This window comes from Sceloporus occidentalis, unplaced genomic scaffold (genome assembly GCF_023333645.1).
Source record: "Sceloporus occidentalis isolate IW3139 unplaced genomic scaffold, rSceOcc1.0.p SCAF_10, whole genome shotgun sequence".
NCBI lineage: Eukaryota > Metazoa > Chordata > Lepidosauria > Squamata > Phrynosomatidae > Sceloporus > Sceloporus occidentalis.
This window is the reverse complement of record NW_028316990.1, coordinates 6454595-6526683: the sequence shown is the minus strand read 5'-3', so window position 1 is coordinate 6526683 and position 72089 is coordinate 6454595. Positions and strand designations below refer to the sequence as shown.

The 72089-nt window shown below is 42.5% G+C and overlaps 2 protein-coding genes across 3 annotated transcripts; one reads left to right on the top strand and one right to left on the bottom strand.

Moving 5' to 3' along the window:
• The first annotated feature begins 14537 nt into the window (after window positions 1-14537).
• LOC149305775 (palmitoyltransferase ZDHHC7) lies at window positions 14538-45204 on the top strand. The gene is made up of 8 exons (XM_089540528.1): window positions 14538-14759; window positions 23285-23366; window positions 30603-30925; window positions 34059-34183; window positions 35809-35905; window positions 37312-37393; window positions 39562-39692; window positions 41850-45204. The coding sequence occupies exons 3-8, from the start codon at window positions 30620-30622 to the stop codon at window positions 42024-42026; spliced, it is 918 nt and encodes a 305-aa protein (XP_089396654.1). The 5' UTR covers window positions 14538-14759; window positions 23285-23366; window positions 30603-30619; the 3' UTR covers window positions 42027-45204.
• A 935-nt stretch (window positions 45205-46139) lies between these two features.
• On the bottom strand, window positions 46140-66465 carry LOC149305774 (hepatocyte nuclear factor 4-beta-like). Of its 2 annotated transcripts, XM_089539749.1 has the most exons (10): window positions 66126-66465; window positions 59082-59253; window positions 58346-58440; window positions 53618-53724; window positions 52112-52267; window positions 50766-50853; window positions 50280-50432; window positions 49469-49705; window positions 48953-49072; window positions 46140-47368 (listed from the first exon to the last, which is right to left on the bottom strand). In XM_089539749.1, exons 1-10 carry the CDS (start codon window positions 66241-66243, stop codon window positions 47232-47234), a joined length of 1383 nt encoding a protein of 460 aa, XP_089395875.1. In that variant the 5' UTR covers window positions 66244-66465; the 3' UTR covers window positions 46140-47231. The 2 variants fall into 2 exon arrangements, with proteins under 2 accessions (XP_089395875.1, XP_089395876.1); XM_089539750.1 differs by lacking the exon at window positions 48953-49072.
• Window positions 66466-72089: the final 5624 nt, after the last annotated feature.

Below are 72089 nucleotides of genomic sequence, written 5' to 3'. Positions count from 1 at the left end.
AATCCTTGACTATTATAATGGTTCTTTAGCCCTTGATCAGTAGAACAGAAATATGCTTCCTGCATACACACACTTTAGCTCTAGATTCTCTTATACTCTTAAAATTGCAGAAAGTGAACAAAAATGATCCCAACGTTTTGGATCTCAGCTTTCCAAGCAGCACAAAAACAGGACCTGGTGAAATATAGAACAGTGCCACCTTGTGTTTTGGCACAGCCTGCTCCGCTTGATAAGGAGTGCTTATTTGGTTGCAATTTTGCTGTTGTTATTTTAGTCTTTTCAGATCAAATTAGGAGAAAAAACAAATGAAGGGCTGCAGAAATGATGGTGATGGCAATAGGCATGTTCTTTCTTTTCCCTCTCTGTTCCAGCACAAAGTCTCCGTTTGTTTGTGCGTCGTGTGCCTTCAAGTTGTTTCTGACTTCTGGCAATCCTACTACACACCTGTCACAAGGTTTTCTTGGCAAGATTTGTTGAGAGATGGCTTGCCATTGCCTCCTGAGGCTGAGAGAGTGTAACATGCCCAAAGTCACCCAGTGGTTTTCCATGGCTGAGCAAGAATTTGAACCCTGATCTCCACAGTCATTGCTCATATCACTATAACATCCTGGCTCTCAAAGGCATTAGGATGCAAATCTGGGCTTGTTTCATTTCTGCAGGGGGGGAAAACCTAAAATATTTCAACTGCCCGGCTGTACAAGAAAGCAAGCACATTTACACAGCTTTCAACAACTTTTTGCACTTCAAGATATTTGTTAAAAGTTAATTTCTGCAAATCCAAAGTGAGAAGATTGCAGGAATACATGGAGCTCATGCAAAAAAAAATCCTTAATTTACTGCAAAATGCAACTGTTTTGCATAGAAATCTGTGCAGCTATGCAGTAATGCTGAAAAATAAACAGTTGGCCTTCTATATCCTGCATTCATGGGTACAACCATCCATGGCTTGCAAATATATATATATTTTTAAAAATTCCAAAAGCATACTTTGGTTTTGCCATTTTCTTTGAGGGACACCATTTTACTACCCCATTGTAGACTTGAGCATCTACAAATTTTGGTATCCATGGAGAGTTTTGGAACCAAACTCCAGTGGATACCAAGGGCCCACTGTATAAGGGTTGAATAATTGAAGATTTCTTTAAGCAGAAATATGAAAAGCTTTGACTAGGGCTGGATGAGAATCAAAGGGCCCTCCAGATGTTATTAAATCACATCTTCCAGTATTCCATACCATATGCTATGCAGGCTGCTGGGAATTGCAATCCAATAGAATTTGGAGGGCCTCATGCTTCCCTCTCTTGGGTTAGAGGGACTCTATTTGCCCACCCACAAAAGGGTTTCCCTTTGGGTGCTCTGCTGGCTCCCAAACATTGTCCTCTTGTGACCTTTGGGTTGACCAGATGACTCCTTCCAGAAAGTTATGCATACTCCATGTATCCATCCATCCATCTTCAAGTCTAGTGTGATTCGTAAACCCTCTTCCCCAAAGATTCAGGCTTGCTGGTGGCCTCCTTCTCTCTTTTAAAATGGTCCCTAGAAATGTGCATTGCAGATGTCGAAATATCAGTGAAAGGGAATTCCCTTCTCCCAAACCTAAGCTCCGTCCTTTCTTTCTCGCCTTCCTCTGCAGCCTGTTTGTTTTCTCCACTCATGGCTGTCCGTTACCCCGTTTCGCACTCATCACCTTTCCTGCTGAGGCTTTGCTATCTCGACCAAGGCATGTTGATGGGAGATAATTAGGAAAAAGTTCAGGAGCTTGAAAACCTACAGAGCGGCTGCCCCCTTCCTTTGCCCACCCGGCGAGAATGGAGCATGTCAGATGCCGATAGGAAAATGATGCCCGGCTGAAGAAAACCCTGGGCAATTCATTCCAACACCTAGCCACCTGGAATAATACGAAGCCAGAAGGACTTGCCAGGCTCAGATAGGCAAATAGATGATGGACCAAATTTGGGAGATGGAGGGGAATAAAGCAGGGCTTCCCTTCTTGAAAGTTTTTGTTGTTGTTAACTGCTCTTTAGTCGATCTCAACTCATGGCGACCTTATGGATGAGGCATTTCCAAGACCCTCTGTCCTCCACTGCTCTGCTTAATTCCTACAACCCCATGAAATGCCAGAGGCCCTCCATCTAGACATGTAGTCTTCCTCTCTCCCTACTTCTTCCCACCTTTCCCAGAATTATTGTCTTTTCCAATGAGTCCTTCCTTCTCATGATGTGTCCAAAATACAACAGCCTCAGTTTGGTCATCTTGGCTTCTAGGGAGATCTCTGGATTGATCTGCTCTAGGACCCATTTTCTGTCCTGTCCATGGGATCCTCAGCACTCTTCTCCAGTCCCACATCTCAATGAATGGATTTTCTTCCTACCATTTTTCTTAACTGTCCAGCTCTCACATCCACACATGGTAACAGGGAATACAATGGCTTGTATGATTCTAAATTTAAGCCTACCTTACTTATGGTCCACTCAGCTCTCCAAGGACACACTGAAACCATATAATGCTTTGTGGGCATGGGGAGAGAAGGATGTGAGAACCAATGTGGTGCAGCGGTTAGAGCAAGGGTGGGCAACTGGATTTGGAGTGGCGACAGAGCAACAGAGTCTGCCTTAGCCTTTTTGTGGGGGATTTTTTGGGGCTCTGTGGCTGTGTTCTGGAAGAATTTATTCCTGACGTTTCACCAGCCACAGCTACTGGTGAAACGTCAGGAATAAACTCTTCCAGAACATGGCCACGTAGTCCGAAAAGACCACAAAAAACTATGGATGCCAGCCATGAAAGCCTTCAACTTCACATCTGCCTTTAGCCTTCACTCTACTTCACTAGAGAAGGAGAAGATGTGGTGCAAAGGTTTTGTTGCTCCTTTTCTCTTGTACAATTCTCCTACTCCAACAGCTTCTCCAGCTGGGTGTGGATCTCTCATTCCAGGCACCATTTAAAGTGCTGGTTATAACTTATAGAACTGTATTAAAGTTTAGGTCCAGGATATCTGACAGATTGTATCTCCCGATATGAGCCTGCCCAGACCCTGAGATCCTCAGGAGAGGCCTTTCTTTCAGACCCACCACTTTCACAGGTTGCATTTACCCAGACTTTGTATTTATCTAGGTGCTCCATGGCCTTGGTATTTACTTCGCCATACTTTTCTTTAATTATGATTCTGTACTTACATTGATTCCTGGTTGGCAGTCATACACTTGCTCCACATTTTGTTTCTATTAGGCCAAGTGCACATGGAAACGTCTTATGATTTTTTATGCACACTTTTACTGAGGGAGTGGGGAGCCACCAAAACTGTCGCAGAAATGGGATGGAACAGATTTAAGACTATAGATCTACCTACCCACTCCTAAGAAATCTCAACACATCTCTTGGTGACCTGAAAAGATTTAGAGGCCTGAGAATCAAACCCTAGTCTGACTTTCCCCACTGCACACTTCAGAGGTTGTTTAATGGGTGTTTCTTCAGCTGTGCCTACAATGTTCAGGGCAAAAGCACTTTCTTAAGAAATCCCATGTAACCAAGATGCGTTTTATGGTGACGGCAACTTCACACCGGTGCATTCCAACTGTGGACACATCTTGAAAAATCCCCTTATTGTCTTTGCATCTCTTTGACCTCTTGCAAAAAGAAGGGGGTGATGGGGGAGAGCTGACTCTCAAGAAGCACAGGATGGAGTCTGAGAAGCCAATGGAGCAATCCTCCTTATGATATTTGGCTGTGTAAAGCAAATGAACAAATGTAAAGCAATGAGGAGAGTGAGTCTAAGGGGGATGATGGAAAGGCAGCAATTTGGCCGCAGTGCCGTGGGCAGCTGGTTGGTACATAAATTTCTTACAACTGGGCAGGCAAATGTCAAAAGCATTAACACCTAATGTGGAGGAATGTAATTATTTCAATCTGTTAGCAGCTGCGAGGGCCACACGATGCCTTAAAAATACACACAACCGCAGCAAGGAATCAAAACCTGGGAGGTCTATTGTGCAAACTTTTTCAGGAGGTTGTAAATTTTATGTAAAATGGGAGAATATGGGATGGCAAAGGTAGCAGGGGTTGTGTGCGGTGGCGAGCTGACTTTTTAACGGTCGAAGGGCTGGGATGTTTTTATGGTTTTGGTGTGATTGATATGTACAATTGGAGAGAGATTGGTCTCTTTCTTCTGAACAGCAGAGAAGGTGTCCAGACTGTGCCATTTGGATCTAGGCTATATACTTCAAACCATAGGCAGGGCTGTTGAAATGATTACAAGATTCTCTGTAACCGAAGTTGCCATTGTTTAAAAACAGGATGTTCTGGAGAAGGCCAAGGTTCCTCAGGGCCATTCAGCTAACACACTGCAGAAATAACCCAGTTTGAGACCACTTTTAACTGCCCTGGCTCAATGCTAGGAAATCCTGGGAACTGTAGTTTTGTGAGACATTTAGCTTTCTCGGTTAGAGAGCTCTGGTGCCACAATAAACTACTATTCCCAGGATTCCCTATCAGTGATCCAGGGCTGTTAAAGTGGTCTCAAACTGGATTATTTCTGCAGTGTGTTTTGGATCTGAGTGAGAGCCACTCAGTCGGCAAATGGTTATCGTAAGGAACAGGTTGCTGGTGTTGTCCATTTTGTGAGACATAGGTCACAAAATCAGATGTGGACAACTGCGGAGGAAGTGGTGGGCAGTGTTCTCCTTGTGCCTTTGCAGTAGGCTACACTGGCACATTTTAGTACACCAGAATTGATGTAGAATTCAGAGACGCAGTCTAGAATATCAGTATGCAAAAAGGTCTTGGAGCATCCTTGAGACTAACTGTGCCAATGACATATCAGAAGCTTTGGCAGACTTGGTCTACTTCTTCAAATGCATGGAGTAAACTGATGTAATTTCATTTTGGGTCAGCATTTTTTTTTCCTCTTTGGGGACTGTATCTTTCCCCCCTTCAAATTTGTGGGGAGGGAACTTAGCAACTGGAAGGACTCGAGAGGGAAGGGAATCAAATCACTACATTTTTAGTAGTTGGAGCTGCTTTGGGCTGGTTTTCAGAGGGAAAATAAAATCACCTGAAAATTGGCCTTAAAATTTAAAAACATTTGTGTGTGTGTATGGGGGGGGGGGGTAAGGTACTGTGTCTGGAGGAATTGGGGAGCTTCAGAAGGTCTTCAGAGGCTACACTTAGGAGTCCCAAGGTCCTCACATGGTCCCTGGGCTGCACTTTACCTACTCCATCTTAGATCAAATCAAAGGAGACACAATTATGTACAATGCACTTCTGGACTGTGTTCCCCATTAATGTATTTTGCATGACACACTCCAGCACTGTAGCCCTACGAGGTCATATTTTCTCTCCAATGTGGGTTTCTGCAGGAGGGAGGATGGAAAGTCAAAGCTGAGGCTGCAAAATGCTCCTAAACCCATGAGCTGTTCCAGATGCCTTCTTGCCTTCACAATTTGTCACCCATCCCCTGGGAGAGGTTCTGATTTTCCCTGCGATAGCACTGGTTACATTTATTAGACCAGAAGAGTGTCCAATTCCATATTCTGGTTGTTATGCCCATGGCTGTTCAGCCGAAGAGACCAGTAAACGGTTCAACACAATATTCAGCTTGTTGCAGCTCAGGCATTTCCAAACTCTGGGAATACAGTCAGCCCCTCTATATCCACAGATTCTTCATCCACAGATTCAACCATCCACAACTTAAAAATATTTCTAGAAAGATATAAATTACTATTATTATTATTATTATTATTATAAATTCAGAAAAGCAAACCTTGATTTTGCCATCTTATAGAAGGGACACCATTTTACTATGCCATTTTATTTAATTGTATTGAGCATCCATGGATTTTGGTATCCACGGGGGGTCCTGGAAACAAACCCCAGCAGATACCAAGGGTCCACTGTACAGATGGGGCTAGACAACTATTGCACTGAATGGCAAAGTTGTGCCGCTGAACCAAGACAGCAGGTGCGCAAGCAAATGCATCACTGAATGTGCACACACAGCCATGCAGTATGTCTAATGTGGAGGCACATCTATGCACAGTGGGCACCCATGTCCATTGGCACCACATGTGTAATTCCACTTTTGTAACCTTGAACTGAATGCCACTATTTTGCAATGAGCAAAAACATCAACTCATTGCTGCAGGGGAACATTCGTTAGACATTTTACAGTGCCATTGTATTTAATGGGACTTGAGCATCCAAGGATTCTGTTCTCCACAGAGAGGTCCTGGAACCAAACCCCAGCAGATAGCAAGGCCCCACTGTACACATCTAGGGAGATTACAATGATCATATAGGGATATTAGTCATCTAGGCAGCGGTTGGCCTAAGACCACCGGAAAACACATATTTCCAATGGACTTAGGAACCGAGACCATCGATTGGGGGTCACCACAACACGAAGAACTATATTAAAGGGTCATGGTATTAGGAAGGCTGAGAACCACTGATCTAGGGTCATTTCAGTAGGCTCATCTGGACACATTACCATTTTGTAATATTAGGAGAAATAACACTACACTCAACCCTCCGCATTTTGTGGATTAATTTGCGGATTTGATTAATATGTTCTCTCTAGGAATCTCTAGGTCCTTCAGAGAAAGTCTGTTGGACCTAAAGATTCCAAAACACTTCTCTAGGCATTTGTAGGTCCTCCACCATGATTCTATGCTCTAATTCTGCTAGATGTTGACTATAGAGTTCTGCTGGAGGATCTAGAGATTCCTAGAGAGGTGTTCTCTCAGGTTTAAAAAAAGCACTGTTTTATTTATTTGCGTTTTCCCCACTTTCAATGGGGGTCCTGTGCCCCTAACCCCAGAGAATGTGGAAGGCCCACTGTATTTCTTGCTCAAAGCTCAACTTACGTTTTGATTCGAGTTACTGCTGACTGAGGATGGAAGGAAAATATAACTGTGGGAGGACAGAATCCTCTTGCTGCCACCCCTGTAGCTACGCTCCTGGAGTATTGATGTTGTGCTGAAAATAGCATGGATTGAAGATTTTACAAAAATCTTGTATTGTCTGGTACAACAAAAAAGTACCCCGATGGTATTTTTGTCAATTTTTGTCCAAGGTGTTTCTTCATAGGAAAACAAAACAAAATAGACTACCACTCTGCAGAATTAATGCAGTTTGACATTGATTTAACTGTTATGGCTTCATCCTATGGCTTTGTTGTTTGTTTTTGGTACCAGAGCTCTCCGACAGAGAAGGCTAAATATTTAACCAGACTAAAAAAAAAAACAGGATCTCATAGCATTGAACCATGGCAGTTAAAGCGATGTTAAACTGCATTAATTGTGGGGTGTGGATGCAGCCAACAGAAGGGGATGAAATCTGGAGAGATTTCTTACAACCGAGGAAAAGATGTTGTTGTTGCACGTCTAATTCTGCATAGATTCTGCAACAAAATGCAACTTTGGGGGACGAAAATGCCCCTTTGGAGTGCATAGGATTAAAGTGGACTTCACTCCCTCCACGCAAGTGCTGTGTTGTCCTTGTGTGTGAAACACAAAAACTCACAGATGACATCATTGCAAGGCAATGGCTCTTTATCACACACCAGATGCGTAATGACTTTTTAAGGCTCCCTCTGGACCTCGGCTGAGCTGCGCTGGACATGTTGACAAGTTCCATACAAAGCTGGAACTCGCCAGCCCCGGCTGCAGATTCCCACCATAGCCATTGAAACCCATGATTAATAACCTCCCCTATCTTATCTGCTTCAAAAAAGGAAAATATGGGGAGGACGGGTTGTTTCCCTTTGATTACGGGCTACGGGTTAACAACAGGAAAATCGCCCACTGAGCTCACTTTTTTTGCTTTTGTAGGCTTTTAAAGAGGGGGAGAGAACACAAAAATTGGCAAGGGAAAATCCAATTTTAAAAAATACCTACAGAACATTCCTGCCATTAGGCCTGCAAGCCAGTCTGTTGCTCCACCGCAATGGGAATTCACAGGTTCATCAGGGAAACTATGGGCCTTTCTTTTCACAAAGCAACAAAGACAACAGTTGTGGTCGAAGGAGGCGGATTGCTTTACAATGAGATGTCCAAATAATAACAGGAGACTATGTCAGTCCCCTATAAAGGCAATTTGTAGGAAGACAGTTTCCATAACCAAGTCAGAAAACTCAAGATTCTGGAAGAACCATGCATTGGAATTACCGCGATCCAAAAATGTGCACAGAGTCCGGCGGCTCAACAGTAACTGAATTTCTCTGGAAGTCTTCGTTTTCCCAATGAGTGTCCCTAAACATTTCAAAGAAAAAAGCCAGAGCTTGGAAAATGTTATTTTAGGGAACTACAGCTCCCAGAATTCTCCAGCCACTTGTCACTGTCCATGTTAGAGGGGGATTCTGAGAGTTAAAATCCTGAACATGAACATTGTGAAGGTCTGATAGAGCAAGGATGAGTGGAGATAAGGAGATAAGGATGAGTGGAGGTAAGGTGGAATTGCTTGTGGCAGTTGTGTGCCTTCAAGTTGTTTCTGACTTATAATGTCCCTAAATCAAACCTATCATGGAGTTTTCCTGGCAAGATTTGTTCACAAAGGGGTTTGCCCTTGCTTTCCTCTGAGGCCAAGAGAGTGTGACTTGCCCAGGGTCACTCAGTGGGTTTCTGTGGCCAAACTGGCTTTAACAATTCACCCTGGGTTGCTTAGCCAGGGTGAACTGACCACTTCAATATATATATATATATATATATATATATATACACACACACACACACACACACACACATATATATATATATATATATATCAGAGATTTGGACTAGACCCCAAGAACCATCTGACCCAACCCAATTTTGCAATGCAGGAAAACACAATCAAAGCTCTCCCAATAGATGACCATCCAGCCTGTTTAAAAACCTCAGGATTTGTAGTTTTGTGCAATATTTCTCTCTGTCTGTCACAGAGCTCTGGTGCTGCAACAAACTACAAATCCCAAGATACCGTAGCATTGAGCCACGGCAGTTACAATGGTGCCAAACTGCATTAATTCTGCAGCCTATTCCAGACCATTGATCCATGTTTCCCAGAAACATCTGGGAAGTAAAAATGGACTAAATCAGATCTTTCTTCTGATCCGATGGGACTCGTATCCCGTTGTTTGTTCTTCAAACGCCTCCAATAAGGACAGAACTTCTACAAGCAAAAGTAGATAACTTTGAAGGCTGCTCCTTTACCCCTACCCAAAAAGCTGGTCCAATGAAAATATCATCCAAACCTTTTGGAACGTAAATGTATTTCAAAAAAAAGTCGGTGAAGTGAATATGATCCTACTCAGATCATAATTTGGCTCCATGGATTGTACCTGTGGATCCATATTCATGAATTCCTAGCTTCTCCCTTGATCTTAGGCAGCCTGAACCATCACCCAGAGGAGTGTAACAAAACACAAGCGTGGTCCTTTTGAGGCTGTTGTGTTTTTCCACCCGTTTTTTATTTTTACAGGTTCAAAGCGCAGAAAGGATTATGATTAATACGAGAGCATGGGCTCGAGTCTCGGGTTTTTATCACAATTATCCAAACAACCGCCGTTTCTTTCAGGCATTCCAATATGAAAGGTTCCTCCACCCCAAATTCAAACAAATATACGACTTGTGCTCTCATCTCTGCACAGCAAGGGATGCCCTTTGAGCCGAGCCCAAGACTCAGCCAACTCCGACATTATCTGTTCAATAAGGCAAGATAATTTGAAAGGCAAAAGTCCATTGAAAACACGTTAGCCAAGCCCCCCGGACATTTTGCTATGCAAGTCCTGCCATCGTATATATGATTCTCAGCAGAACATGGGAGGGGATGAAGGATGATGGTGAAGATTAAAACCGAACCTTTGAATGGGATCCAAAGCCAATACAGGGGAACAGTGGGCTCCAGGTCCTTTGAGACTGGACATCCATCTCCTGGCTTGAGGTTTGCATTCTCTCTCTCCCATTATAGCCCAGTATGAACAATGGGAGGGCCACTGCTGGCCATTGCTACCTCATTGAGCTGCTCAAACTAAATCATGTTCGCCACCAAAATGGATGGAAAAAGGAATAATATTTTCTTGCCCCTTCTTCCAAAACCTGAACATAAAACAGCATTATGTTTGCATTACGAGGCTGAGGTTTTAAGTTGAACGCTGGGCAAAAGGTCCCTTGCCAGGGATGGGGCAGAGCAATGAAAACAGATGTCCTAGGAAGGCTGCGGAGGAAACTCCTTCCTTGATGGTCTTTAAGACAACGGCCGTCGATGGTATTTTACTCCAAGGGTGGGCTCTGAACTTCATGGCCTGGTTGACTCTTCTCAGCTCTATGAAACAGCACCATCTTTTGGCAGGATTCGACACAGCCACATGGACAAGTCGCACAACACATCGCATGGATATGTCGGCAAGGGACACATGAGATGCACATATTCTGGAGCTTTCTCCTTCATGGGAATACACAACAGGAGAGTTTCACAACACAGAAAAAACAGCAGGGCAAAAGTGACAACGTAATGAACTATATCACAGCAATGCACCAAAGGAATGAAATCAGAACTCTAACATATGTACAATGTTCATGTATTTATATGCTGTAAACACATTGCAGTAATACAGCAGAACACAGTCCTACAGTGAACTATATACACTCGTCCCTCCTCATTCGCTGGGGTTAAGGGGCACAGGACCCCCGTGAATGTGGAAAAACTGCAAATAACAAAAACACTGGGTTTTTACCTGGGAGAATATCTCTCTAGGAATCTCTAGGCCCTCCTGTGCAACTCTGTGGTCAACATCAGCCAGACATTGACCATACATTGTGCTGGAGGAACTACAAATGCCTAGTGGAGTATTCTCTCTAAGAATCCCTAGGTCCTTCAGTGTGACTTTTGGTTCACGTTGACCATAGAGTCAACTAGAGGCAACATGAATCATTTCAGTGAGAAGAGTCTAAAAAGCAAAGTAACAAAGGTCACACTGAGGTCCAAAATGTTGGACTGTCTTTGGAAGTGAGTGGCTACTGAGACTTCCAGAATGGCCACCTGCCTTTGAAAACCTAATTCCACACCATTAAGAGCATGGATGACTCCTTAAAACAAGCTTATCAAATTGTGTCACTTCTGCAGTGCAAACGCGGCCTCAGTCATCACCCCTACTGTCATTCCCTTTTCCTTCTATATCCTATCTTCTTACACTGTAAACCTGAAGGCAGGGGACTCTCTACATAGCAATTTATAATTCAGAAGCATCTCTTGGAGGCTATTTTCTCGAAGGGTGGGATATAGATGCTCTAAATACAGCAATGTTTGCAAAGCGTTAACGTTAACTGAGGTCTTGCAAGATGGTAGCATATCCTTTTCTTCGGATGTTCAAATGAAATGCTCAGCTGCACTAAATGTTTGCCCGCAATGCAACAAATCAGGGGACTAAAGGAAAATTTCATGGGATGTGATATAATAATAATAATAACAACAATAATAAATTTATTATTATTTTAGTATATATTGTATAGATATCTGATTCTCTTCCATGCCAGCATTCTCTGAAGATGCCAATCACAGATGCTGGCGAAACGTCAGGAATAAACTCTTCTAGAACATAGCCATATAGCCATTCTTGGGTTAGGGAATGCCCTCATCCCCCCCAAAACTGCTACATCTCTATATAGGAGCCACCAGCCACTACTGTGCATTAGTACTACAAAGACAATATAGCAATATCTCCATTATCCTCTCCTTCCCCATGAATCTCTCTCTTACAAGCAAAAGAGGGCAAGGGGGAGAGCTTTTGTCAACAATGTGTATGCTCCAAAATCCCCTTGTAAAAGGGAGCAAAGGGCTTCCCCTGTTCTGCCGTCCTTTTACGACTGGATTTTAAACCGTTTGTTACGCAAATGGGCCCCAAGGGAAGAGCCAAGGGCCCCGAGAAGAAAGCTTGACAGCTTTGGAGCTTTGCTGAGGATTTTTGCTGCTCTGACTCCTCCGTGATTTAATGCGCCTCGTGAAACTTTATGGCTGCATCAGAAATGAACTTCGGTTGCACTGGCTTTGGGCTCCCTCCCTCTTGCAAGCATGTTAGAAACGACACCTTAAATAAAACAACAATGCAGCACTATACAGAATATATTTCCCAAAGGTGGAATCCTAAAGGGCCTCTCTCTCTCTCTCTTTAGTGCTAACAGCCGATGGCCATATGCTCCCTTATCCTTCGCAAATGTTAGTGCTTTAATATTTTGAAAGAAAAGCAAGAAGTGCCACTGCAAAAGGGGAGGAATAAAGGAGGAATAAAATAGAGGAGCTGTGCTGGACCAGACCAAAGGTCTTTATGGGCAGCATCTTGTTTCTCACAGTGGTCAACCATAGGACATCCACAAACCGGACGTGAATGCAATTGTACCACTTCCTCTATAAGAAGGGGAAGAACTGGGGTGTGTTCCCACTATGATTTAAAGTGAATTGCTGATTGGGATAGACGACTGTCGTTCTCAGTTTTTGGTAGATCGAGCATTTCTCCACACCCTCAGCACTACCTTTGTGCTTGTCGTGTGACCTATGGGCGCATGAATAAAATAAAATTGATAGACGATTCGATTCATTTGTTTTGCAAATACTTGCAATTACCCGGGCATCAAGCCGGGCGATTGGGCTGATGACAGCTCAGTGAGGCAAGTCGTTGCAAAACCAATGAATTGAATCATATATATATATATATATATATATATATCCGAAACTGGGTTGCTTGGGCTGCTGCTTACATCACTGGTGATGTGCAGATTGTTGACATGCATTTTGAAGCAGCGCAAACTAGTGGGGATGATGATTGTGCCAAAAAAGAAGCGATTACAAGGGGATAATGAAAAGATCCGCTTTCATAGTGGGAACGAGGGACATTTTGGAATTGATTCACCGACACGGAGCGAAGGCGAGTCACAAGCCGGTTTAAATGTAAGTGGGAATGAGCCGTTGAGATATCAGTCCCCACCACGAACAACCTGTGGGTCTCGATCCTGAATCTGTGTGGATTCAGGATTGAATGTTGAGGTGAAATCTCTTTTTCTGCAGTTTGCATGCATTGCTCCGCGTCCTATTCTCTGGAGCAGCAGAAAACAAGCTTGCTCCCTCCTCAGTGTGAGATCCTTTCAAATACTTAAACAGGGCTATCATATCACCTCTTAACCATCTCTTCTCCAGGCTAAACACACACAACCCCCTCATAAGGCATGGTTTCAAGACCCTTCACCATTTTAGTCGCCCTCCTTTGGACACATGGCTCCAGTTTCTCAATGTCCTTTTTGAACTGTGGCGCCCAGAACTGGACACAGTATTCCAGGTGAGGCCTGACCAAAGCAGAATACAGTGGCACTATTACTTCTCTTGATCTAGACACTATACTTCTATTGATGCAGCCTAAAACTGCATTGGCCTTGTTAGCTGCCGCATCGCACTGTTGACTCATGTTCAACTTGCGGTCTACTTGGACTCTCAGAAACCTTTCACATGTGGTTTCATTCAGCCAGGTGTCCTCCATCCTATATTTGTGCATTTTATTTTTCTGCCCTAAGTGCAATACCTTACATTTCTCCCTGTTGAATTTCATTTTGTTAGCTTTGGCCCAGCTTTCTAGTCTATTCAGGTCATTTTGAATCTTGATCCTGTCCTCTGGGGTATTAGCTATTCCTCCTAATTTGGTATCATCTGCAAATTTGACAAGCCTGCCTTCTATTCCTTCATCCAAGCCATTGATAAAGATGTTGAATAGCACTGGGCCCAGGACAGAGCCCACTGGTCACTCCTCTCCAGGATGGAGCCAATGCTGAGCACCCTTTGGGTTCAAGGTGGTCAACCAATCACCAATCCATGTAACAGTTGCCTTGTCTAGCTCATATTTTGCAAGCTTGTTTGCAAGAATGTCATTGGGAAACATCTATAATCCAGTTTTGACCCCTACTTTAGCTTTGCCATGGCTCCCTCTTCCTGGGATTTGTAGGGGTTCTTTTTTTTTGGGGGGGGGGGGGAAGCAGCAGCCTTCTTGGGCAGAAGAGGCTGAAGACCTTGGAAAACTACACATCCCAGGGTTCCATGGGTATTTTCAGCATTTAAAGTGGTGTCAAAGTGCATTATTATTTGGGAAGCCCATTGATACCCAGTTAATGGTGGGACCATTAACTGCAAGCCAAGCAAAGGTTAGCTATCAGCCGCAATTGAGAAGGGGTAGAGGTTGCGCATGCGCACTCGGCAGCAGAGGGGAGGACATAGAGGTAGAGCCTCCATCCATCGATGGGTTCTCAGAACAACACTTCCGGTTAACGTTCGACACAAGGCCCCTCCATTGCGGGGAAAAAGGGAAACAATAGAGCGTGGAAAGGAAAAAGCCCCACTCTATATATCTCTCTTCCTTTCTATATACTGTAGTGGCGCGTTTAGTTATTTCCTAGGTGAGCTCCCCTTCTATTGATTCGAATGAGAGCCTTAGTTTTCCTGTTTTTCAATGTTTTATCGAGCTCCTTGAGGCAACTTCGTCTTGCGCATGCGCAGTGGCCACGCCCTCCTCTACCTCCGCCTTTGTGGGCGGGCCTGAGGCAAGTGGTTGCGGCGCATGCGCACTGCGCCGGAGCGAGCTCCATGACCCCTTCGCGACGGCAGCGGCGGCAACATTAGTGGCTCCGGCCTCGGTCTTTCCCTTGGGCAGGCACTGAAGGGAAGGGCTCCTTCGAGCCCGGGATGGGCGGCTGCAAGGACGGCGCCATACTTCCCCTCCTCCGTCGTCGGAACTCTGAGGAAACCGAAGCGAGGTGAGCCTCTGAGGGGCGAGGGGCGGAGTCAACGCGGTCACGCCCCTTTTGACGCGCCCATGTAAGCCACCCCCCAAACCACGCCCCTTTCTGGGCCCTCCCTTCAATGCAGATGACTCTGGCTCCTCCCACTTTAGGCCACGCCTGCCCCTGGCCTACCTTGCAAGGTTGGGGTTGGGGGATGATGGGAGTTATAATCCAACTTGATAGAATCCAACCTTCTCAGTTGTTCTTGTCCTGACATTCTCAGCATCCCCAGAAGGTGGCAGTTGGGTTGTAACTCCTATCATCCCCAGGCTGGCTGGGGATGATGGGAATGGGAGGGCAGCAGCCCCTCAGAAGGTGCCAAGTTGGGTTATGAATCCTATCATCCCCCTGTCTGAGGAGGATGACAGTGCTAGGCCAGCAGTTCCTCAGATTGGATTGTAACTCCTATCATCCCCTGTCTGGGGATGATGAGAATGACAACCACTAAGAAGGTGCCTAATTGGGTTGTGACGCCTATCATCCCCCTGGCTGGGAATGACAAGAGCGGTAAGCCAAAAACAGCTCAGAAACTGCCAGATTGGTTTATAAATCCTATCATCCCCTGGCTGAGGAGGATGACAGTGGTAGCTCCTGAGCTTGGGTTATAACTCCTATCATCCCCTGGCTGGGGATGATGAGAACAACTGGAAAAGTGCCTAGTTGGGCTGTAACACCTATCATCCCCGGCTGGGAATGACAAGAACGGTAAGACAAAAACAGCCTGGAAGGTGCCAAATGGGGTTATAACTCCTATCATCCCCCAGCTGAGCGGGATGAGAATGGCAAGCCAGCAGCTCCTCATCCCCAGGCTGGTTAGGGATGACGGGAATGGAAGGGCAGCAGCCCCTCAGAAGGTGCCAAGTTGGGTTGTAACTTGTGTCATCCCCTTTCTGAGGAGAGTGACAATGGTAGCTCCTCAAATTGGATTGTAACTCCTATCATCCCCTGGCTGGGAACGACAAGAACAGTAAGACAAAAACAGCTCAGAAGGTGCCAAATTGGGTTATAAATCCTATCATACCCTGAGTGAGTAGGATTACAGTGTTAGGCCAGCAACTCCTGAGATGGTTAGAACTCCTATCATCCCCTGTCTGAGGATGATGAAAATGGCAAGCTTCTCAGATTAGATGATAACTCCTGTCATAATGGCAAGCCAGTGGCTCCTCAGATTGGATTATAGCTCCTATCATCCCATGCTGGTTGGGGATGGTGAGAAAAGGAGGGGGGGATTGGTAAATTTTCTTTCTCACTTTCTTCTCCTTTATTTTTAACATATACAAATCTTTAATTAGTTAAGTCTGCTTCCAAATATAATGCAACTTTCTTTCCTTCTGTCTCTTCTTTCTTGTTTTAATAAAGTAATCGTTCTTTCTTACAGAGTTCGCTGCCACCCGCTCTTAAGGAAAGTGAAATTGTAACTTTGGAGAACGTTGGTTCTATTAAGAAAGAAAGAAAGAAAGAAAGAAAGAAAGAAAGAAAATGTTGGTTCTATTAAGGAAGGAAGGAAGGAAGGCATAGAATGATGGTTCTATTAAGAAAGAAAGAGAGCATTGGTTCTATTAAGGAAGGAAGAAAGGAAGGCATAGAACATTGGTTCTATTAAGAAAGAAAGAAAGAAAGAAAGAAAGCATTGGTTCTATTAAGGAAGGAAGGAAGGCAGGCATAGAAGGTTGGTGAAAGACAGACAGACAGATTGATTCTTCATTCAGAAAACTAGCAAGTCAGGAAGAAGTATCCCAGGAACAGTTGTTGTCTTTGTAGTGCAGGTGTTGCTTTCTTCTCTGTTTGCATCCAGCCATGTAATCTCCCACTTTTAGTCTGAAGCCATACAGTCTAGACACAAGCTTACTCCTCCATTGAGAAATAAAACCTAATTTCTCTACAGAGGCAGGATTTCCCCCTTAGGTTGTTATCTCAGCAGTGCTTAATAGAAAGACTCACTTTCCTATCTGTGGCAAAGAGACATTGCTGTACTAGGTTGGGGAGCAGAAAACAGAAAACAGATTCTTAGGTACCAGCGCCAGATTTCTAGGGCTGCATCCACACTGCAGACATAATCCAGTCTGACACCACTTTAACAGTCACGACTCAGTGCTGTAGAATTGTGGGAATAGTAGTTTCATGAGACATTTGGCTTTTTCCGTCTTTGGTGCCGCAACAAACTACAATCTGCAGAATTCCATGGCGGTTAAAGTGGTGTCAGACGGGACAATTTCTGCAGTGCGGATGCAGCCTAAAGGCCCTATAACTGAGAATTGTGAGTGTTTCTAAAGCTGTGCATTTGTAGGACCCAATTTGGCAAAAAGCTGCACCTATTCCACGCAATGTCTGGGACGATGGCCTTTATTTTGTGCTTATGTTGCCACTATAATCGTTCATTTTGCACAGGAAAACAGCCATCAGGAACCTCATATCTTCGTTGGCTGCTGCCTTTTTCAGAAAATAAAACAAAAGAACATTGTTATTGATTTAATTCATTAGTTTTGGCTTTAAGAAACATTCCCAGCAAAGCTGTTTTGTACTGAGTCAGATGGATGGTCCATCTAGCTGCCTGCTGTCTGCTCTGGTGATGATCACAGCTTCTCCAGCATATGAGACACAGAGAGATATTCTTCTATTCCCATCAGCAGCCTGTGGTTTTTATTCTTGTTTTTGTAAGGGATTGAACCTTCTGCATACAAAGGACATATCCCACGACTGAGATCCTCGGTTGTCTTCCCTCCACCTCTAACCCAAACTTCTGTTCAGGATAATCTCTTATTTTTGAGACTGAGATTAAACAGATTGCAGAATAAATCAGGACTTAAAGTAAGCATTGACAGGCAGAGAGAGTAATACTTAAAGCTTGTGCTCATATATGACTCAGATAGGAGCAGAGAAACTTAGGCCTGTTACAGACTGCCAAAATAAAGCTGCTTCAGGTCTCTTTGGAGGTATGCTATTTAAATGATGCGTGGGTCCTAAGAGTCCGGAGGTCGCACTAAAGCCGCACTCCATTCCTAAGCACTAAGATTCTTAGGACCCATGCATCATTTAAACAGCATACCTCCAAAGAGACCCGAAGCAGCTTTATTTTGGCAGTCTGTAACAGGCCTTAGTTTTTGGGACTACAACTTCCTAAAATCCCCTAGACAGCATGGACAGCCTGGGAATTGTAGTCCTAAATATAGGTTTTCCAAGGTATACCTCTGTCCTGCCCTTGGGTTCTTGTTAACAAATAAGGTTTCCATCCTTTGGATCATATGGAAGGTCTGAAAACACGACAACCTGCCACAATTTGCAAAAATGTTTTCTTGATTTTTGACGTTGTTGCAGCAGAATAAAACAGGGAGACAGTGAAATGTCACCATCAAAGAATTGCACTTTTTGCAAAAATTGCATTTAAAATATTGCCCGGAAAGCTGACTGTGTAGACTCTTCAAGCAACCCACTTGAGTCAAGGAAGATTTTTCATACACATGACGTTTTGGAAGGGAGGAGGCTGAGTTCGTATTTGGTGCACAATATAGCTTTTTCCTCCTGATTTTTCAGCATGGTGACCCTTGATAAGAAGAAATTGATTAGGAGATGAGGGAATCCTTTAGTAACAAGGTTCAGTAACACTTAGGAGTGAACCATTTAGCTGTCTGTAATAGCTCTTATGTGGACTTTGATTCAGGTATTTCCAGCTATGTACTTGAAACAAGACATTCTTTCACCATTCTTACTAGTGTTTTATAAAGGCGTTGGTAAAAGTACCTCTTAAAAACTGTGAAAAAGTGCTTTATACAGGACTGAGTCCTTTGGTTGGTCCAACTGTCTATTGAATGTTGTCTCTTCAGCCTGGAGTGGCTTCCTAGACTTTCAGGCTGACATATATTTGTTTTAGATTTCAGATTTTTCCAATGGGGAGCCAAGGTGACTTACACTGAGAATTAAAATGGTGAAGCTAAAAGCAATTTAGGTTGCATCTCCCTTATCCGAAAAATTACCTGCAGACTATATGTATAAGGTGTCAATGAAACATAAATGAATTTTATGTTTAGACTTGGGTCCCATCTCCAAGGTTCCACATTGTGTGTGTGTGTGTGTTTCTTTGAAATAGCTATCCATGCTTTAATTCAGTGTTTAGTTTTCATATGATAGGTTATTTCATTGTTCTTTGTGCCAGCACAAACAGTTTGAGTCTCCCTTATATGAAATGCTTGGGATTGGAGGTGTTTTGGATTTTGGGGGATTTGGGAATACTTGTTTTTGCAAACCAAAAGCCCTAAAAATCCAAAACACCTGCAGTCCCATGCATTTCATATAAGGGAGACTCAAGCCGTATGTTCTGACATAAGGAACAATGAAATAACCTATCATATGAAAACTAAACTGAATTTAAAGCAGTTTAGAGGCATTTTAAAGAAAACATCACATAAAAAGAGGGGAAGAAATGAGAGAATCCTTCTGCAGCAAACAGTTTTGTGTCCAGAAACCTGCGTTGCCTAGCATCGTTTTGACGGCTGGAGTCCTTTTTAGCTGGAAATACCAGGGATTGAGCCTGAGATCTGCATGCAATTCATGCTCTGTGTTACTCAAGTATGTTCCCCTTTCAGCAATTCCATAGTCAAACTAGTGATGTGCAGAAAGGATGGGTAGCTTTTTGTGTGGCAAACTTTACAACGAAACTGATTATTGGAGACAGATGGATAGATATTTCAAAGAAACATATGTCTCAGGGTGTTACATGAAGGTGATGAGTTGGGAAAAGGTTTCAAAGTGGATTGCCGAGTCCACTCAACCATTTGCCACAAGGCAGGATTAATTCCATACCAGGTCCTTCGCAACCAGGCCATAGTGATCCATACTTCTTGGAGAGGAGAGGCCCTCAAAACTTAACAACGGATCAAATATCTCCTTTTGGCCTCAGCCTATTAAACAGTTGTAATGATGAAAGGAGTGCAGACTTCTTGAGCAGCTCGCTGCCCAGTCTTCCCCCAAAAGGAAAAATGCATCTATCTGAAATACGTGGAAAGTCCCATGAAAGTACTTTGGATGGTGTTTGCCTCCGTTTTGAAACACTGGAGAGGCTAGGGAGGGAACGCATGCTGTTAATTGTTGATGGTTAAATCTTGTGTTTAACATCTAAATAATCTTGTGTTTGATGTCTAAATAACCCAGCCTTACTCAAGGGAGAGTTGTTTTCATAGTTTGCTATTTACAGTCTATTTACAGTCTTAACTTGCTAACACCTTACCCACTTTTTGCCAACTGGCGATGCTTAGCACAGCGAGAAAAGCTTCCTACTCCCACTAACAATGCCTGCAGTGGTGGATCTAATGCAGAGCTTGGAGGGAAAGGTGTGTTTGGTTGTTCTCTTTTTGCTTTTGGTTTTTTGTTTGGATATTGTTTGGATTTTTTTGTCCTTCAGTTCCCAGAAGCCATACTGGGTGAAGGATTCTGGGAACTGCAGTAAAACAATTTTTCCATGTTTTGGTGTTATGGGAGAAAAGCAGCATTGCTGGGCTTGTTTGTGTCGTTCTTCCCAGAACCAGGATACGTTAAATCTCACCGTGTATAGCAGCCATCCCCAAACTTTAGCCTTCCAGATGTTTTGGACTTCAGCTCCTAGAATTCCTCACTATTGACCAAGCTAGCAGGGGCTTCTGGGTGCTAAAGTACAAAACCCCTGGAGGATCAAAGTTTGGGAACCATTGGTGTATAGGCAGAGCTTGGTGAACAAGTCAAAATCATCTCAGTTTATTTTCGTGGTTACACGACTGCTCTTACAGTGTCCTTTGTGCACTTTGTGGCTTTTTCCTTTTGAAGATCAAGCCTTTCAAAGGGTGCCTACATCTAAATTTTCGTAATCAGCCCTTTGAGCAAATCTGTTTGCTTGCCTGCCCTGCCCTGTCCTGCCCTTGGCCACAAGGAGATTGGAAGTGGCTGGGCTCTGTGATATCATGACTCCACACAACGTGGCAGGGGTTCGGCTGCTGAAAGTGACTTTGAACCCGAGACAGGTGCTCAAGCCTGGACAATACTTGCCAATCCTTCTGTGATGTGATGCCACAATCCATCATAGTGTGATTCACGCAATGCCTGGGAGGCCTTGCAGAATTACTCAGCCCTCTCCCCTCTTTCCAGTTGGAAGAGTCGCCCTCCTTGTGAGTATCAATGGCACATCTTCATGGATTAGTTATGACTGTAGTTGGCCTCCCATACCCAATGATTATTTATCCACATATTCAAGTATATGTGGGTTGAAATTCTTCTGTGTGTGTCTGTGTGTGTGTAAAAATTCCAAAAAGCAAGCCTTGATTTTGATGATTTGTAGAAAGGTCACCATTTTACTATCCATTATATCTAATGGGATTTGAGCATCCATGGATTTTGTTATCTGTTGGGAGTGGGGGTGGTCCAGTGGATATCAAGGACCTACTGTAATAAAATAATAATAATAATAATAATAATAATAATAATAATACACCATTATATCTAATGGGGCTTAAGTATCCATGGTTTTTGTTATTCATGAGGGATCCTGGAACCAAACCCCAGCGGATATCAATGACCCATATAATAAATAAATAAATAAATAAATAAATAAATAAATAAATAATACACCATTGTATCTAATGGGACTTGAGCAGCCACAGATTTTGTTATCCATGGGGGATCCTGGATCCAAACCTCAGTGGATACCAAGGACCCACTGTACTCTCTTTTTTTAAGGACAGAAGGAAAGGGTATAAGCAAAACCATCTTGCAAATACCTTCTCTAGTGATTGAAAAGGAAAGCTGTGGGAAGTGGGGTACAAACCAGGGGAGCTAGCCTACCAATTAAAACCATTACTTGCCTTTCCTGCGGTAATGCTGGTCATCTAAAAGGCGCACTTCGGTGGAAAATATGTAACTTTAGGATGCAGAGCATATTCAGTTACAGAGGATCCAGCATTATCGCTTGTGGAGCAACTGTGACCTTCAGCACTCAGAACAAATAATCAAGAGGGGGTTAATTGGAGGTAGATGGAGCCTCCTGCAGCTGCTGCCTCTGCTTTCCCACCAAAGGGCTTTTCTTGGAGTAGAGAAACGCTGGCTTGCCCTCTTCTTCTGGATGAGGAGATGCTGGCACTGTATTTAGCAGAGACAATTTCCACTGAGATTTTCTTTTCTAAAAAATAGTGTTTTGACTGTGAGCGACAGCCTTGCACAACGCGGATATTTTTTATTAATGTTGTCACCAGTGCCCACATTCAGGGTCCTGTGGATTATTCTGGTTTGTGAATGCAATCATTTTATGGGCAGGAGGGAGAGCAGAGACAGTATTTTCCAAGGTGTAGCCACATTGGTCCATCATATCAAAAGCAACAGAGTATGGTGGTGCCATAAAGACTAACAGATTTCATTTGGCACAAGGCTTTTCTGGACTGTGGCCCATTCCATCTGAATAATTTCCAGTTCTGCAGATGTCCACCGCACTACTTTGAGATGGCACTTGAAGGTCCAACTACTGTACATATGACAGGAGGGTTGCAATCACATCTGTCAGGGTTTTTAAAAAGTAGCAGCTGTGGGCAATGAGTTTGGACCCAGATCAAGGCCATGGGAGTATATGGAAGTGGTTTATCCCTCCCCTTGTGGTCTTTCACAATGAAAATCTTCATCCCCATCTTGCTACTCACCACTGCAGTCTCCCAGTTTAAAAAAGCATCTAAGAGCCAGATACAGATATCATGGTACCATACCTAAACTTTTCAAAACTCCCCATTTTGTACTGTTCTAATTGCCAGTGCAATTTTCTTGACTAGTTCACTGTCAAGCCCTGGTTGAGATTTCAAACATGCAATGAACATGCATGTTTTAGTTTGCTGGGCCAAGTCCTGCATCCGGACATTGTGTCTAAGGAAGACAAGATTCTGACTGGACATATTCATAAAAGGGCAAGCTGACTTTCAGATACCCGAGTCATAAGTAGTTTTAAAAGTCGACCCCAACCTTTTGGATTGACCCAGATATACAGACTGAGATGTTTTTAACATTGGAAAGATACAGACCAAGGCAGATTCACCACCATGTTTTGCACGAGTTGAACTTCCCAGCCATCTTCAGAGGCCTCCTCAAGTACAGTGTATATTATTTGCATTTATGAACTCAAGGGGAACATGGAGGCAAAGGCAGGAGACAGCTGGACAACGAAATGAAACAGTTGGGGAGGGCAAATGGTATGAATCTGAGATTTCCTGAAGCAGCTGACAGTAGATAATGCCTATCATGAACAGTGACCTCTATTCAGAAAAACGAAAAGCCCCTTCCCCACCCCCTATTTTTCCCTAGAGGTTCAGCATTTCAATCAAAGGGAGTGGAGAAGTATAGATGTTTGAACGTCTTCTGGGAACTGGAGGTCAGAATTAATGCAAGTTTTCACATCCTGCAGATGTTCCATCCTTCCATCCGCAGACAACACCTCACTCTCAGTTATCTCCTTGATGCAATGGTGGCAGCTAATGAGTGGCTTTATTATGTCTGTACAGGTTACATCAAATATGACTGTGTGCATCTCAGAAGCCCAAAGGAACAACAAGATGTCAGACTAACGCTCCCAGTCCTTGTCAGGTATGTGTTTGTTCTGGGATTCTTCACACAGCCTATCCCCAGAGGCTCAGGGCGGATCGCAAATAGAAACAAACACTTTAAATGTTTTTACATCTGTAACGGTAAGCCTTTGGCGCAGAGTGAGCCTCCTTTAGAACTGCGAAAACAAAAGAGTCGGCAAAAGTTGTGATGAAGTCTTGGAACAAGTCGCAGCAGCTTGAGTTAAATACCATAGCAGGGTGCTCCTCTGCTTGGGAAGCAGTTTGTGTGATGCAGTTCAGCAAGCGGGATTGGCATTGGCCCATGCCAGTTTAACCTGGTGGCATCAGTGGCCTCTTGGTTGTATTTTTAAGCAGATGTTGCTCTGCAGCTTTCTGTGTATGTCTTAAGGGTAGAGCTGGCAATCCTGAGAGGGAGTATAATTCCTAGGATCCCCCAGCCATTGGCCATGTTTGCTGAAATCCCCTGTCTGGTAGTCTCCAAAAGTAACTTCTTTACACTCAAGTTTGGGCTTTGTTTTCAAGATTAATGCATTTTCAGTAGATGCAGATTCAAACACTGATGCTCTTCCAAAGAGTGTGGCTTGATCAGTTCCTGGACTGTAGTTAAGCTCAATTGTTTGCACTATAAGCACTCTTTGGCCACTGCATCATCTTATTGTAACTCCTCTTTGCCTCTTTCTCATGATTTATACTTGTACCTTTAGGGTACAAATGATAAAACTCACATTTAATAGTGCTACATGTTGTATTGAACTGTTTTTGACCCTCCCTCTTTTCAGGGCTGTTGTAAGAATTATAGCAAGATAATGTATAGGAGGCACAGCAAACACTGCAAAGGACTACATAAATGCTAAATATATCTTGAGCCTGGTCTTCGGTTTGTCACATTAACGAAAGTCTCCAAAGCACAATGGTGTTTCGTAAGGCTAAGCGGGACTGTTGTAACCCATCCAAATGATTTGTGGTTTGGAAGTGATGTTTTTGTATAAGCTCTTGTGCCTCTAAGGGGTAATGCTTCAGTGATTCTTTCCCCCCTGTAATGTTTGAAAGTCTCCCTTGGCATCCAGCATGTTATGCCCACTTATACAATCCCATCCTCCTTACCATTTGGTCTTGCAACATATCTTTTCTTTGGAAGAAAAGAACTGGAGCTTTGAGGTGGAGCTTTCTTCATTGAATTAGATGCTGAACGGTGTACCATTTCACAAAAGCAGTGGTCATTGGGAGGTGGACAATTGTTCTGACTTACAGGGGTGTCTTATCTTATTTTGTGCAGACGCACCTACCCACTATAAAAGTCTGCAGTTAGCCTCCCTTATCCATGGATTTTTATCCATGGATTCAAGCATCCATGGCTTGATAATATTCCCCCAAAAAAGTATAAATTCCAAAAAGCAAAATATGGCTTTGCCATTTGATACAATGGGCACCATTTTGCTCTGCCATTCTATTTAATGGGACTTGAGCATCCACGGATTTTCTTATCCACGGGGAACCAAACCCCAGCGGATAACAAGGTCCCACTGTATTTTGGGCACAGTCTACTTGAATAATGCAGATTAACTTTTAAAAAAAAGAATAGGTAAATTAGTAATGGTGCGCACACATTTGCAAACCTGCAACTGCATTAATATGTTTTCTTCTATGCTTGTAGGAAAATCAAGTTTCCCTTTGGCTGGGGGGAGGGGGAAACGCACATTTGCTCAGATGTCGCCAAATCAATGCAGTGCTTTCAGGTTGCTTTCAGGATCCTTAATAGCACCCAGTCAATAGGGACTTCAGCACCAAAAGTGCTTCTAGGCTAGGCTTTCACTCTGTTCCTGGCACTTTTGGGGAAGTCATGCTTCAATCTGCTCATAAGACTTTGATTTTCTATATAGGCAGTTGGAGGCTCGCCCAGGGCCTTCTTCCCTTCCTGGTATGTTTTCGATTTAATGAGGCAATACACAGCTAAACAAAGCTCATTATATCTCCACTCAAGGCACCAAATGTAGTTCATTGGATGCTTGCTTCCCACCAGCTAAGTTGTTTTGTTTTTCTTAAAGGTTCACATATTGGGAGAAGAGCAGTAGTGCAGTCTAGCCAGACAAAACAAAAACGGACAGGTGAAAATGAGAGCACCTTATTATTTCAGATACAGTGAGCTCTTGGTATCCTCTGGGGTTTGGTTCCAGGACCAAACCAAAATCTGCTCAAGTCCCATGATATACAATGGCAAAAATGAAAGTTTGCTTTTTGGATTTTTAAATAAATATTTTGAATCCACGGATACAGAATCTGCATAGAGAGAGGACCGACTGTACTCACACTACACTGTCTTGCTTTGTAAAAATAACCTAGTTTAAAAAGGAAAGGAAAACTGAATGTGTTAGAAGTGAACTTGCCAAAACGTAGACACTAAATAGAATCGTGTCCCATGGCTGCCAGTGGCTCCCGCATCAGTTTGCCATAGAGTTGACTTCAGCTTGCCTGTGAATGAGAGATCTCCAAGATCCCATGTCAGTGAATTCTAGCTTGATTTGTAAAAGGTACTGTCCATGGTGCTAAACCTTATCCTGCCGAATAGGTTCAGTTCCTTTGATAGTTCAGACTAAAGCCCAGAGTAGATTCACCATTCCACTGGCATGTCATCAGCTGATCTTGACCATATCTTTTAAATTATTTATTTATGTGTTGGCTTTGACGTAGACAGTGTCATTCAGTACCATACTTTTTTGGTATTACTGAATTTATTTAATTTATATCCCACCTTCCACATGAGATGGGATTCAAGATGGCCAGCTTCACTTCTTTTGTTGTTTAACTGCAACTTGTTACTTCTGTCATTATGGTGGTGTGGTCCCATTAAAAGGTGGAGGAGGAATATCATATGGTTCCAGTGCTGACCCAAGCTACAGCCTGTTATTTTATTGGGGAAGTATTGAGGCAATGACAGAATAGACGGGATAAGATAGGAAAGTTTTTAGAGCATTTAGATTATTATTATTATTATTATTATTAAAAAGCAACTGTTTTAGTCACTTTTGAGGAAGAAGGAGGAAAAACATTTTGTAGTGTCAGCTCTAATGGTAACTACTGCGGAGGGCCTTGAATTGATATTAGTTACTAATTACTTTTTAAAAGTAACTTTCATATACACAGAACAGAGATAGATGATTTGATTCCCTCACTGTAGAAGTAATCTGGTTTGACACCACTTTAACTGCCATGGTTCAGTGCTATGAAATCCTGGGATTTGTAGATTTGTGAGACATTTAGCCTTCTCTGTCAGAGAGCTCTGGTGCCCCAACAAACTACATTTCCCAGAATTCCACAGCATGGAGCCAAAGCACTAAAAGTGGTGTCAAACTGGATTTTTTCTGCAGTGCAGCTCCGGTTAGTTGCAAGCCAGTATGCTTTCTTAAATGCTTGTTCATGGATTTTAAGATGGGAAAACAGTTAGGGCATTGGGGTTTTCTCTGAAAGATTTAAATACCTGACTAAAATTAGTTTGATTTAAAATCTCTGTGTCCTGAGATCGAGTTCATATAATGAAAGCAGCTCTCAAAGGCTTGCTGGAGGGAGGATTGCAAGCCAATATGTTTCCTTGCATGCTTGTTCGTGAATTTGGAGACTGGGAAAACAGTTAGGATATTGCTGTTTTTTCCCCTGGGTGATTAAAATCACTTACTAAAATTAGCTTCATTTAAAATCCTTTTGTCCTGGGATCTAGTGCATAAGCCTGTATGTGTAATGGGCTTGTTGGAGGGAGGAGGAGGCAATCTCATTCCATAAGGCAAGGATGTGATAACCGATCCCACCAAATAATTGCCTTTGGAATACCCAAATGTGTGAGCAGCAGAGGGAACATCTGTCCCCAGGATTAAATTACTACCTGAAAATGCTGAGCGCAGCCCCTTCTTTGCAGGGATCTTACTGCTGTGCTCCGCTGAGTCGCTGCTGGTGCTCCCGTTTTTCCGCTGAATCATTATGTAAATTGAGAAATATTTCTGCTGTGTCTGTTTTCGTGACGCTCGCTCCTTGCCAGCGCCATATGGGATGCATTACTGGCTCTCCCATCTACACAGAAGTATATTTTGAATTTGTCCTCCCAAGCAGAATCATCCGCAGAGCACTTCTGAATTATTAAAAACGTTTGACATGCTCCCACCCCAAATCCTGACAACAATCCTCTAAGGTAGCCCCTGGTATGATTGGAGGCATATTTTGCAAATACGGCACTTTAGGCTCCAGACCACCACTGTAATGTAAATATCACCTTAAAGCAAATTATAACCATCCCCCCGCCACTTGCCAGTACATATAAAACATGTAACAAGGGATGTAAAAGATGAAGCAAAGAAAAATGGTGCCAAAAAACTTACTAAATTCTGGCAGACATAACTGTTTGTGTTCATCCTAAAGGCTGGATGCATGCGAGAGATGGTTGGTGTTTCTTTTTAGGTGCTCCCAGGATGGACAAAGCACTTACATTTGCCTCTCTACTCAGAAAAAGGAGGTGACTGTATATATAAGTTAAAGTACAGGACTCACATTGACCCATGGATAAGTCGACCCATATTTTTGGGTCAATTTTTGACCAAAATTTCTAGACTTATACATAAGTATATACAGTAGTCAGTCAGCTATAGCCATGGATTCTTTATCTACAGATTCAACCATCCATGGCTTGACAATATTGTGTGTTTATTTTCCAAAAAGTCAACCTTTATTTTGCCATGGGACACCATTTTACCATGCCACTGTATTTAATGGCACTTGAGCATCCACTGATTTTGATATCCACAAGAGATCCTGGAACCAAATCCCAACGGATACCGAAGACCCACTGTATTTACACAATCATTTATTAAGTACAGTAACACCCCAAATCCACAGAACAATGATACCTTTATTGGCCAACCAAATGCACAGAATACATGATGCAAACTTTCGAAGCTGCACTGGCATCTTCATCGGGCAATCAAACAGGAGAAAGAAAGAAAGAAAGAAAGAAGATAGTGTTGAAGTCATAGGTCTACATTTTGTCAAGATGTTGTTATATTTGTTCTCAGTTAAGATCGTACTGAGGGATATCTATGTAGGTAGGAAACAGAAGGTAGATTGCAGCATATAGAATTTAAAGTCCATTCGCAACTCAAAAAGAAATGTCAATTCATTAATCATTTATAAAATGTGCAATAGCACTAGGCCTTTAAAAAAGATGCACAGTCTCTCAGCCTCAGAGGATGGCAATGCCAAACCCCCTCTGAAGAAATTTGCCAAGAAAACCCTATAATAGGCTTGCCTTAGGATTGCTGTAAGTCAAACACAACTTGAAGGTACACAACAACACAACAGGGTTACATGTGGCCTCCTTTTCCCAGACATCCTCTTTTTCAGAGCTAAAATTTCTATGTGCTCAGTTTCCAAGATCAGACAGGATCTGATGCCCTTAAGGTATTTAAGCCATTTCTAGTTTGTCATTGTGTTACCAACACTCCCTATATTATAGTTTTTTGTGGGATTTTCGGGCTATGTGGCCATGTTCTAGAAGAGTTTATTCCTAACGTTTTGCCAGTATCTGAAGAGGCCAGCCACAGATGCTGGCGAAAGGTCAGGGATAAACTCTTCTCGAACATGGCCACATAACCTGAAAAACCCACAAAAAAAATGGATGCCGGCCATGAAAGCCTTCGATTTCACTCCCTATATTAGTTATAACCTATGCTATAGAGGATGGAAGTAGAGTCCTTTATCTGAAACTTAGGATCCTGTCTCCTAGAAGAGTGTCTTTTCATATTGTCCTCATGCTGTGCACACTTTACTTTGGAGTAGATCTCATTGGATTCAGCAGAACTAGCTTCCAAGTAAACACGAGGAGGTTTGTGCCGTTCAGGCTGTTCCTTTTGTTCTGCCATCCGTAAAGGATTCATAATCTTTAATGGGACTTGGAACTAATGTAATAATCTGTCTTGAATGCAATAAAGCTATTTTTTTTATTCTACACAAGTTGGACGCGCCCTCCCTTGAAGGGCAAAAATCCATCTTGCACAACCTCATATCCTTGTTGTTTGTGAGCACTGTAAAGCGGCAAGCTTAGGCGCACAGCATCATATTCATGAGCCCCCTATTTGTCTTTCTGGGGGAATTCCAAATACCCACACCTTGTGGCCTTTTCCCATCGCTTTGGTACACACAACCCACAAACTGCTTAAATACGGTGAGATGGGGATGGAGAATTTCTGCATTACTCTTCACAAGCAAAGCTACACAAGTTTGTTTTTTTGGGCCAATTTGCCAGTGAGAAATGTTGTAGCACTTCGTAAATCCCAAGTTAGTTCCAATTCCCAGCCCTGGGTTAGTCCCGTTTAAGAGTATGAGTTGATGAATGATGAATCACCACAAAAGTAATCCAGTTGATTCAGTGGCTTTCCTCCAGTTGTATATTTAGCACAAATATTTAGGCCTGTGTATGCTACAGAAAGAATAGGTAATGTCAGGGAATAGCTTTAATACATAGTAAAAATGGAGAATTAATATTGAGGAGGTGAAAAGAAAGGAGAAAAGGACCTTTTATACAGGGCATAAAAGCAGGGAGTAATGAGTGAATGAGTTGAAATGTTAAAAGATTTTTGTTTTCAGTGGACAGTAGTGTTGCTGTCCTTTCTAGAGATAGTAAAGATATAAAGTATATAGATATAAAATATAGATAGATAGATAGATAGATAGATAGATAGATAGATAGAGTAAAGATACAGTTCCTCTCTGCCCCAAACTGACTCACTCCAATTCGCCTGTTTTAACTGTTTTTAATCTGTATTTTTATTGTTATTGTTTTTGCTTACAGTGGAGGGATAGGGGATTATGTATTGTGAGTTTGTTTTTATTAGATATTTTATTGTATTAATTGTGCTGCTGTAACCCGCCTCGATCCTTAGGGAAGGGCAGGATTATTATTATTATTATTATTATTATTATTATTATTATTATTGAGTTGGCCTTCGAAATACCTTGAGTTGTACCCAGCTGGGCTAGCAATGTCCATATCCTTGCGACAACAACCTATTTGTATATGTGAGTGAAATAGGACTGGGGGAATATTGGAAAGGAAGCCTTGCAAGAGAATAAATTTGAAGTCCTCTTCTTTGGGAAAAAATCAGTGCAGGACTGTTATGGCTAGAGTCAACCCCCCTTCCATCCTCTGATCATAAAAACCCGATGTCTGCTGTCAAAGCACTTGATGCATGGCTGCCCTCTCATTATTTTTCTCCAGGGCCAGTCCAGAAAACCATGCAGTCATCAGGGCACAGGTTCCGTGACATCGAGCATCACCCGCTACTTGCCGAAAATGACAGCTACGATTCATCGTCCTCAGAGTCCGACATGGCCGACAGGGTCTGGTTCATCCGCGACGGCTGCGGGATGGTCTGCGCGGTGATTACCTGGCTCCTTGTCGTCTACGCGGATTTTGTCGTGACGTTTGTCATGCTGCTGCCTTCCAAAGACTTTTGGTACTCTCTCATCAATGGGGTTCTCTTCAACTGCTTGGCGGTCCTTGCTTTGTCCTCTCACCTGAGAACGATGCTGACTGATCCTGTGAGTAGAAGCATCCCCATGGTTAAGTTTACCGCTTTTGTGCATTCTTTCTAGGCAGAATCATTTAGCATTTATGTAGCACCAACAACAAGATTGGAAGGTATTGCTAATTTATAAAATAAAAGCCAAAAACAAAGTAGCCATGTGGTCCATGAGTAAAATCAGCGTTGGACAGTATCTTTAGCACAAACAGTATAATGTCAGTTTAGAGCTCTCAGTCAATCTTTGTGCCATTGGTAGTCTGATGAAGGCTATGGACCCCTTCCCACTATATCTGTGGATCTATACGCTTCACTCCTTTCTCTAGCAGAGGGCCTAATAACCACAATAATTTCAGAGTAATGATGGACATAAAGAATATTTCAAGATATCTGCAATAACTGTAACAGTACATAAAATATTTGTGATTTCTGTTGGTGACAAAGTCACTAGTACTGCTAAGCTACTGTGGTTTGTTGCCTACATTCATATTTGAAGGAAATGCTAAATTTCAGTTGGAGAAGTTAGTGGATGTAACAACATAATTGTTTTCCCTCCATGGACCCTCTGAATCTACCCACAGATGCCTTGGCAGAATCCATGGACCACAGACTAATAAATCCTGGTTTAGAAACTCTAGCTGCATCTGCACTGCAGAAATAGTCCGGTTTGATACCACTTTACCTGTCATGGCTCAGTGTTGTGGAATTCTGGAAGTGTAGTTTGTTGCTCCCACTCTTGTTCCACAGCAAACTACACTTCTCAGAATTCTGTAGCATTGGCAGTTAAAGTGGTGTCAAACCGGAATACTTCTGCAGTGCGGATGAAGCCTCTGATAAAAGAGTGATCCAACTCTGCAGTTTGGAAAGTTTGAGACTCCATGTTGAAATAAGCAGTGTCTAAAACAGAAATGTGAGACATACTGGGATCTGTCTTCCATTGCAATCTCCTCTTTGTGCTACAGCTCACCCTATTCAACAAGGTCTCCCATACCTCTGTGTAACATTTGTAGGTGGCTGCTGTGAGGATAAAGCTGCGGAGGTTCCCTTCCACCAGCCCCATTGAACATTCCTAGATCTGGACCTATTTCATTGTACATATCCATGGAATATGTTTTAAGAAGCCAGTTTTTCTCAACTGTTTGTGATTCTTTGTCTGATAACTCAGCTTGTTGAGAAGCAGTCGCACATTGCCATCCCTTCCAGATATGTTAGATTACACTTCCGCTTCAGTTAGCGTGGGTAATGGTCAGGGATGTTGGGAACAGCAGTCAAACATTTTATGGGTCCCAGGTCTCCTAGCCTGCAGAAAACATAATGGCATCTCTGGTGAGCAATGGGCGTGAAGGAGCTTGCTTCCAAAGAACCCTAGATTTGTTTCCGGGAATTCAAGTCAAATGGGCTTCAGACAGCAAGGCTAGGAAAGACCATGTTCTATGATATTGAGGAACCACTACCAGATTGAATAACACTGAGTCAGTTAAATGAATAATCTATCTTGGCAATAAAGCCTCTTCTTCTGCGTAGCCTTACCACATAAAGGCAGAGGGAAAGCTCATCTAAGAAGACAGAGAGAGGATTGTTTTCCCAGCATCCATTGACTCATCTTTAGCATGCAGCACGCGCATCCAGTCTTTGCTGTGGCATCCATCATGCTTATTCTCTGCTTGCTATGCTGCGTTTGCTTTGATTCTTAGGTATTTTCCTATAGCCCCCTCTACTCCACTCCAACTGTTGCCGTTCTCTTGAGCTGCCTTTCCAAAACTTGGGACGCTACTCATTCCAAATCCTAGTGTCTGTTTGTTTCTCTGAGTTTTCCCTTCTTTGGTGGCAGGTGTCAGTTTGTATGTGTGTGTTTTCCCTTGCTTTCCAGTTGTATTTTCATCACAAGCAAGGTGCCCTTAGGGTTGGAAGAGCCAGTTATACACTCACACAGACACACACACCACTGTGTGCTGGTAAATGAGAAAACACCACTGTTGTGCGTGCACTATGTGTCTGTTCCTCTCTGGCTCAGCTCAGAGTTGTCCTTCAGTAGCTGAAGATCAAACCATAGTCAAATGAACATGGCAACCAGATTGCAAAGAAATTGCCTCCACACCACAAAACTCTTACTATGAGTTTTCTACTTATTTATCTGTGGAGTGATGTACTTGTGTTTTCCTCAGTTTATTTCCAAGACCTGAATCTGTCTCATTTGTTAAAAGAATTGCAGGTAGCGGGTTCATTTTTACTTTCTTGGATAGAGAATTGCACTAGACGCAGTGCCAGGACACACAGATATACATTTGGGGGGGGAAGTCTTGTGCAATTCTCTAGCCCTTGCTGTGAAAACTCTCCTGTGGTTTTACTCCCACCTTCTCTGTCTATTGTCCCTGTCTTGCTTCATCTCGGTTTACAACCTTCACCTTTCCAATACTGACACACTCATCTCCCTCAAAGATCTCCAAGTCCCATGAATTCACCCACATTTTCTGCTCAGGATTTCTTTTATCCATAACACCTTTGTGGCGCTTTCTTTCTCTCTGCCCTGATCTCTCCTAAAAAGCAAACAAACACATCTTTTTGCTTGAAACCCAAGTCTTTGCATCTTCTTTTTCAGACAAACTGAGGGTGAAACAGACTGCCCTGAAGGAGCGGCATTATGCCACCCCTTTGATTGCTGGGCTGGTGCTGTGACAACCACACGCCATGTGTTTTCCCGGCTCAAAAAGAAGTGGCAGAAAGATGACCTTTTTGAGCTGGGAAAAAGCTCTCTTTTCTGCTGCAGTGGCTTTTCGGCATTCCTGCGCCACAGTGCGTGCGAACATCGTGCCGCCAAAACTCTGTTAAACCAGCGCACTTGCGGTGGGCTGTGCGGCTTCCCAGTGGCATGGGAGCATGCGCCATCTGTACACCATGCCCCATGCCACCCCCAAGCCGGCATATTGTGCCAGTCTACTTCACCCCTAAGTCTTTATATGTGCGACTTTTTTCATCTTCTTCATGACTGTGTATTTTCCACAACCAAATCAGAGATTGTGAATTTCTCATGGCAGGGATCTGTCCTTTTAGCTTCTATTATTCCGTAAAATGCTGTGTCCATCATGGGACTTTGCAAATGAATACCAGTCTCTCCAATGACTGCACTTTCTTTTCCTTCTGTTACACCTTAGGGGGCTGTTCCCAAAGGAAATGCCACAAAAGAGTACATGGAGAGTTTGCAGCTGAAACCAGGCGAGGTGATCTACAAGTGTCCCAAGTGCTGCAGCATTAAGCCAGAGCGTGCCCATCATTGCAGGTATGTTCTTTGTTGCCTTTGGAGGGCCAGACTGCGCAATGCATTAAGATTGTTCTCATCGGTTTCTGTGTGTTTAAACAAGGATGTGCAAGTGAGTGTGTAGGGATGATCTGGATATAGTGGAGGTGGAGATTTAACACTTCTCCATTCCACAGCCCCATTGAATATATCCCTCGCCTTCCAGAAACAGATTCCCTCCCAAGTCAAATAGCAGGGCAAATTTTATCAGGACCGCATTGAAGGGAAACAGAAAGGAATAGCCACCCCACCCAACACCAGCCTATACTGTGGTCCTGTACTGAGGGATTTGGCCCTCTCAAATGCTAGGAAACATACACACACACACACACATGTGGTGAGTCATTTATTGATGTATGTAGCTTTGCCCCAAGTGGCTTCTTAAACCTTGGAGCTCTCTTTTCCCTGGAAGCATGTGCTGGGCTTATGTTACCGTTTTCTCAAAGCAGCCTCCTGCAGCAGGATATAAGTGGCCCGCACTTCACTGCAGCCTCTACAAATGTGAAAGGCAAGGTCATTTTCTTTCAAGCAGTTCCCCTTTTGTTTGAGCAAGCCGAGCAGAAGCGTGGAGGGCTCTCATTCCCTAGGAACCGAGTTCTCAAATGCAGATGCTGCATTAATACAGCCAGGCCTCTCCCAGTACCTCGCTCTTCTGCCTCTGATGGTCTGTGAACGGTTAAAAGACTGGCGAGGTTTTGTGATGGCAAAACTCTTGACCCTACTTAAAAATCTGGCAGGGTTCATCAGCAGTTGCAAAGGGAAGCATCAGTGTTTCTTGAACTGTGATACAGCCCAGGTGTAGAATTGTGCGAAGTTGTTATGTGCTGTGGGTTATGTTATGTTTATTTATTATTACAATTGCAAATGAGATCTGCCACAAAATGGCTTAGTGCATCTTCATCTGTACTAACAGTTCTCCTCTTCCATGTGTGAGCCAGCCAGCCATGAACTCCTTCAGCATATTCCATTGCATTCCTGTTCCAAATGCTTTATACTATAATGGCCACGTAAGCCATGAACCAAGCTTTCTTGATGTGATCCATGAAGTGTTTCTCTAAAAGCATGACTCTGGCTCTAGACTTGGAAGAGGAACTCTGTGATGATGATGTTGACATTCATAATCACTATATCCTGTTACTTTTGTTCTGGATTAGATTTGTGTCTTGGTTTACAAGAGAAAAAATGTTGTGTCTTCTTCAACTAAGCCGAGAGAGTCTCTTAAAGACCCAATTATACTAGAGTTCTGAAGACGTTGCACTGTTGTATTTTAAAGATAGAGGCATTGCTTTTTGGCATCCATCATTAACAGGAGAAGCAACATAATAGGCACTTATTTTCACTTAAACATGCAGAAAGCAAGCATTATCAAGTCACATACGGCCATTTAGACGCTTGCAGCAGAAACTAATTCAATAACTCTGAGCAGCTGCATTAGTGTTCTAAAAAGAACAAACAGTGTTTTGAAATGTCTTTCCATTTGTCCTTTTGTATCATGCATCTCACTGTCTTGGGCTTTACAGAGAAATAGCCTCTTCTGTCATCAAGGACAAAATCTCCACAACTCATGGCATCATTTTCCATGTATTTTTCTCCTTTCCTTCCACTAGTATCTGCAAACGATGTATTCGGAAAATGGACCATCACTGCCCATGGGTTAATAACTGTGTGGGAGAAAGGAACCAGAGGTTTTTTGTGCTTTTTACTGTGAGTAGGAAAGATTTACTTATTCCTGATTGAAAGGTTATCTTCTAGAGAAACTGAGGTTGGGATTTGAATCTTCAAATTGGGGATGTACAGAATGCTTTCCTTCATCAATGTGAATGGGCAACAATGTGCAGCCACATACCTTCTCAATAGTACTTGGGTCCAGACTGATATGAGACACTTTTGATGGTGAGTTTGCATCTTAGAGAATGGTGTAAGAATGCATGATGAAGGGAACACAACAAGTGGCAGAGATGCTGCTTGGTTCTTGTTTGGTAAAAAAATAAAGTCTTCTAAAATAAAAAAAAACCCTCATGAATTCAATTCCCCACGCCAAGAATGGGCCTTTGGAGTTGAGTCTTTTAAAGAGTGCTTCCTTACATATTGCCCTTAAGTTATTTTAAAGCGGGAATAGAAACAAATCATGGTGAAGAATAGGTCAGCTACGACCCACATCAGCTAAAACTTGACCTCCACACTCAGTGTTACCAGGCCTCTTAAAATCCATTACAGCTTGGAGGAAAACATTGGGGACTTGTTGTTTGTAAGTTTTCTGGATCCAGCTGATTGGTCATTGTTGGAAACACATTACAGGATCAGGTACGCAAGGGTTGGCAACTGTGCTCCTCTTGATATTTGTGGCCTACAACTCCCATCAGTCCTAGGCAGTATAAGTATAGTGAGGGATTAAAGAAGTTGCAGTCTTACGACATCTGAAAAGCCACAGTTGCCCACCCTTGAAACAGATTCTCAATGTAACCCATCAAGGCTCTTCTTACAAACCTCAGGGGATTTTGAAACGTACAGCGCGCCCTCGGCTTATGCGGGGGATCTGTTCCGGACCCCCCACTTAAGCTTAATTCCGCATATGCTCAAGCCCCATTCACATAAATGGGGCTCGTGCATGCAGCGATGCGGCGTTGCACACATGACATGGGTGCACGCCCCATTCATGCAAATGGGACACACAGCCCCTTGCGCCCCGCACGCTCCTGCGCGGCTTTCTGCATATAGTCAAAACTGTGTATAGCGTGCCCGTGTATGACGCTGGCGCACTGTATTTTGCGATATGGTACCAGCAATTAAAAGATTTTTTAAAACAACAAAGAAGTCCCAGTATGCTGATACTGGTGCATTTACCCCATATGGGTGGAGCATCTCCACACCCTGACATAATTAGAACATGGTTCATGCACTTCAGAAATATCCACATCCTCTTGTGTCTGCCACATACTTCAATTCTGAATAATTGGGGGAAAAATAGAAGTCAAAAAGGTTTTGCTGTTTTGTGTTTGCTTGTATACACAAAACACATGCACATGTACAGTCTTGATGCGCAAGCTTAGATATGACTCATGGGTGCATGCCTTGCAGAACTGATTTCCCAATCTTCTTCTAATTTCCAGATGTACATAGCTCTAATTTCAGCCCATGCTCTCATCTTGTGCGGGTTTCAGTTCTTTTCCTGTGTCCGAGGACAGTGGATCGGTAAGCAGATGCTCAGATTTTAAGCCTAGCTAAGTCACTTTTTTGTCAGAGTATCCAAGTGCTATACAACAACTTAAAACAATCAGTGACAAAAACAAGGAACAGCAACTGGAAGTAGGGGAGCAGATTGAGAACCATTAAAACAGTAAAAAGAGGAGAACAATAATTTTGAAGCCTTCTTAAGATAATGAAAACATTTACAGTCACCCCTCCGTTTTCATGGGGGATCCGTTCCAGACCCCCCCAGCAGAAACGGAAATCCGCTGATATTCAAGCCCTATTAGTTTGAATGGCAGCACACCCCATTTTAAGTCCCTCCATTTGCCCCTCGCAAGTAAGTGAGGGGCGCAGATTCAAAGTCCGTACAAATGGAATTGACCACATCTGTTCGCTTAGGTGATTCCAAAGGATCCATCACTGAAAAGTCCACGCTATCCACAGTAAAACCTTTCCCCTTACCCCAGAACAGGAGTTCCCAAACTTTTTGACTCGCTGAGCCCTTATTTCTATGGCGGAGTCCCTAGGAGCCCTACCCTATGTCTTACAAGTTAATGGTGTTTAGGAGTATATAAAATGATATATTCTTATTCTTCAATTTCAGTCAATTTTTATTTCTTTCACTTTCTGGAGTGGCCGCGGAGCAACTGGGAAGTGAACACGGAGCCCTAAGGGTTCCTTGGATCCCAGGTTGGGAACTCCTGCTCCATAAGATTGGTTTACTGGGAGAAGGGCCTTAGAAAAAGATCTTGAAAGATCATATAGGCCCTATACAGACAGGCCAAAATAAAGCTGCTTCGGGTCACTTTGGAGGTATACTGTTTCAATGATGCATGTGTACTAAGAGTCCGGAAGCTGCGCCAAAGCTGTGCTCTAGTCCTTAGGACTGGATCTTGGCTTTGGCGCAGCTTCTGGACTTTTAGTACGCTTGAATCATTTAAACAGCATGCCTCCAAAGTGACCCAAAGCAGCTTTATTTTGGCCTGTCTGTATGGGGCCATAGATTCATGTGGCAGAAGATGGTACTTTTAGGTACAGTCCGTCCTTACCTTACGCGGGGGATCCGTTCCGGATCCCTCTGCGTAAGGCGAATTCCGCCTATGCTCAAGCCCCATTGGAAACAATGGGGCTCGTGCGCGGGAGCGCGCGGGGTGCAACGGGCGCGCGCGCTTATTCAATTAAATGGGATGCGCCGCCCCGCGCACGCCCTGTGGCTTGAGCGCGTATGCTCAAGGCTGCGTATGGCGCGCCCGCGTATGGCGCAGGCGCGCTGTATCTCAGTCCCAGGTTATATGGCACCTTAAAGGTACAACTCCTCACAGTTGGGCCAAGGAACAACAGAGTGCATTTCTGAACTTCTGTGACTGAGGAATCCTGGAGTCTTTAGCCAAAGATGCATCATTCTCCCTTGTTGGAGAAGTCCTTGGAGTTGGACACATTCCAACAGTCCATCCCTTTGCCTTTGCTTTCCAAATAATAGCTTTAAAAAAAGAGATTTGTATGTGTAGGTGACCTACAGTTGGTTATGTGAAAAATTAGTGAGAAGGGCCTCTGTATCTATCTACAGTGGACCCTTACTTTATGCAAGGATCTGTTCTGGACCCCCCACATAAGGCAAATAACACGTATGTTTGAGCCCCATTGAATATAATGGGGCTGCAGCTCAGCGGCGCATGCACACCACAGGTGCACACAGCATTCATTGTATTGCAGCACAACTTCAGCATAAGCTGAAAGCCATAGATAGTGAGCCCGCGTATGGCACAGGTGCACTGTATGTCACATCACAGCATACAGTTTTTTAGCTTTACCATAATAATGCTAGCTCTTCAGATCCTTAAAGAGCCGGTGCAGACAAAACACCTCAAAGAGACTTTAAATGTGAGCTATAGTGCTTCACAGCTTGTGACCCACCATTTGTGCAACATGGTTGCCAGGTGCAGAAGCAAACGTCTTTTCTCCGTGCCATCTGCCTCCCCCAGGCAAACAGGCCAGTTAGGGATTTGTATGCATCGATTCCCTCAGCATGGGCTTTGAGTGCAGATTGACCTTTTATATCCTGCAAGTTCTGGTTTGCTAATTGTTTCAGAGCTGTCACTTGACTGTGCTCTTGCTGTGATGTGCTTTGTATTCAAGTTCATCTTCTCCCCATCCCTGCTTTCTTCTCTCAGAATGCAGTGACTTTTCCCCACCTGTGACTGTGATCCTGCTGATCTTCTTGTGCCTTGAGGGTTTTCTGTTTCTTACATTCACTGCGGTAATGTTTGGCACCCAAATCCACTCCATATGCAACGATGAAACGGTAAGACAGTAAAAGAGTCTTTTTGATCCAACGTGTAATGCTGCATTTGGGGCATGCATACGTCTATGACTTTGCGTCTTTACACATGCATAAGCACACATATAAACTCCTTACCGGGACTCCACAGTTTTAGGATTTCAAACGCAGCACTTGCTAACTTTGAGATGTCTCCCCAACGGTCCCAAATATTGTAATTAATGTTAGGGTGCTGTTTAAGCCTTTGTGTAAGTTCTTAAACTCTGACATCAGCATGCAGAGAAGAGGAATAACAGAGCCCTCTAAAAATGCCTGACAAAGCAAAAAGGCCTGATAAGAGTTTCCTCAGCAGCAACAGCTTCCATTATTTTATAATTGGCTCCTTTGTACTATTGTGAGCAAATGCCCTGAAAGGACACTGAAGTGGCACCTGGAACTTTTTTTTCCTGGTACAAAAATGAACTAATGATGGCATTAGTTGCTAAATTCCTCTTCTCTACCCAAAGGTCTCACAAGGTGACTTCTTCATCCTAATTGCAATTTGTACTTCATACTCTTATTCTTTGTATTATGTTGTACTTTAAGGTGTGTTTTGTATTTTAAAGAAGGGCACACATTTAAAGATGTACATTTAATGTTTCAATGGTCATACAGTTAATCATCGGGGGGGGGGGGGTAATGACTTTGGGCCTGAACAGACAGGCCGAAATAAAGCTGCTTCAGGTCACTTTGGAGGTATGCTGTTTAAATGACACACACATCTTAAGATGCCAGAAGCTGTGCCAAAGCTGTGCTCCAGTCCTTAGAACTGGAGCATGGCTTCGGTGTGGCTTTCGGGCTCTTAGGACGCATGCATCATTTAAACAGCATACCTCCAAAGTGACCCAAAGCAGCTTTATTTTGGCCTGTCTGTTCAGGCCCTATGGCTGGCAGTTGAGCAGTTACAGATGTGTAAGTTAGACCTACACAGTTGTATCTACTTGATATTCATGTTTATGACTGTGGCACTATTGCCATAATCGCACATGCCCTCACAAACCTACCTTATAGCCAACAACTGCACCAAGCAATGGAGGTCTGTTCAGCTGGGGATCAGTACACAGCAGGGTGAGATTTTCAGACCCTTTCCACCAGTGATCACTGGTACAACAAGCAGAGACAGGATTCCTGTTGCAACTCCTCATTGCACAAGAAATCATTGGTAGGAAGGAGCTGGAAATGTCATCGTGCTTCTTCTCAGTCACCAGCAAAACAGACCTCTGTCGCCTGGTGCAGCTGCTGACTATTAAAGTAGATGTTGGAGGCATGGCTGGGGATGACACATACTGTATATACTCATGTATAAGTCTAGAAATTTTAGTCAAAAAGTTGACCCAAAAAACCTAAGTCGGCTTATCCACGGGGTCACTGTAAGTACTGTACTTTAACTCTTATAAAAGAAAGGAACCATCCCCAGGTAAAAACTAAGAGTGCAGTCTGTCTTGGAAGCACTGATCCCCTTGTATTCTCTCATCCATCAAGCCTTTAGTGTACATAAACTGCATAAACAGTTTTGCCAACTGCAATTTTGCAAGTTCTTTGGTATCATTTTCCTTTGTTTTTCATCCTTTAGATCCTTTCTTATATGCCCCTGTGTTTTACCCTCGTCTTATCCGTGGGTCATATCAAAGCCTCCTCTCGACTTATATGTGAGATTGGCTTATAGTCGAGTATATACAGTAGTTACACATTCATAACTACATCTGCGATGTAGGCACTCAGGCTGTGTTTTTATCCCTCTTGTTTTTGTGTGCCAATAACATGATGATGGTGGTGCTTTCCTTCATAAGGAGATGCTGAACGTGGGAGAGTTTAATCAGCAGCATTATTGGGATCCATGATGGCTGCAATTGGTGCATTGATAGTAATAAAAAGTGGATGCGACTGGTGTTAGTTCATTGTGGGAGGCCCCACATTTGGTGAGCCTATAGTCTGTGCATCTTTCCAATAGCAGCTGCATGAGGTTATGCCTGCAGCTACCTGTTGAGCCTTGAGGATTGGATAGGGAATTGGTCTTCCTTCTCCCACGTCTGAGCATCCCTATGTGGCTGTGCCATGCTAAGAAGTGTCTTTTTGACTTGAGTTTGGCCTCTTCTCAGATTACATATCTTCTCATAAGATATGAATCTTTTATTTCCCCAGGAGATTGAAAGACTGAAAAGTGAGAAACCCACATGGGAGCGGAGGCTACGCTGGGAAGGAATGAAATCTGTCTTCGGGGGCCAGCCTTCTCTGCTGTGGATAAATCCATTTGCTGGATTTCGAATCAGACGGTTTATGCTGAGAGCCAAGAAAGGAGGTCCTGAGTTTTCTGTCTGAGCCTGCCGAATCATGTTGGAACTCATTTAAAAGAGAGAGAAAAAGTGGTATATTGTATTTATTGAGCTCAAGGGGGAGGGAAACCTGCCCCTGTGTAACCTGTGGCCAGTGAAGATTGACACATATGGAACCTTTTGCTTGTAGCAAGCAGAATTTTATACATTTATAATCACAGGCATCTCATCAACTCTTGGAAGCGTGGACTGGATGCTGCCACATACGGCCTTTTGCGCAGGACAACAGAAACAACCAAGGAAGGTGGACAGTCACACTAAAGAAGCCAAAATATTGTCTATACTACTGTAACTTATTATTTTAGAGGACTAATTATGCATTTATTTTTTTTTCAAACCCCTTTTATTTTATACGTGTGTACTTTTTATTTTTGTAAGGATTTATCTCTGCTGGTTTGTTTTTCTTTCAAATGGGACTTTGTGCTGTTGCACAGTTTGTCAATCATGATACATAGGTATAAATGCTGGAAATTGCTAGCCAAAATCAATCCCCTTTTAATGCATCCCGCTATCATGTAACTTTTTCCAGTTTGTCCCAAGAGCCCCCCTGAGCTATATCTCTGCATCTGTCGTCCAGAACGAAAAGTGCAACAAGGTAATCGGTACCCATCGTTTCCATAGCCTCACAAGATGTCTTTCTTTTTACAAATGAATTTAAAATGTTGACTGCGCAATCGTATTGCAGTGCTATCGTTTGCCCCTTGAGATTTGTGCCAGTTTTGCTGTTATAATCATTGAGGGAAGAGTTGGGAACCTAAGGCCCTGGTGCTGAATCTGGTCATCCTGACATCCAAACTTGGCTCTCTGGCTTTCCCCTGATGGTTGTATCCCCTTTCCTGTGGCATCATTGTCTGGTAGGGTTTTGTCTGTTTTTCCCCTACATTGTAAAAGGATGAAATGCCTCTCCTAAGGCTTAAGTAATTTTTAAAGCAAGAGCTTTAAACTAAAACAGACTGGTATTATGGATGCCACCACCCCTTTATTTTTCAGCCATTGGAAAGTGGTTTCCCCCAAATTTCTCCAAAATTGAATTTGGGTCCAAAGGGTTTCCCCCACATTGATCTAAGCCTTAGATTGTAAGGAAACTCATCTCTTGCCATTCTGGCATCTCTGAGGAAGACCTTTGGGCTTTCCTGTGGGAAAAAAATGGGGGGGGGGGGACAGGCAAATTATCCCTGTGGAACAAATGGATTACAGATGGGAACCTTCTTAATCCAGCAAACAATGTGCAAGGAATTGCCTGTGCTCCAAGATGAACTCTGTGGAAAGTATGTTTAAAATGCTTTAGTCATGATGTGTGACCTGCTTTTTTTAAAAAACATGATTCATTAAAACAAAAAACAAAAAAAACAGATTGAGATGGTAAAAACAGTGTTTAAAGGTTATCCCTGCTGATGCTGGAGGTTCTTATGGCTCATGGATGCATCATTGTGCATGCAGAGGACATGTGCTCACAGGACATTGTGTTCCTCTTATCAGCAGAGGTACCTTGGTTATTGCAAAAGCTTCCTCTCATGTCCTTTGGATCAACATTTGATGGTACAGCTCTTGTAGCTCTGGAGCACCTCTCCGGATGAAGTTTGGGTGTGCTTCAAATTGTTTCATGTGGTCTCCCACCTGGCAGATCATTGATACATCGGTTTACCATTAGGCAGAGGAAGACATTTCTTCAGAAATGAGAAAGCACTGTTGATGCTCACATTGTAGAGATGTGTGTAAGAAGTATTTTTCAAGCCTGTGATGACAGCTGCAGATAGAAGGCTGGTACGGTGCCCCTATGCCAACCGAATCTGCTTCCAAGCCAGAGAAATGAATAATGTAAAAACAGCTTTTCCATTCCCTTGTAGAGAGAAGCCGCTGCATGGTTTAAATGTGCTGTTAAATCTGCAAGTAATGAACTGTCACCTACATACAGTGGTCTGTATATTTAATAACAAAATAATCCTGAACTCCTCTTTTCCCCAACCCCAATTCTTTTAATACAAAGGAATGGTTTTAACTGAGGACTCGGTGCAAACCTTGAGCATGTGTGTACCCAGCAGGCTTGTTGAAAACAACAACCCAGTATTGAAACTTGCCTTAACGTATCAGGGCTTCTGTTTTGCTGTTGGCACCGTAGTATTTCCATGCTTACGAGGCATCCATTCTATGGGTTGCAGCCTCAAAGAAGTTCGTAGGTTTTTTCCCTTTTCTGTATGTCTCTGGGAGATTGCATTCTGTGCTCAGTTGGTTTGCCAAGTCCATTCTGGTCCTTCCCTTTGATAAAGAAGACACATTACTCTTTGACTTAGAGAGTGGCTTGTCTCTTCTGCAATGATAAAAATAGCCAACCTTCCACCATGCGTCCTTGGGGTGAAATCACACTGCATTAAGGGAAATGCATGTCATTTGCCTTGATAAAGTTTTGCCTCCAGCTATACACATTTTCCCCCTCAAAGCTAAATAAATCAGGCTTGCAAAAGAAGTCCATGTTTACCTCCTGATGACCAGTGACAAGAACAGAAACAAGCTAATGCGTATCATGCTTAGGTAGGATAATCAGGGGTCTTTTACCTCTTAAAGGGGCTCCACTTCCACTGTTGTGCTCACTGCAACATGTAATGTGGACATTAGAGTTTAGAGTCTGTTTGTCTGCCATTAGACTTCAATGAGAACTTTAATTCTCTGTGGCTCACTGCAACTCTGTGCAGGCCCAAGTATTTAGAACAGGTGCACCAAGGCATCCTCCAAAATTCAAAATTGCCTTGGCTGGATCTCTAGCCCATTCTCAACTTTAAAAACCTGCAGTTCTTTCTTATGTGTGTATATTCACGGTTCTTTTAGGTCAGTGTACATATCACTGGAGGAACTGCCGACAAGACGAATAGACGTACTCAGATTATCAAAATCAAAAGCTGAAAATGCAGCAAAGCTCAAGGGAGATCCCTTACCATTTCACTGAGTTTAGGAATTGATTATACCTGCTGCCATTCTCACCAGACTTTTCTTAACCGATGTCGTTCAATGACCAATGCTGCTGGAACTCAGAAAAATCCCTCTTAATGCAGCTGAACATATGTGTGACTTAGAACGTATGTGTGCGTGTGTGTGTGGCGTGTATGAAAATGGAGTTTCTTGCTTTCGAAATCCTTGTTCTGTTGTAATTTTTTTTAAATGTAAAATAAAGTAACTAATTGAAGACTTTCTTGTTTAATGTTATGGTTATGGGGGCATGGGGACACGATGGCAGAGCATGCGCTTTGTATGTATGTTCAGTTTCTAACATCATTGGTGAGCTTGGGAGCAGTGCCTACTTTCTTTTCTTTCTTTTATTTACTGGATTTATACCCCCATCTTTCTCCCAAATAGAGATTCAAGGGAGCTTTAGACATCAGAGAGAGCTGAAGCAAGCCAGTCTTGCCCAGCTAGTTCCTTCCAGATCTTTTGTACTCCAATTTCCAGCTGACATGACTACTGGAATGCTGAAAGTTGCAATATAAAATATTTGAAAGGTGTCAGTTTGAAAAAAATTACAGTGTTGGGACCAAACAGACCAAAAATGCAACTTTTAACGTATCCATATTGTTTCTTAAGTACAGTTGTCCCTCCTTTTTTGCAGACTTCGAATCCGCATCCCTCGCCCATTTGCGGGCAGCAATCGAAGGGGGACAAAATGGGGCGTATGTCACCATTCAAGCCAATGGTACTTGAATATTGGCGATTTGACAAGGTAGTCATGTTGGTCTGTTGGTTGCAGAAACAACTATCTGTATCCAACTGCTAGCCCCAACTAGAGTAGATCCATTGAATCGCTGGATCTTGCATGAGTGTTGACAAAGTTTTAATGAGAGTACCCTAGTTGGGGCTAGAAACTGAATTTAGGTCAAAGACAAATTTTGTTAGTCGTTGGCATGATCCCAGGACAGCATCCATCTGATGTTGCGTTTGGGACCCCTAGTAATAGAAAAGGCTGTAATAATGGTTGCCATATCATGAAAGCAGTGATCCAATTGCATACATCCAAGCAGACTTTGTATGTCACCCATGAAGACTAAAGATTCATGCGTAAAGAAGCCACAAGACACACTAGGCATGATGGAATATTATATGTACACACCAATATACAATAATAATAGCATTGTGACTTTATTACTCTGAGTACAGCATATACCTATTTTCAAACAATGGACAGCTTTGTAAAATGGCAAAACAACTCTTAAGAAAAAAAAAACCTTGACAATGTCTAATAATACGCAGTTCAAGCCAACAAAACATGGAAACGGAAGAGAAACCTATGAATCAGAAGAAAGAAAATAGGGCATGCGATCAATCAAATTTGGAATTTTTTTGCTCTGTGTGGAAACAGCCTCTGTTCTGGATTATCGCCAAACCAGTACTATTCGCTTACAATAACTACACAACAGATGGGAGTGTGACAGAAAATAAAGCACATATGGCCAAGGTTTTAGTATATACAGCATGCTGGCAAGCAATTGCAAAAGAGCTGGAAATTATAGCTATCGGCTAGCATGCTAATAATGTCAATGGGTCTCTCCTTGCGGTCGCCATTTGAATGAGATGCAAAATGATTTACAGCCAAATGTGGAATTGGAGTTATGATCTGATGATGTGTTCATGCTCACTCTCCCCTTTCGCATGGGACATAGTGTCACGTTCCCATAAGACGTCGCATCACCAGTCAAGGCGCATCATCTCTTTGTTGAAACAATGTGAAGACATTGGAGATGGGAAAGTAGGAAGCAAGATGCCAAAAGGAGTAAGTCCACACAGAATGAAATTTTCTGCTGTGGAAGTTTTCACATTTCTCTTGTTAAGAGTCTTCCAGACCTTGCTGCATAATGGGCATTACTTGGAAAGATATGAATGATAGCAAGGAAAATGGAGGAACTAGGGCAGAGAGAACATTAACATGCGCATATGTCCTATTTCATCTCTCTAAACACAATTGTGCAGCTGAAACACATTGCTAATCCGAACTAAGGAAACGACATAGTGAAACTAGGAGAAGGGAGACTGCCAACAGGAAATTTCTGATGTATTCACTCTGTGTCACCATTTTGGTAGCTGAAAGGGTTTTAAAGACCTGGGTAAAAAGTGTCCCGCTGTTGGCACTATAGGCAAAAGAGTGGTTGGGCTTAAGATATGAAGATTTTAAATGTTAATGGTTGATTTTTTTCCCCATCTTGCTTCTTTATAGGATTTCCTGTTTAGGTATAACCATCTGGGGCAAAAGTGCTGTTGGTACTTCCGATCCTGGGTTTGGGCCGAGCTTGTAATCTTCGCTCCCTGTACTGGTGGAAGGAGATGGAAGAGATGTTTCAGGAGAAGCTGTGGAGGAGAGAAAGAAAACCACAAAAGATGTAACAAACCTGTGACTGTCGTTCACAAACTACGGTTTTTGGTATGTTTTGAACTTTTCTCAGAATTACGGACCATTGACCCTGTCAGCTGAGACTTCTGGATGGTGAGGTCCAAAACATCTGGAGGACAATGCCTGAGAACATCTGCATGCTTCAAATACATTGCAGCATTGGTTCTCAACCAGGGAAGCTCCAGATCAGGGATGTCAGTAGGAGGGTGCGAGAGGTGCAGACCACACCGGATATAGAGGATGTTATCTGGTTTGCTGGTGGAAAGCGGTGCCAAGTTAGGTCTGGTGGACTTGCTGGCCAGGCAGGAAAGTGAATCTCCTCCTTGAAGTTGAAGGCTTTCATGGCCAGCATCCATATTTCTTTGTGGGTTTTTTGGGCTATGAAGTTGTAGTCTAGAAAAGAATATTCCTGATGTTTCGCCAGCAGGTGTGGCTGGCATCTTCAGAGAATGTTGGCATGGAAGAGAGTGGCGTATATATACTGTTGGTTGAGAGGATGTGATTTACATGTTTTCCTAACAGGCAGTGGATCATTAATTAAATAGACAGCCTGAGACCTTGCCACTGAACCACAGAACAATGCACAGATTAACATGCAAATCACTTCCTCTCAACCAACAGTATACTGTATATACCCAACTCTCTTTCATGCCAGCCATAGACGCTGGTGAAAATGTCATGAATAAACTCTTCTAGAACACAGCCTCATAGCCCAAAAAACCCACAAAAAATATGAATCTTCTCCATTTCCCACACAGCTCCACAAAACCCAGAGAAGGTGGTTGAGGACAGAAGGAGGGTATTAAAAAATGATCTGCCTTGGCTGTCAAATATACTAAGTTTGCCACTGCTCCAAATGTCATTGGACCTATCAGAATCCGTTCCATTAGCCACACTGGCGGAAGCTTCTAAGAACTGAAATCCAACAATATCTAGAGCTACCCTGGTTGAGGACTACCTCTGTACACTACTATGACTTCTTCACATGTATGGGAGAAATCTTGTGCTAGATGAGTCCCCCTTCTCACTGTTCATTTGCCCTTTCCCCACTAATCCTAATATATATAACCATCAAGAAGAGAACATGAATAGATGAAGGATGCTGCTCTGATAAAAAGAAATAAACCATTTTCAAGCTGGAGCATCCTATGGCTCCAGAGTGGTTTGATCAAGAGACAGGAATCATGCAACTCTTCAAGATATAGTTAGACTGCAGTTCCCAGCAGCCATAGTCATTCTACCCAGTGGTGAGGAATGCTGCTATTCATCAACCTTTGGAGAGCCACATGATTCCCACAACTGGTGTTTTCTCTTGTTCTTATTGTTGTCATGTGCCTTCTAGTTGTTTCTGACTTATGGCAAACCTATCACAAGCTTTGAAGGTTTCCTTCACAAGCTTCTTCAGAAAGGCAGCAAATTAGTTTGGAAGACATTCCCATATTTACATATTTGAATTTGGATATTTAGATTGCAAGCTCATGTTTCCCATAGCATAAACAGCTCAACAGTTATAGTGAAATAGTGGGAGACTAGACACCTACAGACTGAAACGGTGTGAATAACAGAACCGATGCTGCTGGGTAACACAATGTGCCCCGGAAGAGGTTCTAAGTTAAGGCTGGAAGGCCCCGACTGGTACTGCGAGACATCCATGGATGTTCCTGGGAGAAAGAAAAGAAAACCAATGGGAGTGAGCTGGACCTTTGCTGTCCGATAGGTTGATATTTGGCATCATGACCAAATCTTAACAGGTGTTCAGTGGCTCAAAAAAATTAACTGTTTCACTGACTCGATACATCTACACTGGAAATCAAACTCCGATCTACAGAGTCGTCATCCAGCGCTCAAACCACTACACCATACTGGCTCTCCATATCCACCGAAAGTTTTCCAAATGCATTTTCACCTAACCACTTTTCTTTGCATGCCTTGCAATATCTGTCTAAAAGCAGAACAGATGAGTTGAAGTTGTCTCCTGGCTTTGACCCAGAGACACTGCCTGCCTTTTTGAAACCTCCATGGAAGACAGATGCGCCCATCCCACCTGAGTTGAGTACCTCCTAGAAGCATCTCCTGCAGCAAGCTGTCAATCCTCGCCACCCCAAAGAGCTTGACAAACTGGACTTGCTCAATCATCTGCCAAGTGATGCTCTGGAGGGGAGGCAAGAGGAGGAGGATGTCGCTGAATCTCCCCCGAGAGTCGTACTGCCGGTCGTTGATGTAGTCTTCCAAGTTCACCTGCACCTGGAAGCGCATGTTTTTCACCTTGCTGGATTCACTCAGGCCTTTGCAATCTTGAGAGAGAGTAGGTTGAAGGGGGTGGACAGGTGGTGGTAACCCATTAATTTTGCTTATATTCATACATATTCATACAATCTTAGTAGTAGCAGTAGTCGTTGTAGTAGTACCAATAGTAGTCATTTCTGACATGGAGAACCTAACAAGAACCTATCATGGGGCTTTCTGGGGCTAAGAGCATGCGATTTGCCCAAGTTCACCCAGTGGGTTTCCATGGCTGAGCAGAGAATCGAACCCTGGTCTCAGAGTTCAAGTCCAACACTAAAACCACTATATCACATTGGCTGTAGTAGTCATGGTAGTAGTAGTAGTATTGTAATTTGTACATTCCCCTTTTTTTCCAAAATTGGGACTGAAGGTGGCTTTGCAATTTAAAATAAGTGCAATATAGGAAAGCACAAATGGCAGGATTCCATAGGATAGAAGCACTGAAAGTGGTGCCAAACTGCATTATAATCTACAGTCTAGATACACCCAGCAACTACTCCCCATAGTAGTAATGAGATGACATGTTCCTAACTAGCACTAATCTGTTGGTTGGAACCTCCTTGTCCTTCCAGAGAGTGTTACCTGGGTCAAAGAAGACGATGGCTTTGAGGCAAGCGTATTCGTTCTCATCGATCTGGATCTCCCGCAGAGGTTTGACCAGTTCATCCAAGATCCTGGTAGCGACACGGGCGATTTCTAATTCTGGGCACTGCATTGGGATAATGAAGTCATTGCCTGCAAAGAAGAGGAGTAAGGAGGACATCTTACATTGATGTTATTTGTTGCTAACATGGAAAAGGTATTCTAATACGGTACATGGAGGATTTAATCTGCTTCTCAATTGCACCATCTGCTGAGATGATACTTTAGGCTAGAGTGCATTGATGGCCATAACTTACTAAAACAGGCTGGATAGTGCTGTTTTTAAAAATTCTTTCCTGCCTTCTTATTCTCCAGCAGGAGAGCAATAAAAATATATCAGACCAATATTTTCTAAAACAAAGGGGAAAATGCAGGGCTCTTTGTGCTCTAAAGGCAATTGAATAAACTGTATTCTATTGCTCTTACCTAATAACAGAAAATCAGTGTATGGTATGGATCGCTTTGCAACTCCGAGGAGTAAATGCTCTCCCGCATGAGCTCTCAGCAAGGCAACCTGTGAATTGCAAGAGAGAAGAGAAACAATGATCCCCTGTTTCAAGAGCTGGACTGTTCGCTGATGTTGCCAACAATTTGAATTTAGCTTTGGTTGGTTCCAGGTCCATTGCTCAGATGAGAGTCTGAAGGACGTGTAGCAAACTGGGGACAAGAATCACATCCACAGCAGTGGTGGTTTGTGGTTTCTATGTCAGTGGGGTGAGTGAGTCCGCTCTGAGTTGCAATCCAAACTTTGCAGGACCTATCCAGAGTGTGGAACTTAGCTGAGGAATAGAGGTAAGCACCTTAACTTGAGCTTGCCTTTGTCCCTCAATGACCATTTAATAATAATAATTAATAATAATAATAATAATAATAATAATAATAATAAATCAACACACAGATTAACAGGCAAATCACTTCTTCTCAACCAAGAGTCACACAGTGTATATACCACACTCTGTTCCATGCCAGCCTTCTCTGAAGATGCCAGCCACAGATGCTGGCGAAACGTTAGGAATAAACTCTTCCAGAACATGGCCCCATAGCCCCCAAAAGCCACAAAAAACTATGGATGCCGGCCATGAAACCCTTTGACTTCACAATATTATTATTATTATTATTATTATTATTATTATTATTATTATTATTTGTATCCTGCGTTCCCACAAAAACTTTAGAATTTAAAAGAGCGGTAGAGTTTAAAAGAACAAAGGTGATGCATTAAAATAGAATTATATTACAATATTAAAACAGATTGCTCATTAAAAGAATAAAAATATTATTATTATTAAGATTTAATTATAAAGTGCTGTAGGTTTACACAGTGCTGTATATACAATCAATTAAAATATAAAATTGTAACTCTACAAAGAACAATGGGGATTAATACATATATTAAATTACAAGCAATAAAACAACACAAGTTAAAACAGCATAAACTAATAATCATGTAAGGCCTAGGAACGCTTCCCTAAACAAGGTTAAAACTGAACTTGTCACCTCATTACCATACCCACTAGTTTTGCAATTATTATTATTATTATTATTATTATTATTATTATTATTTCTGCCCTACCTCTCCAGTAAGATCGAGGCGGCTTACAACAATAAAATCACTTGCAGCAATAAAATCCATACCATGCAATAAAATCCCACTATCCCCTCCCTCCGTTCCCTTACCTATTCTTATACGGTGCATCTATACGGTAGAAATAATGCAGCTTGGCACCACTTAAACTGCCCCACGGATGCACCTTAAAGTGCCCGTTTCTCACCTGGTCATCCAAGGGAAGCTCACAGAAGGCTGGGATATATTTTGCCCACTCAACCAGGACCAAGAGCTGCTGTTTCATTGACTCGCACACATCGCTGATGGTCGCAATCTTCTTCATGGCAATATCGGCGCTGTGCACCGGACGCAGAGCCGAGTACTATAAGGGAGAAAAACGTATTTCTTAACCAAGCCTTCCTCTACCTCCAATGGCCATGATGGCTCAAAATAATGGGAGTTGCCACATCGTTTAATAATAAAGATCACTTACTCTGCTTTCCATCCTTTTACATCACTTATTCCAAGTAAATAATGATTAAATACCCCACAGGGAACAAAGTGTGACCCTTCAGATGTTGCTGGACTGTTGGACTGCAACACCCATCAGTCCTAGCTCATGAAATTGGAATCAAGCAAACCATTTATTATGCCATTGCATGTAATGGGACTTGAACATCCACAGATTTTGGTATCCGCGGTGGGTCCTGGCACCAAACCCCAGCAGATACCAAGGGACAACTATATATCATACTGTCTAACTTGGCTTACATTTACTGTGCCAAATGGGAAACAATCCCTTTTTCCAGCAGATGGCAATAGACCACAACTCTTTGACAAGGTACATTTTAAGAAAAGCCACACCTGAAAACCGAAAGTAAAAGCTGTCCTGCATCTTATATCCATATTATTTTATGATAATCTACTATCAGAAACCACTCCTCCTCAATCACTTCAACATCTTTATTATTTAACTGACCAGTTAGCTTATCCATTTCCATTAATTCTATAGTTTTTTATTAACCGCTCATCCATTTTAGGTAGTTCGTGACTTTTCCAATTCTGAGCTATGATCAGTCTAGCTAAAGTGATCAAATACGGCATGGTTCCTCAATGTTTCCTTTCAGTCTGTGAAGGGATAATATTCGGCAGATTCAACAAGTAAATTTCAAGTTCCTTCTTGACTTTAATTTGTAACGTCTTCTCTAGTGTTATATGCATATTCCTCCAATATTTTACTAATTTTGGACAGCGCCACCAAACATGAAACCACATGCCGATAGCTGTGTTACATTTCCAATTCCTTGTTTTAGCGTTGTAAATTTTTGCCATTTTCTTAGGACCTTTCTGGATGGGATAAAGATGCCCGTCCCCTGTGATAAAGCCCTATGCCATGCTGGCTCTTAACATTAAATAGGGACGTCAAAAATCCGTCAGCTCTCCCAATTGGAGAAGTATAGTCTAAATTCCTGGGAGTGGTTCAGTCCAGGAATGTATTTTTGGGTCCTGAACCGAGGACTGGTTTTGTCGTCGGACTTTGGTTACACAAGGCAACTTGGAGATGGGGAATTAAAAGACATAGCCATGTTAGTCTGTGAAATCATTATTCAAAGGGATCTTGTGGTACTTTTGAGCCTCACTTGCTACCTCTGCTCATGCTTCGATCTTTGGGAGCAAGCCCTAAAAGTCCTTAAGATGTTCAGTGACATCTTCTGTCCCTTTCCGTTCCTACCTGCTGTGCCATTGCCTCAGCTTGGGTCAGGATGGTGATGGAAAGGGCTCCGTTGTCTTCATAGCTGCTTCTCCGGATGCTTATCCTGTCGCGCTCATTCTGCACAGCTTACAAGGGACACAAAGGGAACAACAGATCATCAAGTACATGTTGGCCTGGGTTCATATTATATCCACCAGTGAAGTTATGCTACATGAACACAATCCCTATCCTGGATATCACCATAGCCTAATGCATGAGAAATGGCTATAGTGTCTAGCTGTCCATTCTAGGTGCACTGTTGCTTATCTGCAATGGTTCTGCATGCATAACTCTACTTCTGTGACCATCAGTGGGATAAGTCCATTCCACATTTCATGCCAAAAAAAAGCCATTCTGAGCAGATAATGCATTTTATGCAAAATGTTTTTGACCTTTGTTGGCATTCACTTTCCACCATTGTGTAACCCTGGAAAAAGTGTAGTGTACCTATAGGAATTCTGCCCATAGTGCTTCTTCATACAGCGAAGCCAAAAGGTCCTTAATGTAAAAGATAATATGGGCGTGTCTTGTATTTTTAATTTTTTAAGATTTTAAAAGTTTTGTAAGCCTTCTCAAGTCCCAGTTTTGGCAATTCACTCATTCATCCATTTTATAGTCGGCCCTCCTTATCCACAGATTTTTTATCCACGGATTCAAGAGCCCACAGCTTGAAAATATTCCAAAAAAATACAAATTCCAATGACCAAACTTTGATTTTCCATTTTATATAAGGGACACCATTTTACTATGCCATTGTATTTAATGAGACTCAAGCATCCACAGATTTTATTATTCATAGGGGATCCTGGAACCAAACCCCAGTAGCTAACAAGGGCCCACTGTATTTATATGCTGCCTTTCTCCTAAATTGGACCCAAGGTGGCTCACAAAAAGATGAGTAACGTTAATGATAACAAACCCTGTTCAAAGCACACATATATACAGTACTGAATCGTGTAAATTCAAGATCCAAAGTGAGTGGATTTCCTTCATGGTGCTATTAGGAACACACCCCTTTGGAAGCAAAATGGTTGCATTCATCTTAAATGTGGTTTTATGGCACATGTTTCAGTATATTTCCCTTTGCACTGATAACTCTTCAGCCTAACGCATGATGTTCTCAAGATGCTGTGGGCTTTATCACAAAAGGCATCATGGAAGAAAGGCCTTGACTAGCCAGGTGTAGTTAATATTTTACTTACTGTTAAAAGTAAGTTATCATTAGATAGTGAGCGTATTGCAATTTGTTTCTTGTACTGGTAAAAAAAAAAGGGGGGGGGAGGGAGGGTGAAACAAATGACACATCTGAAATGGATGTGAAGTCACCGCAAGAATGGGGTGATTATAAACCAACTTTGAACGAATGACGAATTTAGCCAAGAGGACAAATTGTTGGTGATTTTATTTACTGTTGAACTGGAATTCAGCTCTGAAGGGCAATTTGTTGTTGCTGTTAGCTGCCTTCGAGTTGGTTCCGACTCATGGCAACCCTGTGGATGAGACATCTCCAAGAATCCTTATCTTCCACTGCCTTGCTCAGATCCTGCAAGCCCTTGCCCATGATCCCCCTGATTGAGTCTATCCATTTGGTTTGTGGTCTTCCTCTCTTTCCTCTGCCTTTTACCTTTCATAGCATTATTGTTTTCCTAGCAATTCGCGCCTTCTCATGATGTGGCCAAAGTACAATAGTCTCAACTTGATCAGCTCTGCTTCCAAGGAGAACCCTGCTCTGATCTGTTCAAGAACCCATTGGGCAATTTACCCATGTGGACATCCACTATTTAAAATTCACATTATGATAGTGATTGAACTTTATAATACACAACAAGGGCTCTAAGATGATTCCATCCCACGAAACATCCTACCCATCTCCAATGCAAAGGGATCTTGTAGCACCTTTGAGACTGTAAGAAAAAAGGTGGTAGCATGAGCTTTCATAGACTTGAGCCTAGTTCCTCAGATGCACATTGAGGAAGTTGTCCCAAGTCATCCAAAGCTCATGCTACCAACTTCTTTCTTTCATTTAGGGCCCATACAGATATGCCAAAATAAAGCTGTTTTGGGTCACTTTGGAGGTATGCTCTTTAAATGACACATGCAGGTTAAGAGGCCAGAAGCTGTGCCAAAGCTTCCGGCCTCTTAAGACACATGCATCATTTAAACAGTATATCTCCAAAGTGACCTGAAGCAGCTTTATTTTGGCCTGTCTGTTTGGGCCCATAGTCCAGTGTTTGAACCATTACAACATGCTGGCTCTCCCATTAACTTCAGACCATGAGACCTAACTCTTCCTCACCGAGACAGACCTTGGTGTATTTAAGGACTGGAGTGCAGCTTTGGTGCAGCTTCTGGCCTCTTAAGATGCAATTTATACCTCCAAAGTGACCCAAAGCAGCTTTATTTTGGCCTGTCTGTTCAGGCCCTTAGTCTCAAAAGTACCACAAGATCCCTTTGAATAATGATTTCCCAGACTAACATGGCTACGTCTTTTAATTCCCCATCTCCAAGTTGCCTTGTGTAACCAAAGTCCGATGACAAAACCAGTCCTTGGTTCAGGACCCAAAAATAGATGATGATGTGGGTTCAGAGGGTGGTGAAAGGACTCATTGAGATCTCTCACAGGACCTGTGCAGCCAGTTGTAAAATGGTCAGAGGAAATTAGAGTTTACACATTGCCGCACGGTGTGGGCAGAGCAGTGGGGGGTGGCAGAGGGAAGAACCTTGACCCAGGTTCATGATGACTCAGGGCTCTGAAACCATACAAAGCCCCCTTTGCCAGCAGTAGGTCTTGGCCCTTTTGATCCATTTTGATTGCAGAGAAGCAAACATCTCTTTATTTCTGATGCAACTAACCGAGGTGGAAAATTTAATAGGGAGAGATATTTTGGATGCGGGCCCTGGCTTTGTCTGATGTTTGGTGAGGGTTCTGCAGTTCGGCTCCAGGAAAATCTTTGCATGTCCGCACACTTTGACAAATAGCACAACTGCTGCAACCAGTCCAATGGCACTGTTTCTCCCTTTCTTCCCACACAAAAAGAAAAAAAAGATACTACATCTTTCTCTGATACACTGGCACAAAGTGAGGAAGGTGGGACAGGGGCAGGACTGGAAACTGGGCTCCAAAATCTTCCTGAGGATGAAGGAATCAATACATGTCCCCAGCAAGTTTACCTCTACTGCGTCAAAGGCAGCCAGTAGCTAACTTTCCAAATGCTGGAACACTACAATCTGTTTAAGTTGACAAGGGGCTGATTGCCATGTAATAGCCGGTGTTCGGCTTATTTACCCATGCACTTATTTTATTTTGTTTCAGTTGTCCTGCACTTCCCCAAAGCAGCTTTCACAATTATTGATTTGGTGCTGCTTTGATCCTCGCTTTTAGTTCTGTTGTGTCTTCTTAGAACTGGTGTGATATGGACGTTAAAGCAGCTTTCCCTGAACTGGGGACCTCCAGGAAAGTTGGATCAGTGCTCCCCATCAGCCCCAGTCAGTATAGGAACCAAGTCAACTGGGGCAGATCAGAATTTTAACCCAACACCCCTTAAGGCCACCAGGTCAGAAAATGATGGCCATATTGCACAGGACTGATAAGAGTTTTAGTCCAGTATATCCAAAGGATATCAATCCATAGATTGAGGAAAGCCACTGGAATATGGGACTCAGAAGACCCAAGTTCATTCTTGTTCAGATAGCAAGTTCTACTGGCGGACTTCTTAAATAGTGTAACAATTTTGGTTTGTGTGATATACATATACATATATATATATATATGAGAATGAGAGGGAAACCACTGTATTGATTATAATTGCAATACTGTAATTTAGTGAAACGGTTGGACAGGGAAAAGAAGAAAACTCAGAACCTGCTGGGGAAGGGTTATGGCTTTTCAATGCTCATTTCCACAATCTATTAGCAATAGCAATAGCAATAGCATTTACAGTCTACTCTCTGCATAAGTGCCCTCGCTGTACACAGATTTAAGCTTACGTGGACAGTGAGTGGTGAGGGACACAATAGTGCATGCGCTGGGAGTGTGCCGCCACTGAAATCAGTGGGACTCCAGCATATGCTAAATTTGCCTTATGCTGGTGTGTGTGTGTGCGTGTGTCCAGAACGGATCCCCCGCATATGGCAAGGGAAGACTGTACATTTTTATGCCACTTAATAGTGAATTCAGCAGTCTCTAAGTGGTTTACAATGGTAAGCCAATTGCCCCCAACAAGCTGGGTCCTCATTTTACTGACCTATGAAAGGATGCAAGGCTGGGTCAACCTTGGAGCCCTGCCTGGGATCGAACTCACAGTCCTTGTGGCCGCAGGACTGGCATTTAACCACCATTCCAACAGCGTTCCCTAATCAGCCTGGGTAATAATTGTGCTGGTTGTAGCATTCTGGGAGCTGTAGTCCAAAAAGTAGCATTTCCAAGCTCTGCGACTAATTAAACCATGAGCCTTTACATCTGGAATTTGACTTCAGGAAGCAAGATGTGCCGAGATGGCACCCTCCGGGCATCCTGAAAACCTTTTAGAAGAAACTTTCCTGCTCAGCAGACTTGATCTCTGATTCAGCCCTGGAATTTGCTGATGTGGAACTTTGCATGAGTCACAAAGGCTCACCCGGCATCAATGCCTGGCTTTCAATTCCAAGGCGACTATTATAACAATACAGATGGGACTCTGAACCAGGGGATAGCTTTTGGGCCCTTACCTTCTTTCTTCATCCCTGCCCGGAAACATTTCTTCAGCCGACAGTATCGACACTGGTTCCTCTTGTCTTTGTCTATCACGCACTGTCGGCTGAACCTGGGAAAAGGAGAGAGACAGAAAAGAGGTCACAAAACTATTCCAACATAGCCCTGCCAATGCAGTCAGAATTTGTTTAGGGTAGCTGCAAGAAGGCCCTTTCCCAGAAATGGGAAAAGTTACTTTTTTTGGACCATAGCATGCCTAGTTGTTATGGAGTTGCTGTCCAAAATAGAAAACAACGTTCCCAATCTCTACACATCCCTGCCTCTTTTCCATAGGAAATGCAAAGGAAAATTATACTGGGGGAAAAAATGGGTCTGAAGAGAGTGATCAGTCTAGTGCAGTGGTTCCCAAATGTTCCTCTTGCAGGTGTTTTGGACTTCAACTCCCAGAAGTCCTAGCTTTACCAACAGCCAGGACTTCTGGGAGCTGGAATCCAAAACATCTGGAAGACCTATATTTGGGAAACACTGGTCTAGTGCACCAGAACTGAATAACAAATTCCTTATTTTTCTCAAAAAAGTAACTCATTGACATCATTTTTAATAAAATAATAATAAATAAAAAGTAATTATCTTTATTAACATAAATGTGATTAGCTTATCTGCAGAGAGCAGCCAGCCATTGTGGATGTTTAACTTCTCTCCCTTTGCAAACTGGGAAATTCCCCAGCGTTCCCTTCAAAACTACTGTGTTACCTGCATGAATAGATGTGATTTTTACGGACACTCCTTCTAAAGAATCCTTTGCAACCATCACAACTGGAAGCTCCATAATGTTTCCCTGTTGCGCGATCCCCACAAATGGCACACAGCGAGTTAATCCCATTCACCATCAAGCTGGCATTGCCTGACTCTGAAACAATGGCATCTGCAAAGACAAAACGGAGTCGTTGGGTGATTAATATAGTGAAAATGAGGAAAAGTGGCTTCACATGCTTCTTCGGAAATGCTAATGTTGTTTGTGTCATGTGAACACACAATAACAACACAATAACACCTCGACAATTAAGGATCCTATAGGCTGAGTCTCCCTTATTGTCTATTGATACTGTAGGTTGACACTCCCCTTGGGACCAAAATCGAATTTTGAATTTATTCGGATATTTGCATCGACTTAATAAGATACTTTGGAGATGGGGCCCAAGTCGAAACACGAAATTTGTTTGTGTTTCATATATATCTTATAAACCTAACCTGAAGGCATATTTTTAACAATGTTGTGCACGAAACAAAGTTTGTGTCCACCGAACCATCAGCAAGCAAAGGGGTCATCATCTCAGATACTGACTGTGGACCATTTTGGAGTTTGCACTATTTTGGATTTCAGAATTCCAGATAAGGGAGACTCAACTTGTACCAAGAAAGCCATGATCATAGAGAATGTAGTCAGATCCTGGGGTCCTCTTAGATTTCTGGACCTTATTACTATGTACTGGCTTCTTCTTCTTGTCAGCCATGGCTATATTGGCTGGGGCTGATGGCACTTGCAATCCAACAACACAGAAATGGCAGCTACATGTAATGTTCAGTTTTCTCTTTCCAAAATTTTAGATTCTGTTTCTCCATATTTTATTATCCAAATGCCTTTGCTAACATCAGCCAAATTGACGGAAGCCAGAGAAATTCCAACTGAAATGGCATGAGGGCATCCTCCTGATTGCAGGGGCATTCATTTAGCTGCTGTCCAAAATGAAGATGTGCTTTTTCCATGCATTAACTACCCTTTCCATTTTTCTATGCATCCAGATGTATCACCTGTGGGTTTCTTGGTCTGTTTTCATTATAACAAACTTTCTTTGTTTAACTCCGTCATGCGATGGTTTTGATTGCAGCTGTGTCCTTGAATGACATTTTCCAAAGGGTCACCATGAACTTTTGGGATGGACAAAATATTGGGATGCGCAAAGGAACAGTCTCATGAGTTCTTTTTATGAGCCAATTCCACAATACTTCAGCCAAGTAGAAAAGCAATTAAAAGAACAAGTCTGAGTAGGGACTATGGTTTGAGGTATATGTGAATGACTAGGGAGCATAGGAAGGCTAGGGCAGCTAGACAGATATACTGTATGTACTCATGGATAAGTCTAGAAATTTTAGCCGAAAAAGCAACTCCAAAAAACTGAGTCAACTTATCCACAGTTCAGTGATGTTGCTGTTGTTGTTGTTGCATACCTTCAAGTCATTTCTGACTTATGGTGACCCTAAGGCAAACCTATCGTCGGGTTTTCTTGGTGAGTTTTTCTTGGCAAGTTGCATGCATTCAAGTCATTTCTGACTTATAGCAAACTTAAGGCAAACCTATAATAGGGTTTTCTTGGCAAGCAGAGAAAAGATGGTTTATGGTGAATTGGGACAGGAGTTATACATGTGCAATTCTCCTCCTGGTCCAGGATCTCAGCCATTGTGCCACTATTTTGTCATCCACACCTTAATGGATTATTATAGGAAGATGTTGCATGGGAAAAGACAGTAGGTTTACAAACAGAAGACAAGGTCTGTGTAATAAAAGATGGATGCTGCTATAGACCCATAATGGTACCAGCAGCAGCATTCTAAAGCCACTGTTTGGGAAAGACCCATTAAAATAATGCTGTCTTCACTAGTGAGGTGCAGATCAGACAATTCACCCCACATGCTTTCAGGTGCTCTTGTCCGCTGAATTGTCCACTGACAATATATTTCGGGGTGAGAGGGTGTCACGCCAAGGTTTTTGAAAGGAAAATGTGCAAAATGATGCATATTTTCCCACAAGTGCACCAATTCAAAGCTACTTCTATGCAATTGTACACACAAAGGTGGGCTTCCTCTCCTTTGTTTTCCACTTGCACCTCTTCCATTATCAGCCATCATTTTACAAAGCGACACAATATTTTCTATATACATAAATGGCTCCATATATTTTAAAAGCAACAGATTGTTTCTGCACAGCCAGATTCCATCGAGGCAACAGTCCCATCTTAAAAGGAGGCCCTCTCCCTTTTAGATTAGGGGGAAAATGGTATATCAGTGGATTTCATGACCAGGTTTACTAGCATCCCTAGTCTTTACTATCCGCCTATGAGCAAGCAAGAGTCAGAGCAGGGTCGGTGCAATGATCACCCTATGGCGGTTAATTTTCCATTGACTTTACCATATTGAAAGTAGTTGTATGAATCATCTTAAAGCAAGGAAGTCCAGAGAAGGCCACAAACAGGTCACTCACTGGAGAGATTGCAGATTTCAGGAGAAGATCTTAATTCAACTACAGACTGAGGTTCTTCCATTACCAAAGCCTACACTGAAGGATGTGTTGACTTGAAGCCCTTCCACGCTACACCATTATAGTGTTGTGATTCCACTTTAACTGCTATGGTTTCATCCTATGGAATCCTGGGATTTGCAGTTTAAGGAGGAGTATTTGGAATTCTCCACCCAAAAGCGCTAGTGCCCAGCAAACTACAAATCCCAGGATTCCATGGGATGTAGCCGTTGCAGTTAAAGTGTGATAATGCTATAATTGCATAGTATGAAAGGGCCCTTGGGCAAAATAATATGACTCATCTGAGAGTATCTAAAGTCTTTTCCAATTATTAGTTTATCACATGTGCAGATGTTGTTCATTTGTTGTGCAAACGGAAATCCCAAAAGCTTTTCTCTCTGCAAAGTGCCTTTGTTTTGAGAATGCCACAAGTGCTCATACTCTGATATATTGCAGCTGAGAGGGAAGACAAATGATTTAATTTTTCAGCCAGGAACATAGAAAGGCTTGTGTTGGTTGGATGTGTTTGCGTCAGTTTGATAAACACTGAACGAGTGTTGATGATATCTCCGCTGATAAGCAAGACAGTTCTGGGAGGTGATGTTCAAAATATTGGGAGGACCAAATGAATTTCTCCAATGTAGATGCCCCCAGAAAGAGAGACAGAGAGACAGAGAGATGCAAACGTACATTCTGGTTTGTGGCTGTTTAGATTCTAGTAAAAGCAAAGACTCATAAAGCAGCAGTTTGCACACTTCTATGCGAAAGCACTATAGATACTAACAATGGGAATGACAGCCTTTCCTTTCTTCTAGATGAGTTGGTAATCCCTTCCTGTGAGTAAATGCCTAATTCCCTAAATCCCATGGAAAGAGTGGCTTTTCCATTGCAATGACGCTTTGGCAAACTCTCTTGCATTTTGGATCTCTTTGCAAAGCGGATCCGTCGGGGTCCCAAGGCTGGGCCTCGTTTTTAAAAAGCTGTTTTGACAAATTTTTCAAGAGGGTGCTTACCTAAGACAAACAAGCTAATTTCAAAACAGCTAGTTCCTGAGCAAACCGGTTTACTCATTAACAAGTTAGCAAACACCGCAATGCCAACTTGAAATAGCCTTCACCTTTCGGAAAGACCTCGCGTGTTGGCTCTACGATATGAACTTTACGGGGATATCGGATCATTTCTAAATCGCAGGGGATTTGTGGGCAAATCATACTGGTTGAAGGCATAAGGAAATCCCCCCAAAATCTTGTCTTTATTCCAGTCCCTTTCTATGCTTACTATTTATTAGGTGCAGAATCATCATAAGATGTGTCCCTCATTGAAATTTAAGGTGTTTATTTAATTTAAGAAATTTGATTTGATCACTGAATTTCACCCCTGTTACCTACAAATTTTGCCATCAAACAGATTGAATGAACGCCACTGGCAGGTCCATTCTATTTTATTTTATGTACAGCTGAACCGAAGCATTGAAAGTCCATTTAATCGCACCGCTTTTAATCCATAGATGAATAATCAGACATTATTAATTTAATTCTACATAACTCACTGAATGAAGTCACTGCAAAATTGACACTTTATTTTGGATGATCTTCTCTTAACCTTGTATGTACTTGGCCATTGTTGCTAGGTCCCATAACTATGCTACCCAGCCTTTTAAAAAACCTTTAAAATACTTCTTCCTCCTTTAAATTGCCTTCTATATTTAATCAAATTGTCTGCTATATTTTAGATTTTCATCCAAGCAGGAAACACTTCATTTGCCATCAAATTGGACTTGCCCTAAAAATTTGGGGCAACAAGTGCATCCTTCAGCAAAAAAATCGATGCCCTGTCTTTTGCACTGGATGGATGGATTATACCTGGATGGATGGATGGATGGATGGATGGATGGTCATAACTACAAGTTATAAGAAAATGGAGAAAATGTTTCCTTAAATCATAGGCAGGCCATGTACTGAGTCCAGGAGTCAATCGTCTGTCACTGGTATCCTCTTTGTTGTCACTGTGTACCTTCATTTCTGACTTATGGCGACCTGAACGTAAACCTCTTTCTCCTTTTTGGGGGGCAAGATTTGTTCAGAGAGAATTTGCCTTGCGTTCCTCCAGGCCCTCTAAGAGTGGTCAAAAATACCATAATAATAATAATAATAATAATAATAATAATAATAATAGGATGCCAGGTTGCACACTTGTTTCTTGAACGGCTTCAGTAGAAGAGAGGATTTCAGCAGGGGTTGCTTGTCATGCGACGCTTGTTGAAATTCTCTTTTCTAGACAACCATCAAAATTACAGAGGCCATCTCTAGTTTTCACTCCACGAACAGTAGTAGTAGTAGTAGTAGTAGTAATACTTTTATTTGTACTCCGCTTTTTGTTAAAGCAATCTAAGCGGCTTACAGTGTTAAAAATGATACAGCAATATATACAAAGTAGAGTAATCTTCCTCCATCTTTTCTCGGCTGCAACCTGAAACCCAGCCATTTCCTGGTTGGTAGAGACCAGAAGGAACAGCAAACATGTGTCCAACTATTTTCCTATAGCTGAATGCACACTGATGTTATCTTCAGGGACATCTGGGGGTCCTTGGAAGTCCATGGGCATAATGCCATTACTCTGCATCTACTATAGATGGATGGTTGTCTGTTCTTTTTGTCAACCAGGAAATATTTGGGTTTGGGGGACACCATCTGAGAAAAGGTGGATTTCGGAGAAGGACTCTAGTCTCTGTGAAAATGACTTCTGGTCGTGTAATTCACCAAACGAATGCTACCCCCAGAAATCCATGTCTTGTTTTGAAACGTGTGGGTTTTAACGTGAGACGGTGCAGTGGAGTGGGGCTGCAATGCATTTAAAAGGTGAATCACCACTTCTGGATGTTCCCAAGACAGACATTTCCCCCCTTTTTGGCCAGAAAAAGGAATCAAGAGATGCAAAAACAAATTTGGGGCTTCACACTCAGCCCAGAAGTGCATTTCGTCCATTCCTATTCTAACAGAAACATGCTCCGAGCTGCAACAAGTCTGCTACGTGTAAACCATAAAATGGAGTCTCCATGTTGTTTTAAAAACAATGAGACATGTGGCACTTTAAGGCCATCTTTATTGTTGTTGTGTACCTTGAAGTCGTTTCTGACTTATGGCAACCCAACGGCGAGCCTATCACACAGTTCTGATCTTTGCAAGATTTGTTCAGAGAAGGTTTGCCTTTGCTTTCCTCTGAAGCTGAGAGAGTGTGACTTGCCAAGATCATCCAGTGGGCTTCCATGACCGAACACAGATGGAAACCCTGGTCTCCCTGTAGTCCAACACTCAGACCACTTCTCTACACTGCTTCTCAACAGTTTTACTACAGCAAATAAATAAATGAAGAGTTCAAAATGTGGACTACAGCCGACTTGATCGGCCATATGAAACATTATCCTCGCTAGCAATTACATGGATGTTGGTAGGGGATGAGAAATGTAAGCATCGGGGTAAATGACCATGGGATGGAAGAGATAACTAGTTTTACCAGTTCCGCATCAGAGGATTGCACATATACATACATTAAACATGTAAAAGACAAGCATAGCGTCCATTCCCGACACACATTTTAAAAAGAACGAAACCCGGGTGACCATCTTTAATTTGCAACAGCAAAGGAAAGCAGGAAAGCTAGGTTCTCTGACCTCCATGTTTCCCACTTATTGATTTAATCAGGTCTTTTATTAAATGAATGCTTTCTGTGCCCATTCTCTCTTGCACTCTCCATGCATGCAATGGACAAAGACTGAAACATAATTAGCTTCTCTGAATAATACAGCATCACAAACATTACATTCCAATTGTCCTAGGGTCAATAAACAACAGCGATCAATGTTGGGAAGTATTTGCTTGAATTAAATGTCCTACTAAGCGGGGGAAATCCAGACTTTCCAAGAGCACCCACTGGTTGGATGATGATGATAATGATGATGGGTATCCCATTTGTTAACCATGCTACACTACATGGGCACCCACTGGTTGGGTAATAATAACAACAACAACAACAACAATAATGATGTTTATTTATATTTCCTGCCTCTCCCATGGATCAAGGTGGGATTACAACAATAAAATAGTACAATAATACAATACAATCAATAAAACACTGATACTGAATTGACCAACATTCCTATTAGTTCTCTAAAATAACAATTCATCAAATAGCCAATGATCATAGTCAACAGTGAAGCATCACCGTAACCTTTTATATGGAGTCAGGGTAATAATAATAATAATAATAATAATAATAATAATAATGGGTATCCCATTTGTTAACCATGCTACACAACACTTTTTCAATACTAATCTCTTTAATTCTGAACTCTATTACCACCCGTTCCCCCAACAGTCTCAAAACAGCCCCAAGGGTTCACCGATGCCAATGGGGCACCTTCCACCCTTCGACCTCCTTTGAGGGCAACTTTTGAACCAAGGGAGCAGAGGCCAATGGAAGTCGGGACACACATCTCTCCTCACCTGATGAGTTCGTGGGCAGCACCCTCAGGTTTTCGAACTCCAACATGGTGTACGAGGCATCGAGGGACTCGGCGTAATCTGGCATCTCCATGTCCATTAGGCTTTGACAAATCCTCATTATTACTGTCAACAGAGACAGGCAGGGCCCCCGCGACCCTGCTGTCAATCACAGCCAGGGTTTCCGCAGCCTTGGGTTGACTACTACTATCCCAAGCTCTCCGGATGAGAAATCATTACCTAACTCTCCCCCCACCAACGCCCTCCCAACATTATCAGAAGGTTGGAAGGTAGAAATGACCTGCTCTTTATGGCTCTCTCCTTCCCTCCCTCTTTCCCTCTCTCATCCCCCATGTCTATGCCCTGGATCATGGTTATACGATGCAGATAAGGCCAGGTCTAAATCAACCTGAATTGCATCCTCCATTCAATAGCATGTGGTTTATGGCAATCCTTGAGTAAACATTTTGAAAAGCGCAGGCAATGGGAGATGTTCCAAAGCAGCTTTTTCCCCCTTCTTCGTCTTCTTTGCAAGGCGCAAAATATTGGACAGGTCATGCACTTGTTATGTTATGGGGTGGGGTCTGTTTTCTCTGTGGGTTTTTTTCTTTCTTTTTTAACATCAATATTTATTTTACAAAAAGGAATGCCCCAAAGTGGCATCGTCTGGTGCTTGAGAAGGATATTGCCAGTTAAGCGGAGGAAGTCGCATAAGAACCGGTCGCCCATACAGAGCAATGTAAAGCCACAGCAAAGCCCTGGAGATACAAGGGCCATTATTGTCTGTATGCAGCAAAGAAAGAAAGAAAGAAAGAAAAGAGGCAAATTGCTCAGATATTTTTATTGGCGTATTTAGCGTTTCATCCAGATTTAGATAAATTTACAGTAGATCCGCTGGATCCTAATGCTCTACTGCAAGTATGATCTAAGGTCTAATCTGTACTGCAGAAATAATGCAGTTTGATGCTGCTTTAACTGCCACCATTCAGTCCTATGGAATCCTGGGATTTGTAGCTTCAGCGCTCTTTGACAGAGAAGGCTAAATATCTCACAAAACTACAAATCGCAGAATTTCACTGAGCCACGGCAGTTAAAGAGGCGTCAAAGTGCATCAATTCTGCAGTGTAAATGCAGCCTTAGCCTAGTGACAACCATAAATACATTTTAAAACATCTGGACAGGACTCCTATGGGTTAGGCCCCAAATAGAGGAGACCCATCCAGTCAATTGTTGAATGTTGAGTCAACATATAGGTAAATCCAGAAGTTTTATTAATTCACCTTTTAGAAAAATTAACTACGGGTTCCAGGACCTGATCTCTAGACAACTAAGGGCATGTCTGAATATTGTGTTAGCAGAGTCACCACTTCCGCTATGCTTCCATAACTATATTGTTTTATGCACTGCTTCCTAGAATGTAATGTAAGCACTGTATCTTAACTATTATTTAAAGGAAGGAACCATCTCCTGGTGAAAAGCAAGAGTATAATCTGTCCTGGAAGCATTAACTTCCTATACTCTCTCATCCAGCCAGCTTTTAGTGGGAACACAAAGAGTTATGTCTGCTGGAACTTTGTAAGTTCTTTGGCATTGTTTTGCTTTGCTTCATCCTTTGCTATATGATGCCATAAACTTGACTTACAGCCTTGTAAATTTTTGGAATGCATATCTATGTGATAATGACACCATTACCACAATCACAAATGCACCATAAAATCAACTGTAAAAGCCAGGTAAGCCACATCAAATGAAGGAAGTCTATGGTGCTGGCTAGCAGGGTACTGAAGGAAAACGGGCCAATCCTCCTTCCATCTGTGGACTGTGATCTAAAGCTGGGTATTTTTGGAGGATGGATGAGGAGATGGATTATAGATACATCATCGTAGCTATATCTCCCATGTAGAATCTTGGCCAATAATTGAATAGCATGATTAATGTGTAATTCTGCATGCAAAGGTTTTTGTTACACTATCCCAATGTAGGACCCCAGCTCTAGTGTGCATTATTGCATATGAAAATCACAAAGTAAGAAAATGCATAGAGTGATTTGCGGGCATGCCACCGAAATTGCACCAGTGGAAGTCTCTATAATCATACTCTTAAATGGAGCTGGAGTCCAAAACGCACTGCAGAAAATGATCCGGATTGAGACCGCTTTAACTGCCCTGGCTCAGTGCTAGGTAATTCTGGGGACGGTAGTTTTGTGAGAGCTCCGGTGTCAGAATAAACTGCAATTCCCAGGATTCCCTAGCACTGATCCAAAGCAGTTAAAACAGTCTCAAACTGGATTATTTCTGCAGTGTGTTTTGGCCCTTAGTTTCTAGAGATGAAGGTCTTGGCAAAACAGGGAGATGCAACTTCCAGAAGGAAGGCTTTGGGCCAACGGAGCGAGACAGACAGCTCCTTTCTCTGTAAAAAGTATTTCTGAACTCCATTCAACCCCATTAATGGGGAGGCCCTGTTTAACCTGATAAAGCCGTTAATAAAACAAATAATGGAATGAACTAAAGCTGACCTCTAGAAAGCTTGAGATCGTCTTATTTTCCTTTCTTGTGGCTTCAGTCCAGTCCTCTAACAAGGCAACGTTTTGTCAGAGTTTTCAACTTCTGGTGCTTCTCTCTGGTTTAAGAGGCCATCAATATGGGGGAAGAGACAATATCTGGCCATGTAATCCAGGTCAGCATAAGACTTGTGATAAAATTCAAGGCTGGATTAGTCTGTTCTGCCAGAGGTTAGTGTGAAAAACCAAAGCTAAGGCAACAACACACACACAAAAAGACCCCACACACCCTATTTTCAGCAAAGAACACTTGAGTGAGTTTTATTACGGGCGAGTAAGATATAAAATAATTAAATTGTGCAATGATTTCCTTTCTCTTTAAAGGAATAAGCACGGCACAAATGACTCCTTGGAAAGATAAGAGTTTATGTTTTTTTCATCCTTGGACTATGCACCGAGGCTTCCAGCATCAGCTCAATTAGTCGTTAATTAGTTGTTCTGAATTTGCGCATGGATCCCACAGTAGTCTGGCTCAGGCAGGGCATGATCAGTCAGAAACACGTGCTTTTCAAAGGGGTGTAAGAGAGCACACCACACAATGGAGTTGCACAGCATCCCAGTGGCGCATTGCGCAGGAAGTCAAACTTGCTGGTACTTCGTCTTTCAACTTTACCTGCAAATCGTTACCCATGCTTCCTGAAAAGTGTGGTGGGTGTCATGCTGGCCCACATCTGAGTATGACCCACCACTATTTCTGGCCTATATAGGAATGAAACAATTCCACGTCGTACAGTACTTCTTTAAGTATTCTCATTATTGTGTGCAACCAACAGGGATGTTGTTCTTGCTTAGGATGCCTGGCTGCATTTGTGTGAGAAAAAACATGCTTAGGTTAGTAAAGGATGTCATCCTTAGTAAGTAAAGGATGTCATCCTTAGTAAAGGATGTCAGAAAAACCACTTGCTTCAATCAGACGTTGGCTGAGAACCCAGATCAGCTACAAAGTCCCTATGTCTACACAGTTCAATTAATCTGGTTTTTCCCACCCTCGCCGTGGCCTGTCTACACAATACAGGACCAAATCCCAATTCGAGTGTGGACTGTCTTCCCAAGGAAAAGCCAGTTCCGCACCGAAACTGCCCTATCCTTGCCTAAATCCGGTTCTAAAAACTCATCTTTTGCTGTAGATTTTGTAGGAAACTCCAAGGAGCTTCCTAGCGAAATAGGAAGTAACTAAATCATAGGATCAGACTTGGAAGAGATCTCAAGCCCTAAGGGATAAGGAAGATGGTGCTCCATTTGTAGTCCGGACAACTGGATTGGGCCAAACTGGACCTGATCCAGCTGTCCAGACAGCTAAAAGAACCAGAGGAGCTCCAGGAAACTCCAGAGAAAAATGCAGGTTCTCTTAAACGGGATGAATGTCTACAAACCACAATTGTGCTACAGATGTGTCTGTACGTTGTGTAGACAGATTGCACCGGGAGTGGGTTGAGTCCATGGCACATCCTTAGTGTAGACAAGCCCAAAGAGAATAACCTTAGTTTGGACAGTTGCCCTCTCCCTAGTGGCAGGAGAACCAGAGTTTTCTGAAGCCCCTTGGTTTCAGATCAGTGTAACCATATAGAAATTATAGGGTATAAACAAGGCTATCGACTTTTCTGTTCCTTATCTTGTAGCTACTATATTCACAAATGCATCCATATTCATGAGAATGTCATATTCTGCAGATGAAGGCTGGGAGGGCAAAAAATTAGCCTGTCCTCCAACACATACATTTGTCTTTGAATAAAATAAACGACACAAACACTGACGCCAATAAAGAAGTCTTTGGGGAGAAACGTATAATTAGAAACAATGTGCTGTTTTGCTAATCAGTGGTGTGAAATCAAATCATTACATCCTAATTTTATAACTACAGCCACAACACATTTCCCCAAACCAGATGGCTGCCTAATCAGTTGCCTTGTCTCCGGCGCATCATTTCGAAGGACCTGTGTTGTGTCTATTGCTGCAAGGAGGCCTGGGATTTTGCTTCGCAGCCAGAGACTTCTGGTTGCTATCTGTTATGTCTCCCCTGTTGCTAGCAAAACTGTCATTAAGGCTCAGTCCCAATCTCCATTGGAAAAGACCACACAAAATCTCTGATTATTCTCGGCGCATACATAGATGTGATTCTATTACCTGCATCCTCTCTGCCCTGCATCCAGTTCCTTCCTAGCGATGTAAATCTTTATATATCTCATTCTCACAGTCAAGACTGAATATTGTATATACTCATGTATAAGTCTAGAAATGTAGGTCTAAAATTGACCCAAAAAACCTAAGTCAGCTTATAATGTCAATGTAAGTACTTAACTCTTATTTAATAGAAGAAACCATCCCCTGGTGAAAGCAAGAGTATAATCTGCCCTGGAAGCACTGACCCCCTTCTACTCTCTCATCCATCCAGCTTTAAGAATAAACAGGTATGTCTGCTGGAATTTTGTAAGTCCTTTGACATTGTTTTGCCTTGCTTCATCCTTTAGATCCGAGGTTCTCAACCTCTGGTCCTTCAGCTGTTTTGGACTTCAGCACCCAGAAGCCTTTGCCAGCATGGTCAATGATGAGGGAATCTTGGAGATGAAGTCAAAAACATCTGGAGCACCAGAGGTTGAGAACTACTGCTTTAGATCCTTTGCTATATGCCCCTAGGTTTTACCCTCGACTTATCCACGGTCATAGCAAAAGCCATAATTTTGGTCCTCGACTTATACATGAGGTCGACTTATAGTATATATGGTAATCATATATATATATATATATATATATATATATATATATATGCATGTAGTTCTTTTGAACGTACACACACGCAAAATATTGTTTTCTGCTTTCCTGTGCCATAACCAGAATTTTCTGTGCAGAAGTGTTATTTTCTCCGCAGAAAATGCTGCTCTGGAGATGGGAAGAACATTGACATCCTTTTCTAATGCACCATTTCTAACGCATCACCATTTAGATTTCTAAATCTCTCTCTCTCTCTTTAAATGAAAGGTGGTTTTGCAATTACTCCCAAACTACAGTTCAAGATCTCCTCTAATTGTAGTTCTAAAATGACTTGGGATTTCAGCTGCAACCCATTTTTGAAAAAGGAAAAAAAATTGGATGATGCTGGATTCTTCAAGCTATCTGTGTTTGGCAACAGGAAAGTGCTTGAATTCATCGGTTGTATCAGTCAGAAGACACATCTAAAAAGCCAACAAACTGATTAATACTCAAAGGAATGTACCTGGCACCAAAGAGTAGAGAGCCTCTCTAGCTGTTTGTATCTCCCAATGACAAAACTGATGAAAACCAAGAACTATCAATTAGACGGGAAGAAAAGCATGAGAAAAAGCACAAGACCGAAGGAGCCGTTGTTGTTATTGTTAGTACTTATCCCTGGATTTCCAATATCACTCTGAAATGGAGATTCATGGAATCAT

Coding starts and splice junctions, on each gene's coding strand:
- LOC149305775 (XM_089540528.1), top strand. CDS start 30,620: ATGCAGTCATCAGGGCACAGGTTCCGTGACATCGAGCATCACCCGCTA. Junction 35,906..37,311: donor GGTTTTTTGTGCTTTTTACT/GTGAGTAGGAAA, acceptor TCTAATTTCCAG/ATGTACATAGCTCTAATTTC. Junction 37,394..39,561: donor TGTCCGAGGACAGTGGATCG/GTAAGCAGATGC, acceptor TTCTTCTCTCAG/AATGCAGTGACTTTTCCCCA.
- LOC149305774 (XM_089539749.1), bottom strand. CDS start 66,243: ATGAGGATTTGTCAAAGCCTAATGGACATGGAGATGCCAGATTACGCC. Junction 50,433..50,765: donor CACTGATTTTCTGTTATTAG/GTAAGAGCAATA, acceptor TCTTCTTTGCAG/GCAATGACTTCATTATCCCA. Junction 47,369..48,952: donor TATTCACACCGTTTCAGTCT/GTAGGTGTCTAG, acceptor TCTCCTCCACAG/CTTCTCCTGAAACATCTCTT.